Below are 72,089 nucleotides of genomic sequence, written 5' to 3'. Positions count from 1 at the left end.
CGAGTTCATGTGGTGTGTTTCCAGGCTGTTCTTAAAATATCCAAACCATTATTTGTCCTGTTCCATTTTATCAGCCTGTTCCATGCAGTGGCCACTCTGCTAATGAACCACTCAACACACCTTACATTCCCACAGATATTTCCACGAAGGAAATCTGATGACTCTCTAGCACTTCCAGGCATCCCCAAACACCCCTAGAATCAGCTATCCCCATATGCCCAACATGTCCAAGCAAGCTCACCTCTCAGACCACTGCAAAGGGTACTGCACAAGACCAAGTGCTCTTAGTCTTTCAAAATAACTCAGACTTCCGCTCTTATGTAAGTCCTTAATGTGTATGGACCAAAATACATTTTAAATATAAAATTGTGCTTATTATTTATTTATTTATTTTTTTATCAAGAATCAACTTAATGAGCTAAACGAAGTGTTGGGAGACCATCAATATGTGTACATGTGGTTTAAAACAGCCCTTTTATTATATATATATATATATATATATATATATATATATATATATATATATATATATATATATATATATATACATATTTTTTTTTTAAACCAAAAACTTCATTGCCAAGAATCATCTCTGAGGCTCCTCAGAGTTGTTAAGCATTATCGTCAATCTGTTTCCATTACCATAACAACCTGGGAGCATCTGTTTATGTTAGTGTGTCTGTGTACTGCATACCAGAGCCTCGCGATGCACCTGAAGCAAAGCTTCACTTCACTGCAACGTCAAACCTAAATTCCCTCCCTTTCAGTGAGGCAGCAGCCAGGAAAAGACCGGAGAGCAAACAGATAAAAAAAAAAACCCTCCCAACAAGCTGCCACAACAAGAGATAACACATTCTTCCAGCCTTCCCACCTCTCACTCAGCAGATGTATAAACAAACTGTTCTCTGCCAAAATATCCCAAATCACAGTTTTATCCAGCCCCTTTCCCTGGATCCAGTCTAAAACACCAAATGTCTTTTTCTAATACACAAGCATCAGTAAACCTCGATCACAAGCCGCAACCCACAGCTTCCTGGAGATAAAAACGGCAACATACAACAGCTGCCAGACACAGGTGTATCCACACACACCATGTCAGGCTTAATCAAACAGCACTGAAAGCTATGATACCTGCCATAATTGATATTAACTATGTTTAGACAGAATAATAATGTCATTTGTACTAGCTGCCAGACACAGCTGCATCCATACACACCATATTAGAATTGATCAAACAGCACTGGAAGCTATGATACCTGCCATAATTGATATTAACTATGTTTAGACAGAATAATAATGTCATTTGTACTCGCTGCCAGACACAGCTGCATCCATACACACCATATTAGAATTGATCAAACAGCACTGGAAGCTATGATACCTGCCATAATTGATATTAACTATGTTTAGACAGAATAATAATGTCATTTGTACTAGCTGCCAGACAGAGCTGCATCCACACACACCATATTAGAATTGATCAAACAGTACTCATAGCTGTGATACTTGCCATAATTGATATTAACTATATTTAGACAGAATAATGATGACATTTGTACTAAGTGCTTGCTACTATTATTTAACCAGGATATACATGACGTTTCTAAATCATACTTTAACTGAAGAAGGCATTAATCTCCATGACAGCATTTTTTTTCAAAACACTCTACTGTTACTGCTATTATATATGATGTTCATTTGTTACATTTGAGTCTGAACTCTGATGAATAGTACCTTGTTGAATTAGTTAATTAATTACTTAAATTATTATAAGTAAAATCAATGAAAAATTAACAAGATAAATATTCACTGAGTTCAAGTAGGGGAATAGAAACTTCTATGTTTGTAGTATATGTTGCTTTGTTTGGTTTATATATAATGCAAATAGTAACCCATCTTGGCCTACCTTTGTTTGTGAAAAATTATTGGACTCTTTGAACATTCTGAATAAATCATTACTATTTCCCAGTTGTTTAAGAAACCCTCCTTTTTTTAGAAATAAAAACAGATGACAACTGATGTACCATATCAGCTGATACTTTGAGAGATGTAGTTGTAAGAGTTATTTTTTTTGGGACAGCTATCTTGGAATCAGTTTTTTGTTTCTTTTTTCTAGCATCAGTCCAAGGGTTTGTTTCTTTTATTCTTTTAAGAGTAGGGGCCATCCATTCCATTTCTTCTGGGATATACACTATATTGTTGTTTTTCATGAATATAGTAGCCTCTTCTAAGTCATTATATGTTCTCATCTCATTGGCAAAAAGTATTTTTATTTTGGCTGTAAAGGCCAGCGGTGCTTTAACATTGGTTTGTTTCAACAGTTTTATTATTGGCCAGACTTTTTTTCTTTGTTCTAGTATTCTGGACGAATAATCATTGTCAAACCTTATTGGGCTTTGATTGTATTTCAAGGGTGATTTTCTCCAAGCAGATTTTAATATTATTTTCTTGTCCAGAAATGAAATGTTATAACTATGGATCTAGGTGGAGTATTTATTGAGTTAGAAGCAGGTTTCCTCAGTGCTCTATGCACCCTTTCAATTACAAATGAAAGTCCCTCTTTCAAGTCTAAAACTTCAGGAATCCAGGTTGTTAAGAATGAAATAATGTCTTCTCCTTTAGTGTTTTCAGGCAGACCAAAGATCCTTAAGTTGTTTCTCCTTTCCCTGTTTTCCAAGTCCTCTATTTTGTTAAATAGTTTTCTGTTTATGCAGAAATTCTTTTTGTTATTCTTCCTCTTTGAGTCTCCCTTCAATGTCATTTAGAGAAGTCTCTATTATTTGCTGTTTTTGTATGGTGTTGCTGTAATAGTTCCTTAAGAGTATCAGTCTGTTTTTGAGAATTTAATTTGAGGTTTTCTAAGTCATTTTTAAAGCCATCCATCTTCAAAGATAGTTCCTGTAAGGTAGATATCATCAATTGCAGTTCTTTTTTCAAAGCAGCATCTGGATGAGAATTCCTTGAGTTGTTCATATTCAGTGACTCAATATATCTCCAAGTTACTTGACAGGAAAATGTTTGTATATCTCCACCAAAATTGATATTTATGTAGTTTAGTAGTTTATCTATAGATTACTGACGTTTTAAATTTGAAAATAATAAAATTTTCCTATATTATTTTATTAGTTTATGGAGCTATCAAAATTCACTGCTCTTGGTTGGCCATCTAACCTCCGCTCCCCGTAAACACATTTTCTAAGTGATTCTGAGATCTCTGTCATTGAACTAAGTGCAAGTCAACATTAAAGATTCACTAATTCACATATCAACTATTTAAAAATAATAACCATTTTATTTTTTTCTGAATTAGTCTCTTGAGACTGATAACTATAGCACATGACAAATCACAAATTACAGATTTCTAAAATAAATACGTAAATAAACACAAATAAATAAATAAAAGTAACATGTAGCCCTTTTGAAAGTTTGGGAATAATGCTTGGAAATATTTGGAAGAGTTACTAGGGAATCATTAGTATATTGTTAAATATGTTGTCCTTAAATAAAAATAACATCTAGCACAGAGCAGATAAATAATGTTGCACATAAATTCTGATATATGATTTTATGTATGCAAACATTAACACATAGGTATTTTAATAAGTTATATAATAGTGGCTCTAGGTGATTTGGTCAGATTGGGTAATGTTGACTTGACACCTCAATCCCATCTAAAATGGGAAAAAGATAGTTTATGACAGTTATTACCAACATAGCGGCTAGTGTCAAAAGCTTTGGCCATGTCAAGATAATCAGATTGCATATAGTGACCACTGTCCACAACCTCTGTATCCTTTTCAGTGAAGTTCACTAGGTTCAGGAGAGAAGATCTGACCTTCATAAAACCAGTCCGAGTGGAATCTAGGTTGGTTAAGATGCCTGTGCCTGCATAAACTAGTTCTGCTATGTTGTGTTCCATGGCTTTGCATATAAGGCTGGTGATGCTGATGAGTCTAATTACCCAGGTCTGTAGAGGGGCCACCCTTGTGTAGAGGAATCACAGTGGCTGTTCTCCAGGCAACCATTACAAGCCTTGTGGACAGGCAGTTGTTGAACAGTTTAAGTGGAAGCTTGGATAGTGCATACTTAGCACTGATGAGAATGCAGCCTAGTAAGTTATCATGCCCCTTAGAAACATTATTTTTAACCTTTGACAGGGATTCTAAGACATGTTCCAGGGTGATCACATGGGAAAATGAATTTTCAGGGATAGTGGAATCAACAATCTGGGTTGTTGGGGTAAAGTTAGCATTACATTTGTCTGCTGATATATTAGCTATGGCCTTGGTACTGGATGTGATATTGCAATGAATGAGCTTGAGCTCAGTGCATTGTTTAGCATTACTCAATAATTTCCTGATATAACAGAAGAAAGATGTGTAATTTCCTTTAGTATCTGTAGCAATTTTAAGTGTGTACTCTGCTTTACATTTTCTTATAATGCTCTTAAATTTCTTGGAGGCATCTTTCATTGTGGTCATGAGGTAGGTGGATTGGGATTTTTAACAACTTTTCATAACTTTCTTTCTTTTGATATACAGGTTATTAATATTAGAGTTCCACCAGAGAGGTATATTCCTGACCTTACCATTATATTTAGAATGGAGGGCTATAGACTTTTCTATGCAGATGAAAAGATGCTGGTAAAAATTGAAGGTGAATGTGCATTTTTGTTGGTTGGGTCTATTAGCTGGGGACTGTTAGAAATTTTATGTAGGTCTTCTACACGTCATAGTAGATTTATGCACTTGAAATCTCTTAATATGTTTAATTTAGTGGTGTGGTGGCACCATTAAACCTGACAAAAAAGATAACTGATTTGTGGTAAGATTTAGCTCAGTGTTTTGGGTGGGTACTCATAACTGAAAGGAAACTATTAGGTGATGTTGGTTTACAATATAGGTTAGTCATTACTTTATCACCCTTAACACAAACTCAGACAGAGGTGTGAAGGTGCATGGTGGTTAGAGGTGGGAGCTTGGTTCGTAAGAACTAGATCAAGGATATTACACCCTCTAGTGGGTTGTTTTACAATTTGCTCCAGTACATTTGTATTTTAACAAGGTCCAGGAATTGCTGACTAGATCAATTTTAGAGGTGTAAGCATGTCAGTCAATACTTGGGTAACTGAAGTTCTTTAGCAAAAGGTATTTGGCTTGATAATTTCCCTGACAAATATAGATACTCCCCCACAGTTACCCCGGGGCCTGAAACTATAATAGGCACTAAATCATGGTATGGAGGGAGTGCTGCCATTGCACTGAAAGCTTGTCTTAGTAACTACACAAAATTAATGTCCTCAAGTTGTAAGAGGGCATGATATTCTTACATCTTTTTGTTTAGAATTCTAGAATTGAGCAGTGCCACTATGATATTGTTCCAATCTGGGTTTGAGTTTACTTTGTAGGAATGTTGATTAGAAGGACTCTGCCTGAAAAAGACAGTAAGAGAGCAGCAAAGGCTTTAACCAGTATTCAGAAACCCTGGTATGAGAGGTATAAGCCATTCATGATGAACCAGGAGGTCTTATCTACCATTACATCACAGGATGACACATAATGGAGCCCCTTAGAAGGACATCAACTATTTAGCCATCTGTTAAAGCCAATTATCTTGTCTTGGTATCTAGGCATCATACTCGGCGAAGGCAAGATACTGCTCAGAACCAGTGTCTTTCCAGCCTCTAACACATGCATAGTAAATTCCATCATATCTTTCTGCATGTCCCCCTGGGTATAGTGCCTCAGTCATTCACTCCCATATGGGCCACCACTAAGTCATAGTCATACATATCTGGTTTAAGGGACCTTAATACCCTTGTGACACCATTGATCCTGGTACTGGCCAAGCAGCTTCCAGTCACCCTCTTCTTGCCCATTCTGATGAATGTGGAGTCTGTATGCCACAGCCACCTATAAGTAACACGGTTCTCTGTGTGAAGGCAGACTAAGTGGGCTTTATGTGTTTAGGCTGCTTTCACTCTAGTGTGATATACGTGGAGCTGCAGTATGTGGGAGAGGAGAAGGAGTAGATGTTGCCTGGTTTGCTGAAGGCTGCAAACTTTAAAGTATGTTCTAGGAGGCCTTAGCAAAGCTTTACTTACTGCATCAGCATAAAGTTGTGGGCATAGTGGTGCATTGTGATTGATGTGGTGTGGTGGGTGTATGATATTTACCGATAGTGGGCTGATGCAGAATGCAAGCCATTCTGGTGGAATAGTGGGATAAAGTCCTGACTGCAGCCTAGTTGACCCTGGTTTGATTAGCATCTCAGGAGATGGATGGATCAGCAGAGAGGGATGGGGGGCCTGTCCTGGGTGGGATTACATTTATCAATGGCACTCCCTTGGGTAGAGTTGGTTCAGAGAGGAGACTTGCCCTCAAAAGTAATTGATGAGCATGACAGGGGGCAGGGTTTTGCTGAGGCATATATAGTACCCTTCCAAATTGGAAGTGGAGAAGGCCAAGTCCCCAAGACACCCTTATGATTCATGATTGGTCCCAACAATACCAAATTAAGTCCAAGGGAATAGGAGATAAGCTGGTAGACCTAGCATGGAAGTGGGGCACTGGGGGGTCTGGCAAGTTAAATGATGTCCCAAGGGGACCAAAAAATTTATTAAAATAAAATAAACTATTTTATGTATTAAAGTGTGAAGTAACAGTGGGGAGATATCAAAGAGACATAAAGCACTTGTGTTCCTTTAACTGAATTAACTTTCAGCTGTGATGATGAAACCATGAAGAGCCCGACAAAGTTAAGGACTGCACAAAACAGATATTTTCACTTTCTTACAGAATTTGTGTCGTCACAGACATATATTCTATTAACGTTAAATATATACATAGCTGATTTTATGCTGGGTAAGCACAATGCAACCAAAGCCCTTTTTTTCTGAATAATCTGGGAATGTCTGAAGAATGAAAGCTTTATTGATGCTGCTCAGGATCATTAACATAAAACTAACTTATTTTTATTAATGTTAAGCCACTCAAGCAGCGTAACTGTGGAGTTTGTTAAGAAAAGAATGACTATTACAAACATTGGACTCTCAAATAAGACTTTCATACTGGTGGCAAGCATTTTATGGAAATAAATTACTGTCACTGTGAGAGAGAAAAACAAATGTCTAAGAGTCGTTAATACTAATTCTTTGCATCTAAAGAGTCTCAGTCCATGCATCCTAGTAATAAAGGAACTTTCTGAAAGGCTGTTCGCTGATAAGTGAGATTTTTCTATTCATGTTTTAAATCTTGACTTTAATTAGAGTGTTGTGCAAGTACTGATGAAAAAATAATTAATGTGGTACATCTATTACAAGTTAATTAGTTTTATTGAAACCATAGTTACTGATGTGAGACAACATGAAGTCTTGCAGTATATATGTACCTAGTCTGTAGTTAAAAGCCTGAGAGTGGATTTCAGATTTTTTTTTTACCAGGTTGAATTCTAAATTATTTGGTATTGCTTCCACCAAGAATGAACAGAACTCCTTGACTAAATACTTAGATGTCCGAGTTTATGTTAAATGTAATAGAGTAGTGATTACCACATAGAGGAAACCAACATCAGCAAATAGTTTCCTCTCAGCTATGAGCATCTACCCAAAACACCTACAACAGACCATACCCTACGATGAATTTCTTAAGGCACAAAGGATTTGCACTGAAGAAGATGACTTTCATTTCATAGCTTCTGAAATTATGGAGAGACTTATGGATAGGAAATATTCAAGACAGAACCTAAAGGAATTTGTTTTAGAAGCTCAGGAAGGTCAGGAAGATGAAGAGGATAAAGACGATGAGTGGATGACCTTTAGGTTAAAGAAAACTTTGGAGCTGTAGAAAGTAGGAGGATGTAGACCTGAAACATTTAGGGAGCTCAGATTAATGAGTGTGTGGAGTAATATTGTTAAAATGCAAGGCGAAAAAAATCTGAACTGGAGGAGATGGATGAGAAACAGGATGAATAAGTTAGATGATTTGTATATAGAGTGGAGGAAGAGTACAAGTAGAGATTTAGAGTGCAGACGAAGGGATGGAAAGGTTTGGAGTGAAGGCAGGGGAGTATTTACAATTTATGCAACTGAAATTGGCTGCTAAGGTTTTGTTAGTAAGGGTTGCTATGATGCAATCAATTTAGGAAGAAGTGATGGCTATTCACGAAGGAAGGGAAGTACAACTAGAATGTAAATGTGGAAAGACATATGCAAGGATGGATTCTAGTAAATATGGCAAGGGGATGGAGAAATTAAGAAAGAGGTCGGACATGGTGAAGGGTATAATTATATATGATGAATAATGGAATGAGGTGTCACAAAAGTATGATAAATTAAAAGCTGCACCTAGTACATGGGATTAGTATATAGATTGATAATAAAAATGTTGGAAGGTGAGGGAAGGGGAATGTTGGCAATATGGGGAAAAGGAAGCAGGAAATTTACATATGTTTTGGGAGTGCCAGGCAGTTAAACATTTATGTATAGTTCTATAGAGGAATGAGAAAGAGTGCATGAGAACTGAGTCCCAAATTATTGGTAGTTCATACTCTTGGAGTTTGATGGAGAGGAGGATGATGGAAAGAGCTGGAGAAAGTGCAGGATGCTTCTATCAGTCCTCCGTTATATTTATAATTGTCTCTGTTACGTCAAATATTATGAATTCTTTTTTGGTGTTAAATTATTAGTGCGTAGGTTCTGAAATTTTGGAAACAGAGATGTTACTAAACCCATCTGTTGTCTGGGCAGTTCCACAGACTACCTTCTTCTGAGCCCAAAGCTGAGAGCCAGAAATAATGACAATTAAAGTAAAAAGGGTCTTCCCACAGCTGAAGCCAACAAAGAATATATTCCTTTACTCAAATTAAAAATACTTGTGGTAATGAAACAACATAGTAAGTACAGCTGCAACTGTATATGAATTAAATGTCATGTTGTAATAGAAGAAAGGGCTGCTGAGCTTGGGGAAAATATAAAATGTATTTAAAAACATATATAATCCATCATCCAGAAGGGAAATTCCAAATGTGAAATATTAAACTAATATTACAATAACTAGAAGAACAATCATGAATGAACAACCCCCTCTCCTCCAATAGGTTTACCTTCATATCGTCGATCACATATGATCGACCAACCACATCGTCGACCCGTTTTCCATGAATTTCGACATTTCTGGCTGCACCACACCTCCATACCAGTGCTACCATGGGTCAAAAGGGGGCGAGATTTAACCATTCGCATATGTGGTTTTCGTCATTTGGGACGTTCGCACTTCGGTGTTTGCGGAAGCAGAGTCAACCTTGTTGGGATCGTCGTTATAAAGGTAACCCCTCTAATAAATGTGAGGAAAGATATTTTGTCAGAAGAAAAAAATATTTTTCCTAAATGGAGGAAATAACAGATGTGTTCTTACTAACCTGAAACTCCGGTGGTCAGAGGCATATGTAGCCTCGCAGGCACATGCCATGATATCACACATAGTCCTAGGAACATAGAGTTTAGCCTTTCAGTTAATCCAAACCACTGACTGAGAGCACTTCCTGCATGTCCAAAAAAAAACCACTGACAATTTCACACCAACAGTTTTTACAAGGAGGTATAAATATTTTGCAGGAAACTCCAATAGCCGCTGCTGGCTGGAGGGGCTACCCCAACTCAGAAAGATCATGCGATGGTATATGTGACCTATGAGGAGAGTCTCCTTGTAGATCAAGTGATAAGGTAAGAACACATGTTGTATCTAACATTAGGGTCCTCCTTGGGTGGAAAAGACCAGGAGAAGGTAAGAGAAAAAGAATGTTGAACTACTGAGCCACCAGAGGAGGCCCATCTCCTGGCATTGTGGTCCAAACAATAGTGATCATTGAATATATGAACTGGTGACCAAATACATGAATACCTGCAAAGTGGACATTTTTAAAGAAAAAACTGGAAGCAGCAGCACCCCTACAAGAGTAACATTTGACAGCAGCTTTCTCAAATAGGCAGTTTGCAGTCCCTTGGAAGAATTTACATGAAAACTGCCATCCCTTCTCTGTAACAAAGGAGATGAAGGGCTGTTCTACCTTCCTACGCTCATTCAACCACTTCAGGTAAAATTTGACTTTATGTTGTCTACCAAGTTTGGGAAAGGTTCTTTCTTCCTTGGTTTGGAAAAATAGAGAGGTTTACATACAATTCTGATACAAGTACTGGGATGAAATGTGTTTGGCTGTAAGGGGCACCCAGTCCTTGTGAAAGACCGGATGTGCTTATCTACACATAAGAGCCTGAAGCTTCAAGATTCTACAAGCAAAGAAAACAGCAACCAGAAAATGTGTTCTTCAACTGATTCAGTTCAAAGCTACCTGAACAGAACGGAAAATAGATAAAGTGGTTAGCATGAAGTTGAAGTCTTACAAAGGGTTTCTTCAAAGGAGGATAATGGCACAGAATCTCTTTAAGGAACTGCTTGACTAACCAATGCTGGCCAACAGTTCTAGCCCCTATAATGTCACAATGGGAAGAAATAACTGACCCATGCATTTTTACCATGAAATAACTGAGACTCAACTCATATAGGTGGCAGAAATAACTCAAGACAACCTGCAATCTGACAGGGACTGCAGAGGATACAGCTGTATCCAAATAGTGAACCTTTTCCATTTGATAAAATGTTGTTTATTTAACACTTGTTAATTGAGTAGCTGAACTCCTGTCCCAGGCCAATAGGCAGAAGCATTTAGAAGAGACATTTGCATAGTTTGACTTGGTATATCTAAGAAGAGTACATTTACAGTGAGTATAAAGCATCAAACACAATATTACACATTGCATATATAGTTCATTATCATTATACAGAGTTAATCAACAGCAGAATGAAATCTATGGCATTTAGACTTCACGTGCAGTAGTAGTGCTAAAGTGATGATTGTAAGTGTTTTACCTAGATAATTAAAGCATGTGCACTTATATTGTGCTTTTAGGTGGCCTTTGAGTAGTATTCTGAACAGGAGATAGTGGCTTGATTTTCTAATGTCTTATGGTATGACATTCCAACAAGATGGTATGCTTTTTGAAAGGATGGAAGGCTTTTTGGCACCTGACATAAATTCTGGTTCTCACTCAAGGGGATCCCTGAGGTGGAGATAACTGTCATCCCTTCCACAAGGAACATCCGTGGCTTGAATTGAGAAGCTTCCCTGTACTGCTAATGGCCAAAGAGCCTTAAACTACATCCTTGTTAGCCAACAACTGGCAACAAGAATCAATCACGTTTTCTTCTCTGAATTTATGAGTATGTGGGAAATAGAAAATGAAATAAAGCTAAGGCAATCACGCTTCTTGAAGGCACTGTGTTGTTGACCTATGAACCTGTAATTTTCTGATACCACAGGATGATGAATGTATCCACCACATGGACTGTTGTATAGAATAGAGAAGGGTAAGAACCATGTTGACATTAGCAATGCCTGTTTCTGAAATATCTAAACCAGGCATGGCTCCCAAATTCAAAACTCTAGGAGAAGACTGTATAACTCTTTGAGCATGCTTACTTCAATGGGAATGTGAACTGAAGAGAGACTGGTGTATCCGTCTATGGCCCACTGGCATTCACACTTTGCTTTCCTGCACAGAAGGATATGACTGTATCCCTATTTATTTAGATTTCAAATGATGGATTAACTATTGTACCAGATCAGGAGAGGTAACAGAAGTCCTTTTTGTCTAGCATCCTAAGGGCTAGGAGAACTGCATAAATTTCCATTTGTTTGATGTGTATCCCACTCTATACAGGAAGCAACTTCCCTTAAATCATGGATAAGGCAGTGAAATGTCCATCATCAGAACATGTAATAGCTTTGGCTGTGGGGGAAGGGGGACTCATGAGTGTTCAGTGACTATGCCACCACTCACACTTTACACTTCACAGAAGAACCAACATCATTAGACATGCAAATGGCACTATAAACAGTACAGGTGGCATAAACCATAACATGTGCAAGAAGGTCTGTGTCTCGATCCAGCAAGACATCATTACACAGACTCCCAAGTTCCTGACACCCTGGGCTCTCTTCATGGGCTGGAATGACTTATATTTGAGAGTATTCAATCTCCATGCTAAAGACAATTCCATGAGATAGGATCATAATTGACTTCTCCCACTTTACTGTATGTATATGCCTAGGGACTTCAGCCATGGGGGGAGCCATTTTACAATGCTACTACTGAGTACCTTGATGGCAATACAGGAAACAGTCAACCATCTCACAAAATTCTTGGGATAATTTATTTATTCATTCATTTATTTGTTTGTCTGTTTATTTATAGTTTATTGGCTGAGGTAATTTGCTGATCTACAGGGGAATATTTCAAGCAGCACAGATATAGAACACACACACACACACACACACACACACACACACACACACACACACACACACACACACACACACACACACATACAGATGGGTGGATTAAACTCTGTTTATCCAGGGGATTATAAAAATTACTACAACAGTAATGTAAACAGTGCATAATAATGACAATGATTTCAAAGCAATAACATACAGAGGCATACAGGTTAACTGCAGAACATTGATCTGAAACAAATAAATTTACATTTATTATATGCGTGTGTGTGTGTGTGTGTGTGTGTGTGTGTGTGTGTGTGTGTGTGTGTGTGTATATATATATATATATATATATATATATATATATATATGTGTGTGTGTGTGTGTGTATATACATATATACAGATTAACATTAACATATACCAATTACATGGTTACATGTAAAATACTGATTAAAGAATAAATAAAATTATTTACATACGTATGAGGTCTGTGAGGTCTTACTAGTATAGACTGCCTGTGGAGGTTTGCTGTTAATACTACCAGCATGAATTGAAGGAAAAGTGAGGGGGCTGAGAAAAGGTGAAGTTAGGCAATTCCTGGAATGGGACAAAGCTCTAAAACTAGTTAGCTTGGAGTACTCGTAGTCTCATTCATTAGGGAAATTTAACTTGGCAAATCTCTCCACCAATCAAGAATGTCCATATACCAATACCTACAGAAACCAATAAAAGCTACCAGTCTATCATTCCTTCCTATGTCCAAGTCAGGGGAGTATTCCTGTGTTATTCCTTCTTTCACAAGGTTTCACTAATCATAACCAACATCTTTGGAAACACTCAAGACAGAAAGGAATGGTTAAGTAGCAGCACTTTGTACTGAAAGCTACATCCACCCAGAATGAATCAAAGAAGTCTTCTATAGGGACCCCAAGAAATAATGTGCCAAAAGGTATCCATCATGTAAAAAGATCCCATCCAGGTTCCTTAGCAGCAGTAGTATGATCCCTGATAGTTATCATCAGGAATGCTGAATGAATTTGATGAGTTCCAGGATGGAATAAAAGTAGTCTAGCTCTAATCTCATTGGAACCAAGAAGAATTAGGATTACAACAGTAGACCACATTCCTAAGGAAGGACAGCATATATGGCCTCCTTGAGTAAAGTGTGGATCTGTTACAAATGCCTTTTTTGGGAGAGGATCAAAGAGCTTTAAGATGTGTCTTACAATGACCACATCAATGGAATACCAATCTTTTGGGGTGGCTTACTAAGCCATACACTACAAATTGCTGGACTGGCAGAATTGATAGGACTGCTCACAGATGCACAACATTGTAACACTTGAGGACCTTACTCAGCTTGTAAGGAGACTTGTTTTTTTGCTTTGGGTTGCCTTGGGTTGGAAAAGGAAGAGAATGAGAGGGACAAAATGTGCCTATAAAGGTCCTCCACAATGCTATTGGTCTCCTTCCTCTTTCTTCTAGGTCCTGTGAAAGCTAGACAGATAAAATGTCACCTTAAAAGTAGCAACCAGAAGGAGTGTCCTGAGCTTGCCATTTTGTGATGAGTATCTTAGTCAGGCTTCTTCTGCAGGCACATGCCTACATTTGCTAATCAAACTATGGTATCAGTGCAATCATCATTTTACTAAGCTAGATGGAGCTCCATTGTGAAGGCCATAGACAACATCTTGACTATCTTCTCCTTGAGCTCATATTCAGAAAGAGAAATATACTTTTCCAGTAGCTGATCCATTTGTCAGGAATGAAATCTGATCAAGTGAAAAACCAGATGAAGGATCTACGACCCAACATAGCAGAGGACAGTGTGGTCTTGTCAGCACTGCCTACAGTTTTAGACTCATTGTCTGCAGGCAAAGTTATAAAATGTATGATTCCTGAGTTATATGTTGTACCAAGAAGATCATGCTGTAATCCACCCTAGGGTGCCAAGTCAAGACTTTGCCTCAGTCACCCAGGGTTTTATGGGGGGCATCCACATCCTTGGATACTGCAGAATCAGAATTCTGCTGCTTCTACACTGTATTAGTGGCATGTTTGATAAAGGGTTGCATAGAAAAATGACCTTCTAACCTACATATGCTCTGTGAAGCATTTCTGGGGGGATGGGAGCTAGTGACTAGCCATTAGATGATGTCATGGACCTCAGGGATTCTCTGAAGGTCACATATAGTGGGGAGCTGAGAGGGTGGGAAGACTCCTTTTGTAACTATCCTTCTCTAAGATAATAACTTCTGGGTCCCTATTTCCTCAGATATAACCAGATTACATGCAAAAATATTACCATGCAATGACAATGTGCTGAATGATGAGTAACAAAATACTGATTAAAGAATAAATAAAATTTATGAGTGACAAGGTGCTGGCACTAAGGAACAGTCATGGTAATGAAAGCACAGAGACCTGAGAGAGCTGCACTCAACTTTGCTGACTTTAGGTTATGATCCCAAAGGGTGCATTCCAACACTCATTTGAACAGCTCTTATTAAACTACAAATAATTGTTGAAGGTCTGAGCAATGGTTCCTGCAGCAGGAGGGTTCAATGGACCCTCCTGAAACTGAACCATCAGAGTCTACATCCTCATTGGTGAGAACTACAGGTGTACATCTTTTGTGTCCTTCATCATCCATAAAAGTGGGTGATGGGTATGAACTAGAGTCCCCACTAACTGTGGGTGATTTCACAACAAATGGGGACAGTAGAATTATCTACAGTAGTGTGTAACCAAGGCTGGTACTCCATTTCTCTAGCCTTTTAACCATAATCTTCAAAGAGCGGGGCCTGAGATGAGCACTTTCAATCTCTGCCTTTCTCAGGGTAGTAGGACAGTTCAGGGAGTTTCTACATCCAACTTTTTTGGGTGGCCAGGTTGTGTCGTATGCAGTTATAGACATGCTTCCTGTCATACTCCTCTCTAAAGCAGTAGAGACAATGTTGCTTCTGTGGATCTTGTTCATTATTTGACACAATTATGAACAATGTAAAGGTTTTGTGGGGTTAAGCATCAAAAACAGGAACATTTTCCATGACTTAGGTCAAGGAACTCCTAGCACATCACATTATAGTGTGTACTGGAACAGAGTGAGCTGAGCCCCCACACTTCCCACACCCCGAGTATAATCTTTACAAAACAAATGCAAACTAGAGGCCAAGACAAGGTGAATCTAGCTGTGGACCCACTGTGGAGGGTCCATGCTATTAAATCACTGATGTATGCATCAACAAGAAATTTAGAACCTGCTTTCCTGTGTACTTGTAGAAGGAGAAGAAGACAGAGGCTACAAGGATATCAAAGGATGAAATAAGCCATAACTACAAAATATATTTCAGATTATGGAAAACAAACCAGTAAACCAGAACATTTGAAAGGGACAGATGAAAATGAAGTCAGTATCCAGATAGACTTGCAGCATTAATCTATTTTGAAGTAGCCATGATCTAGTATATGCAAATGAAGGAATAAGTATAGACTGTCTGACAAGGTTTAGGTAGACTTAAAAATGGATAATATATTTCTATGTATGTAGCCATACTATAAAGTGCAAGGATTGCTATATAACTATGTCTGTCAGCCCCATCTATATACTTGTCTATCCATATATCTGTCTATATATCTTAATTTACATATCTATAGTTATACTACTGTCTAATCTATCCCCCCCTTTTCTCTCTATAAAAAGACATAGATAACAGAGATAAATGAAACAGTGCAACACAATTATACAACAATCTAGGCACAACAGAGAGAGAGAGAGAGTGTGTGAGCATATGAGAGCATTTGAAAACAGTGGAATATGTATAAAACCAATGCAAAACAGCATAGTACAGAATAACATTACACTACTCTAAGAATTTCAGATAGCCTAGTAACTTAACAAAGCCTTGAAAAAGATGAATGGGTTTACAAGTTGAATTCTAAAACTGATTCAGACTGACAATGATAATTTTAAATGAAGAAGCAGTCATTCAGGCAGCAAAAACAGATTAAGCTTTTATAATGTGGCTTATTTGTATTCCAAATATATTGGCCCTTGCCAACATGCAGTAAAGGCACATCCAAAAGATTATTTGTCAAATGATGTGACTTTTCAGTGCCATTATTAAACCTTGGCTCTAACCTAGGTAATGAGCAAATGTTGTTAAAATATGTAAACAATGTGGTACGCTCACTGCCTGTCAATTAGTTTTAGGAAAAACACTGTCCTTTCTGCTTTGTTGCATGAGAAAATCCCACAATTTGGTGAATCTGAACCCTTTATTTTGTTTTGTCTTATTTTATCTTATAGTTTAAAAAGGGCAATGTGACATTTTGTAATGTATAATCTGTTAGAGCACCATTTATAACAGAATAAATAGCATTAGAGCAGTGATGGAAACAAAGAACACCCCAGCATTAACAACACTGTATCATCAGAAAACTGTCAGTGTACCACTATTTGTTCTTAAAGTAAAATGCTTGTATGACCTGCAGAGATATGAAGTGATAGTCACCAAATATTACTCTTCCCATGATTTCACAAATCTCACTAGTTGTCCACAAAATCCATGTCAAGAGTTCTCACTATAGTCACAAATAAGTATGTATAAATGCAACACTTACTACATAAACTTGCAAAGAAAGAAGGCAGGTAATAACTGTAGTGTATGTTACAGACCATCAGTTTATGCAGAAGGGATGACTGAAACATTCAGAGTAGTTGTAGCAGAATTAAATCTTAGGAAATGGTGAAATATGATGTACACTGAACATTTATAACAGGTTTATATAAGGACAATTTTGTTTTATCAATGAATTATAATTCATATATAGTTCAGAAATATTCATGATTAACTAGATGAAACTGGAATGAGTAGAAATATCAATTAGGTTAACAAGAAAATTAGAACTTGGGAACACGGATATTAACAGAGGCATAATAAAGAGTAATCATTAGTAAATAGCTAATGGATGGAATACACCACAAATGCAAAGTAAGACCTGAGAAAACGTAATCCCTGCTGTCACCAAACCACTAGTTAGTGGCTGGGAAACAAACATACAAACTAGGACACTGCAACATTTTGAGAGAACAGACAAAACTGAAAACCAAATGGGGATTTGGCTTAAACCCATCACTGGGGCAGCTCAAATCTATTATCTCCAAAGAAGCTTGACATTAAAGAAATAATTGTTATAGAAATGTCATAAAACTGAACCTAAAGAAACTGAGACAGAAAAGAGACAAATGGACTCTGTATAAAATGTCCATTATAAATATGTTATTGTGGGTCACCTGTGCACAGGGGTCTGAAAACAAATGGTTTTATGGCAAAAAGGTAGCTGTCAGAAGTACAAAATGATCTGTGGAGGTTAGAGAACAGAAGTGTGAACACTGAATACCTAGTAAAGACACGGTTGACTAAAATAAGATAGAAGGAACAGACAGAGGCAGTCATTCACTTATTAAAAATAAAGCACAGACAACAGCAGAATCAGTCACAGAAAGCATCATTAGATTCCATGTTATCTGTGAGCATATTACTATTGAAATACAAAGGGGATTTTTAAAGTGCTTATTAAATATGATTTGATGGGTACTAGAGGTTATGGGAATATAATCTGTTAGCTGGACTCATCTATAACAAAGAAATGGGTGTTATAGGAGATGTAAGGACGAAAGTTTATAATGGTGCAAGGGGTGTTTAAAAATGCTTTCAAGCTTGGCTTCCAAAACAAATAGAAGAAGAATGAAGTTTTTAGAAGTGCGGGAAAAGATAGATCAGAGTTGCATCAGTTAAAGGCCTTAACTTGGATTAGCTTCTCAGTAACCTTAGTAGTGGTGTGGTGATAGCAGAAATATTTTTATTTCTATTATGTTTTCTCTCTTCAGCTGAGCTTGAACTGCAAAGGCTTGGCAACAAATGTTCTCATTGTATGAGCATAAGTACAAAGTCAAAGTGTATGCACTAAAGCTTGAAAAATGCAAGCAAACAAAATAACATTTTATTTCTCTCTGTCCTGACACCCCCTTACTTTATTACTCTTGCACTGTATTTAAGAAACAGTACTCACTGACAGGTAGTGCAAAGCTTGTGTCACTCTCTCTAGGAGACAGCAAAAGACTGCAAGGTCAGAGTACCTAATCCAGAGACACATACAAGTAGTGGCTGGTATTACTGGGAAATAGATTGCTCACACAAGTTCTGAGGCCTGGGACAATAGGCAAAGGGCCTGATTATCATTGGAAAGTCCATTATTTCTCAGTAATAAACAACTTGTTAGGTATAATTATGCTTATAAAATGAACTTCTTGTATCATCACTTTTCATGTTTTTATTAAAAAAATTAAATATTTTTTCTGTTTAAGGATTTAATAGCCCCTCCACTGATCATGTAATTTAATTTAGAATACCAAAACAGCAGCTGGTTAGAGAGCTACACAAAAGGGATGCTTGGGCAAACAAGTTGCCCCTTTAAGAAACATTATTAATTTTAAACACTTACCATGCTTAAAAAGTATTCAGTATAAATAGACCTTCTTAGCAGATTTTTTAGCAACGTATAGTATGTTTTAAAGAACAAAGAAAAAAAAACACAGTTAAATTCCCATTACAAACCAGAAAGTAACCAAAAAGTTTTCATGGTTACCTCTTAAAAAGCTTTTTTTATTACCAAAATTGTTCATATGGTATCATTAACACTTTATTGTCTGAAAACAGAAATGCCATAAAGGTGAAGTTTAACAGTATTTACTTTAGTGACATTTTTTTTCACTTATACTTAAGAATTTATTGGAAGGATTTTTTCAGCATTTGAAGCAGTGTGTTATGGATATTCAAATAAGCACTCATTTAGGCTTGATGAGAAAATGCAACTCACTTGAAGATGTTAGTGATTTATTTATTTATCCTTTGTTGACCAGGATAGTCCTGCTAGTCTAGTTTTATCTTTTCAGAGGAGACCCAAGGTGGTATTTCTCCAGCTACTACCATCCATCCCTGGTAAAAAGCTATAATGTCTCCCATAATCTTTTTTATATCATGTCTGGCTGCTTCTGGTGGAATATATAGTGCAGCCAGTCTAATTCGTACACCCTGCCAACAACCTCTCACCATTATAAATCTTCCCTGCCTATCCTTCATTGTTCCCTAATCTTTATTCTTATACACTTTTTAATTAATATTAAGACCTCTTTCTTTCACTCTCATTCCTTTCCCCGTTTCTTTACAAAGCTTTCATGCTGTTTGTGGTTCAGGTGCATTTTTGTATCATCGTTATCTGTGCATTACTGTTGTAAATATGACTACCTTCTTCTGTTTTTGTTGTGAACTAATACATTGACATTACAAACCCATAAGTCAAATTCTGTCACAGTAGAGCTTATATTTTATTCTACTTAACTTATCACTTTTTGTGTCACATTATTTCTTTCTTTATTTTCTTTCTTTCTTTCTTTCTTTCTTTATTTGACAGTATTATTATAACATACAATTCCCTCATTACCTAATAAATTGATATAATTTTAACTAGATACATATTTTTGGAGGGCAAAAGATGTAATGCTGTGTACAAACCGCAGTATAAAAGCAGACTTCGTTGTACTGGAGAACAGCTATTATAAATAACTGGCTTGTTTATTTTATTGCTTGCAACACTAGTCCTGAAGCTGTCTCTCTCTCTCTCTTTGTGTTACTAGTTAGCCAGCCTATCCACATTCTTTCACATGCATTTCTAAAGGTTATTCATCCTTGTAATCATTATACATTTAAAACATCCCAAGAACGAACGTTGTACAACAAAACATTTGCACATTTTCCAATGGCAGACTGCAATACTAAAGACTTAGTCTACTTAGCACAATGTACATCTTGCCATAGTTTCTATGTTAGTGAAACCAACAGACACCTGAGGGAGAGGATACAAGATCATTTATACTGTGCACAGAGAGGCATGAACTATTGTGCAGTAGCCAAGCACATGAATATATTTGGGGAGGGGCATAACTTTAGATTTTTAGTTCTAAAAGTCCTGAATCAAGATGCTAGAATGGGTGATTTGGTTAATAAGACTTATCAAGCTGAGATGAAATGGATTTTTAGACTATGGGCACATTATTCCCCTGGCCTAAATGAACACGTCTCTATACAACCTGCACTAAGAGCGAGACCTTTAAATAAGAAATGATTGTTCAGTCTTGTTCTGCAGTTAATATAGATTTGATGTATCAATTATAATATGAATACTATACATAATGCTGACCTACAGATGCTTAATTGTTAAGTACAACGTTTGTTTTTACCTTGTATATAGAGGCATTTGGATATACATCTATTAATTGAATATGTTAGTTTTTAAATGTTTTTATAAGATAATTGTTGATATAATATTTTAACATCATGTCTAAATGGTTTTATATTTATGTGTAAATATATGAAATTCAGTTTTGACACATACCTATCAGATACTGATTTTTATAACCATGATGAATACCTGTTGCTTTAATAGCACCTAGCAACTTAGAAATGCAGTTTTACCTGATTGGATGTACTAGAGAGTTACTACTATAAGTAGCATGCAATATATTTTGCCACTAGATCTGAAGAAAAGAAAAGAAAAGACAACACCACTATATACCCAACTGCACACACCAAATTGCTAGGAGTGGAAATAGACAATAAACTAAAATTTGACATTCACATATCCATGACCATAAAAAAAGTCCACAAAAAAACTAGGAGCGTTATACAGAAATAAGCAACTTCTCACCAAAGCAGCAAAGATTTCAATAGCAAATTTCCACCTTATTTCCACCCTACTTTATGCCTCTCCAATATATACCAACCTAAGGCAATGCAATCTAAACAAGCTAGAGACCTGCTACAACAAAATTGCCAAATTTGCCACTGGGGCATCCTACCATAGTCACCACTGTCTCTCACTTGCTGAACTGGGCTAGCTTGAACTTCCTCACCTCCTTCAATGGTATCAACTCTCACTCGCCCACAAACTAGTAAACCATCCACTAAATGTCCCATCCCGCCAGAATCTACTCCAACCCTATCGCACCACCAGACCACTAAGATCCAGCAACAAAAATCACTTGCAGATCACTAAAGCCAATAACTCTGCTGGTGAAGCACTATTCTCTTGCGCCATAGCCAAATTATGGAGCTCACTCCCACCCACAATTACCTCCATACCATCATGCACCCACTTCAAAACTTTACTAAAAGCACAACTAAAAACATGCTGGCTATGCCCTTGCAACTCCCACTCTAATATCATCCACCCCATCCAACCACTACCTTTCTTTCCACTCCACTAACTACCATGATTATAGCAAGCTGAGATGCTCATAAGCCTAGTACTTATTATACAGCAGGAACTTCTTATTGTAACATTTGTTAATGTCTGTTATGTACTTCATAGATAAAGATTCTAGTTGTCTACTGATGTACTATGTTCTTCATCTGTAAATATGTTGCAAGTAATTGCTATGTTAAATTGTTAATCACTATGTAATCCAATGTAACTACTGTCTGTTTATTTTAACTGTGGAGCTTTTCTCCCCGGGCCTCTGCTGATAATGGACCTACGTCCAGTCAGACACTCCCCGTCAACAAATGTAAATAAATAAATAAATAAATAAAGAAGCTATACACGAAAGCGCTCATCTATGTTCTTTATTTTTTTATTTTTTAGTCTATTAAAGTTTTGGCTTGGATTTACATCTGCTGTGTTCTACTGGTTGTGCTTTGCAACTTTTTGATACATTTAAAACATATTTCCTTTATCTTTCATTAGATATTTCAAAAGCTGTTGCTATTTTTAGAAGGTCAGGCTTTGCTATCCAGACAAAGTAACTCCACCCTCTTGCAGACAAGCACAGATTGCAAGGAAGGCAAGTCGGAGACATTCAGTCTCCTGACTAAGAACCTTTCTCTCTAAACAAAACAAAAACTAACCTTAATCAAATACAATAAAGTAGTTTTTCCCTGACTGGTAGTTTTAAAACAACTTCCAGTGTGGAGCTTTTTCATTTAAATTATATTAGACACCTTTGCCCTTACATGTATTCATTTCCCAGTGTTTAAACAGGTCCCCCCTCAGTCAGAAGTTCCAGTGCTTTAGTATCGTAAATCTTGCTACCTAGCCTACTTTCAGTCAACATATTTCTTTCATTAACTTTGTATGTATTATTAAATCTAGACATCTAGTACATGCATTGCCAGAACCAACTTTATGCAATGTTGTCTTTTGGTTCCCATCCCATAAGATATTAGTTTCACTTTTCATTCATCCTTCAGTTACTTCTTCTTCTCCTATCCCTTCCCCGTTGCCATAGTACCTTTATTAAAAGCAGTATAATATTGTTTACAGTTTGAAAATAGGGACTTCCATCATACAGCATGCTCCATAGGTTCATGGGTGTGTATTAGGCTAACAATCACTGGGGCCTTTTTAAGCTTGATAAGTGTAAGTAGGGGCTTGGGAGATGAACCATTTACAGGGTGCCGGTGTTCATCAAAGACATAGGTGCCAAACCAAGGATGAATTGCCTGTTCTGCATCCAATTGTCCAAGTTACACTTGAATTGGGTTAGGGAGGAACTCTGCTTTATGTGCATGGGGAGCTTGTTCCAGAGAAGGGGTAGTCTGTGGTATAATACCCATTTGTTAACCAGATTGGCCCACTGGACATGCAATCCCTTTTCACAAGCAACCTGGGAGCAATATCTGGTTAAGTGACATACTCAAGGTCACACAGTAGGCTGAGGGGAATCAACCGTGCACCACAGAGAAAGGAGATTCTACTGACAGGGATGACTGCAATTAAAGGTACAGAGACTAGGTAAGAGATCGCTAGAATCTACTGGAGAAAACTGGCAAAGGAACCAAGGTATACTATTTATAGAGGCAAAGGTAATAGAATGTTTCCTTTCTCTTTGCCTATAATCTTCCCATTGGAAGAGGCCAAGAATATATTTGGACTGCAGGCTAAAGACTGCCTTTCCTATCAAGAATTGATATCAGAGTATAGGCAAAGAGAACAGAATAGGGAGATCCTAAGTGAAAGACCAGCACTGGTAGAGTTTTAAGCAGAATCTAGAAAAGAAGCTGCTGTTAAAAGGAGATAATTAGTAGGTCATATAAAATATTGCACAATAACTATAGGAATCAATCAAAGGAGATTAGAAATGACTGGGAAGAGAGACTAGACAAGCAATTCACAAACAACAATACAGAGGACATATGTATGGCTCCCAAAAATCTAGAAGAGTTAGGATTTTTGTTTGGAGGTGTTTGCATAGGTATTCTATAGCCCAAGTAGACTCCAAGATTTTTCCTCGGGTAGATTGTAAATGTTGGAGGTATAATGGGGAAGAAAGAAATAATTGAGAGCATGTTTTGGGGGCTATAATGAGTTGGCAGACTTTAAAATTCCCTGCAGAGTAGTCTGTCAGAAATACTTGGTAAACAAATTGGTGTAACTAAGGAAATGATTTTTTTTTTTTGAGCTGTGAAACAGAATTGAAATTATCTGGACAGAGTAAGGCCTTGCTGTGTTTAATTCTGGTAAATGCTTAAAAGCAATTACTAGGAAATGGAAATCAAAGTCTAAACTAAACATACTAGAAGCAGTAAATATAGTAACAGAGATAAATGAACCGGAAGTGGCATCTTTAGAAAATGGTAGGAGCAAATTACATAGAAAAAAATAGGAATTGTGGGAACAGTGCATGCAGAATAATGCTTTGTAGGAGAACTGGGGTTTAAGGGAATTGAATGAGCTATGTAATGTTTGATTGATAGTGACTGTATAGAAGATTATATGTGATGCATGTATAATGTTTGCAACTGAAAATATGCCAATATGCTTTGTTTTCATTTATATAAATGTATAATTGCCTGTGTCGTAAGTGATAATTCAATAAATATTTTTTTTTGTTTAAAATAAAAAAACTATAGTTCACAAATTGCCAAACTCCTTCAGTTAGATATGACCTTCCATTTTTAATAAAACGTGAGCTACAGTGCGTACATTTTGTTTGATACTTACTGATTTCAATGCTTTTAAGGTATTGTTCAGAAAGCAAATCACATTTTAGTTATATCACATCTTGTTTCATATAAACATTTATTCTTTTTTTTAAACACTGCCCTCACTCAGTGTTCCACTTCAATGTTTTTTATGGAATCTCACCTTTTGGAAACTGTTTCATCTCCTTTATTTTATCCAGCATTTTCTTTTGAAAAACAGGAAAGGGCTTAGCAGGAAATATTTCCATGAACAGCCCATAGTTTTCTTTTCTACACCTTTTGTCTGGTTACTTGTTCCTTCACCATTCTCTGCTGCCTCCAAGTGTTCTTTTCTCTTTGCGAATTCACTGTGTACCTGTTGAGGGTCTGTATAATTTTTTAATCCAAGTGGATAAAAAATTCAAAGCAATTTATGATAAAATACTTTGAAATGAATTTTGATTTCTTGAAAACTCTTATGGAAAGGAAAAAGAGTTTCCATTACTTCGGTCTATAATGAAGTGTCACTATCCACATAAACACTTGTGTCTCCAACCTTTAGGACTATTCCCTTCCTCCATAAAATAGAAATCACTTCCTCCTTTACCTGGTAAGTCTGCAGTTTAATCAATATAGGTATGGATGTCTGTTTGCTAGGTCTCAAATTATTTTGTGCTCCTTCTATATTGATATCAGCAATAGAATATTTGGTCCATGTGCTGAGAAATTTCTCAGAAAGTTCTTACAATTCTTCCATTCAGTTTGTTCTGGTACTGGTGTAAACCTCAAGTTGTTCCTGCATGCCCTATCTTCAATTTCAGCCACTTTCTGTGTCATTTGCTCATATTTTAATTGTGGTTCCACCATTTTGTCTTTCATCTTTTTTCAGCAGTTTTTATACCAGTAATTTCTTCTGAATGCCTAATTAAGACATCTGTTTCCCCAGCCTTTTATTTGTCTCAATACATACCAACAGGGAACCACTTATATTGAAAAATTCAGAGAGCATTTTGTCAATTTTTCTCTCTAGGGTGACTGGAATGTTAGTGTTACTGTTTGCTTTTCTGAACTCTGCTCTACCAAACTGATTTTAGTCTCCTTCTGAGTTTTCACAGAAGCTCTCCCTTTTACTTTATTTTTTATCTTCTTTATTGACCTTATAGACGTCATCGACAGTTCAGTAATCAATTTATTTTAACAATTTCCAATACTTTGACTGTTTTCAGCTGTTCTCTACTCAGGGGTCTGATTTTAGCTCCTTATGCTACTACCTCCATCTTGGAAACTGACCTTGGTTAGTTTCAGTATCACCTGATAGTAAGAGAAGCATCCAGAACAGATAGGATATGTGATTTTCTTTGAGTAGTTGGTCAGTTATAGTATTTGAGTAGTATCTAGGATAAGTTGAATCTTTCTTGAGGTAAAATAAAAAGGATATGAGGATAGGTAACAGTGTTTGGAAGGACACTGTGTGATATGTGATAATTTGATTTTGAAGAAATGTAGTAAGTTAGGGTGTAGAAATGAGGAGATGGAGAATATTGTTGAATGAATTTAAGAGATAAGGTGATTAAATTAAATTTTCCCAGTAAAACTAACGGTAACAAGAAATAAATATATAACACAAGGAAGTGAGAGGTACCTAAGGTGGATATTGAGAGACATATTTGATAGTCACACTTTGTATTTGGGGCTGGGCATTGAAGTGTGAGGTAGAAATGTAGCTGGAGTTTAGTAGATTGTTTACCAGAGAGTGGACTGATAATAAAAAACATAAAATATGTAACATAGTCATCCTGAAAGGAAATAGTATGGTAACAGTGTACAGAAAACCTGAACAATTATGTATGTTGTAGGGATAGTATATGATAATAGTGCAACATTAATATGCAGAGTCTGTAAAGTGGTTGTAGATGGGATACTATGTACAGAACATTTTATTTATTTTATTTTTAGTTTAACTGAGTAGTTGGATTAGTTAGTAGACCCTTTTCAGCCACAAGTTGGGGCAGTTGGCACACACAAGTGCAATGGTTTTTAATACAGTAATACTTAGAAATCAGATATGTTACAGTACACAGAGATAGCGGTACAAGTAAGACAAGCAGAGTGATAATACAAAGAGAATCGTAGTAGGAAGGTGTAATAAACAACATTCTAGTACTTTAGTTTTACTCTCTTAGTAAAGACAGGTGTATTTTGGCAAAGGCATGGCTTGTGGTGGTTAACCATTCACTCTGAGTAGGTGCAGAGTGATAGAAGAACAACTTAGAATTATGTACAGGATGTCATGTGTATATAGTGGGGCAGAGTACATGATATAAGTACTAAATGGGATAGAAGGTATGCAGAGAGTTGTACTAGTATAACATTTAAATTACACTGTCACTTGGACTAAAGTGAGCTGTAACAGAACAAGTGGTCAGATTGCTTTTTTGTCTAAATGACAGGAGCTGTGGTTTTATGAATGTGCAAATAAGTTTGCAAGATATGTATACTACACTGAGGAACGGAAAGGAGTAGGGGTTATTTTTGCTTGTAGAGTGACAGTGGATTGCACACTCATTACTGGATATTTCTGTTGAGTGAGGTGTAACAGAAATAATGCAGAGATGGGTTGGGATGGGGCTAGGCAGAAGAGTGGAGATGTGTGCAGCAAAGCAGAGCAGAATGAGTTTAATCTAGACCATGGTTCAAGGAAAACAATCAGCTGCCACACGTCAGGTTAGGAAGGTTTGCCACAACATGCAATTTTCATGGAGCAGCACAAGTGAACTCGGTGAGTGGAGTCATCTGCTTGTGCTGCAGGGAGGACACTGGTAAAATCTGTGAGTGATCCATGAGAAATGGCTTATTGGGTGAAGTAAAGGTACACAGGAGTGCTAAGATTGTTTTATCATAAAGACTGATTGCCTCTGTACTTGAATAATTAACCCTGAGGTCTGACCATTGAACTAGGACTCCTTGTAGAGGGAGGAATGTATGTTTCTGTTGTTGCAAGTGATAAAAGAAAGTATCCAAAGAAAGCTCATCTCCCCAGTACAGAATTTTATCAGAGTTAAGGGCTCCCTCTCAGCACATGTAATTATACACTATAAAAATAGCCACACTAAGAGGAGCTATCAAACTGGCTGTCTTTCTAAGGTTACTGATGTTATTTATGGTAGTTACATTGGACAGAAGATGATACCATATGTACTGCTTTCTGTTGTTTTAATTTCTCCAAGTCTTTTGGATAAGTAATACCATGACATGAATGGACCCCATTCCTAAGTCAAAATATGATTAAAGTTCATGAAATTAGTATTGTTTGAACCTTTGATGTTAGATGTGCTCTTTGAAGCACATGCATTATGCCAGTAATGATTCTTTCTGCAATTTGTATGGAGTTACATGTACCGGTAACATATCTAAGTATGACTGTGAATTCATTTTATAAGACCTGTTGCTACTACTACTATTGGAACCATCTGCTTATCCTTCTTCTGCATTGCCTTAGTTTCTGCCTGCAAATCCTGGTATTTTATGACATTCTGTCTGTCTGTACACAAGACACTGTGGTCACTGGGTATAGCAAGATCAGTGATCAATGCTACTTTTGTCTTCTTTTCATGGACTACTATAACTGTTTTTCTCACATATATTTTTAAACTGTTGGTAATGGGTGATCCCATGTGATATAAACTTCATCATTTTCTATTGTGCTTTGTGGCTCAAATTTCCAATGTGTTTCAGAGGGTTCCTATTAGATGTTCGACAGCTTAGGTTGTCGAATGCCTAATTATCAACACCTAAGAATCGAAACTTTAAAATCGTGAATGGCCACATATGCAGATTCTTTCCTTGGGAAAGAATTTACTTGGCCATTATCGGGGATTTGCCCTTTCCCCAGTGTAGAGCGGTCTCAGAGTTGGTAAAAGCCCCCCACTATATTTGGGTTCAGAAGTTTATTTTATTTTGCGAAGGCCTAGAGGATTCTTTCCCGAGGAAAGAATGGCCGTTCTTGATTTTTAGGTTTTGATGCTTAGGTGTTGATGTTTACACATTCGACAACCTAAGCTTTCGATGGAGTAATATACACACGTTTCAGATACTTCAATATTATAAAGTTTGCACAATTCCCAGTGCAACAGTCTTGCCACATTATTATGCCTTTCACTATACAGTTCATCTGCCATTAGTATATCACAGCCAGCAACAAGATGTGCAACTGTTTCCAATTCTGTTTTATAAAACTTACATTTGTCTGTTTCTCCCATATGTTCAATGGACTTTGTAAATTAACGTGTGCACAGTCCACTATCTTGGACTGCCGATATTAACTTTCATCTTTTGGTTTACCTCTCCTTAACCATTCCTGTAGTTGATCCTTATCAACTTGAGGTTATTCCAAGAGTTTTCTATACTTGCAACTATACTTATGCATTTTCCACATTTCTTACCTTCTCATCTTATCCTTCCTTCAATTTATATTCTTTCTTTTGTTTTTTTTTGGCACATTCATTTGTGAAGGGGGTTCTAGACCAGTCAGTCCTGGTACATGCAAAAATCGTTGCATTCTGTTTGATGTGAACTGCTAATGCAACACATTTATTTGCATTCAAAGCACTGGAGGTTGCTCATATCAATCAAAAGAAAGGAGATATTACAAATGTAACAGAACAACAAGAAGTTAAGTGGATCATTAATTTGCAGATGGATCATCCGCCAGGTTTGAACCTCATAGTTCCACTCAGATCGATACTAAAGGCTAGAAGGAACAAGATTAGTTAAGAAAAATGTGTGTACGTCATTGAGACACACTATTTGACCGAATAAGCGGTGTGTTTCTTCTAAAGAATATTATTGGTCTAATAATAGGAAATGAGATAAAACCATTACTATCTCTTTAAATGTAGTTAATTCACTCTAATAGGCTGACTATATATGGAATTGAAGTCCGTAATGTTTCCACGATCTGAAGAAGATAATTTGAAAATGCTTATCGTATGTGAAGGACGCCAACTTATAGTCTCCTTTAACTTTGTCTATTTTAATTGGTTCATTAAAGAAAGTGAAGAAGATTTTTCAGACCTTGGTGGTGAATCTAGACCTTTACTTCTATTTTTGTTCTACTTGTCCATGGTTCACCTTTAGTAGCGAGTAGGTATCTGTTTTCCTGTTCTTTTGGTGGAGGTTGTCTCACCTATTCTGACTTCTTGGATCCTGTCTGTGAGCCAGCCAGCAATCCAGTAAGTTCTGAGAGATTTATGCCTAGCTCAGAGAGCTTGTCAACAATGTCTGTGTGAGGTATTGAATTGAATGCCTTAATTAGGTCAAGATAAGGAGTATGCACTGTTTTACCCTTGTCCATTGCCTTGGTGACCCTCTCAAGGAAGTCTACCAGGTTAAGTAGGCATGACCTTCCCTTAACAAAGCCAAATTATGATGGTTCCAGTGTCAGTAGGTTGCCAATCTCCTTGTTTGTCATTTACATGATAATTCATTCCATGGTTTTACATATTAGGCTTGTTAGACTGATGAGTCTGTAGATCCCTGGGTTGGTTTATGGTCTACCCTTGTGGAGGGGAATGACTGTTTCTGTCCTCCATTCATTGGAACATAGCCTATTTCAAGGCTATAATTTAAGAGTGCCTGAAATGGTCCTGATAGGTCATGTTTTAGACTGCTCAGGAGGGAATACTGTTAGGACCTATGGAGATGGTGTTCTTGCTGTAGTAAGTGCTGTCAGTACCTGGTCCCTGCTAATAGTTGGGGTAATATGCTGGTTGGGGCACCATCTAGTGGAGCTGGAAGGGGGAGTGGGGGTGGTGAAGTTTGCGCTGAAGTTTTCAACCAGTAGATTTGCTATGTCATCTTGATCAGTGAAGGTGGCACTGTTCACCACCAGTTCAATACACTGCTGTATGTTACCTTTAAGTTTCCAGACATAGCTGAAGAAGGTATTGTGATTGTCCTTAGCCTGTGAGGCTTTTCTGACCTTGCAGTTGGCCTTATTGGACTTAATTAGACCTCTTAGTTGTATAAGAGAGCAGTTGTCTTTAAGGGAGTTTCTCTTCCTAATTTTGTCCATAAGTTTTCTTCTTTTATTATATACCCTGTTTAGGTTAGGATTCCACCAGATGGGTTTGTTTTTAGTGTTTGTTTTGGGTTTATTTCTGGTAGGTATAGCAGCCTCTATGCAGCCATTCACATGCTTGTATAGTGACTCTGTGAATAATTCTGAATAGGTAGATGTAGTCTTATAGTTAGAGTAAGCTCTGAATTTTGATAAACTGTCACTTAATAGGATGTAGTTTGTCTTAGAACAGTTCCTAACTATTGCTGGTTTAGCTGGGTTTTCTGGGTTGATTTTTACTTGAAAGGAGATAGCTTTGTGATCTGACATCACAAATGAGGCATGACACAAGGGTGGCAGGGGGGTGCAAACCTTTTCCATGTTGGTGAGTACCAGATCCAGTATGTTTGATCCTCTGGTTGGAGCATGCACTATCTGTTCTAGGGTGTTTATGTTAATAAAGTCCAGGAAGCATTGCACCTGTGAGTTTGAGGCAGGGAGATAGTTAAAGTCATCCATGAATAGGGTGTTTCATTGGATGGTGAGTGCCTGTAGTAGGTATTAGGTAAGAGTCATGAGACTCTATGGGCATAGAAAGTAACCTGTAGATAGCAATGATATGGTCAGGGACTTTATCTGTGGTGGCTTGCACATGGATGAGCTCCATGATATCATACTGTATAACCAACTTGGAGGTATGTTTATTGCTAATATACATCAAGGCGCCTCCACCTTTGACCCCAGTCTGTGCTGTTTTTGGTCTAAATGTGTGGAAGACTATGTAGCCTTGAATTGCTGGCGTCCTTTCTATAGATTTAAAGCAAGTCTCAGTCACTGCACACATGCATACATTCTCCAAAGTGAGTTGGGCTTGAAGGGTGTGGAGTTATTTCTTTAAGCTGCTAGCACTGAGCAGTAACACCGTAATGTTGCTTGGAGACATTTTCATTATGTTGCGAGTTTTGTGTTTTTGGCAATGCTTTAAAAAGGCTCTAAGGGGTGGATAAAGTTTTAACCAGTATCCAAAAGCCTGGGGGAGGTCAGGTGCAGCCCATCCATGGCAAAACAATGTGGTCTTTTGGCAATGCCCTCCCATGCTGACAGACATTGGATCTCTCTGGAATGAAGTCAGAAACTAAGCCAATTATTAAAATCAGTCATTTTATGTTCACACTATGGCATAATCCTTGCTGAAAGTAGAATGCTGGTCAATGAAAGGCTCATACCTATCTGTGACACATATTCTGAGAGCTGCATTATGTCTTTTTTCATGTAGTCTTTTGAGATATGTCTCAGGTTATTTACACCCACATGGCTGATGATAGAATCTTATTAGTACCTGTGGTGTACTGACTTGAGGGTGTGCATGATATTGCAGATCCTAGCTTCAGATAGGCAACTAACTGTTATCTACTCCTTGTCTAACCTCATGAGTGGGGGCTCTGTGTATCACACAATGGAGTCCCCAGTGACAAGAGTATTAGGAAAAGAATATTCTTGTATTATGGATATTGCTTTTGGAGGACAATTGGGTGTAGGCATATGTGAGATGTTTGCTTTTGGTGTGTGTTGTAGTGATTGCTGAGGAGCAGTACTGTGTTATGTGGCTTTGGAGGTCTTTGAGATTTGGGAGGGTTTCTTTTAAGCACATCAGCATAAGACAATTTGTGTGTGTTGTGAGCAATGTTTGTGAAGGAGCTAGTATGAGTATCCCTGACAACATTGTTTGTATGTGAGATTTTTGCCTCAAAAGAAGTTGCATATTTACATCTCTCAGATATGCATTATTTTCTTTAATGATTATCTAGTTGTCTGAGAACATGAGACAATTGCTACATTGCCATAGGATGACCAATTCTACCAAACTGGCCACATAGACTTTTGGAAATTGTATATCCATGTTGTCCGGTCCTGTAATAGGGTGGGCTATTTAGGATTAATATTTGGTTTTAACAGGGGTCTCCTAGGGCCACACTGCTTAACACATTTCAGATCCAGTCCTAACTTTATAGGTATATTTTACTGTTTGCTAATATACAGGGCACCGCTAACCACCACAGCTCAATGGACAGCTCCTTGCAAATTTTCTTGGTTTATGGCAGAGAAAAAAAAACTTGAAAACAGACTCATGTACCCTCTAGTCAATAAACAATGACATTTTGTGCTCCATGGGGTACTTCCCAATAAAGAGAGACCACGTAAATACCTTGTGGTATAAGATGGATGATCCTGGAATGTCTTAATATGAAAACACATTAAAAACAGCAGCTCTTAACTGCAGATTAAACAACAAACACCTATCAACAGCTAAGTGCCTAGCTAATTTGCCCTTCTGGAAGGTAATTTGGAGGCAAACAGAACTAGAAAAGCCAACAAACAGAGAAATGACCATTTTTGCCACAAAATAAATAAATAATGTACAAAATCCTCAGAAACAGTAGTGATCAATGTATAAAGCAAGTGCAATATCAAGAAAATATTCTTATCTTAATTTTTCAATGGAAAATGTTGGAGAGAAGGAAGGGAGCATGACAGTTGACTGGAAGAATCAACAGTATGTTGGAAATAAAGCAGAAACAGGCTTTTGGAGATGAACAGTAATAAAACCAGTAACTTAATATGGGATTACAAAGCAATAATTATGTTTGTAAAGTATGACAGAACAAGAAAATGTGGAAATATTGGACTTTTTCAGAATTTGTTGGACTTGTGGGGGACTCTAAAGCATATGCCCTACTTCATGTCATCAATGTTCAGAAAAGTGCTTTGGGGAGGAGAAGATGAGGGAGAAAGTTAACTGTAAGTAAAGATTTTTTTCTTAAATTGTACCAATTTTGTGATGTGGTTTTCTTTACCTGCTATAAAGTACAATTTTTCAGTTATTTTTTTAAGTTTAATGGGGATTATAAACAGGTGCTGCTGTTCTTTTTTTTCTTTCTCCATTCTTCTCTGTCTCTTTTCTTGTTCAGTTTTAAGGAATGTAGCACTGCAATGTATAAAAGCATGGTTAAAAAGCATGATAAAGAAAAATTAATATGATCTTTGTCTTTCTTGCATGGGGAAATGACAGGATTAAAGACATTGGATTGACTTAGTAGCAAGTTTTAAGAGAGAAAGCAAGTAAATGAAAAAGAAAATTGAATGCTATGAGGCTTTTTTCCCTAGCAAATACATGTATGCTCAGTAACACTTCTGCAGCTGGTCTTCATGTTTCCATGGAAACAATCTGATAAAGAGAAACTGGCTATAGTCTGGTGGAGAGTGATTGGTTGAGGAAACAATAAGAAAACAAAATTGGCTAGGAGATAATGTTCTCTGAAAGGATTCAGGGGCTTTCCCAAGTTAGTTAATGTCCTCTGAAAACATTCATAGGTTCATAGGTTCATAGGTTGGTACTAGGCTATCAGCCCTAGGGCCTATACAAGCCTAGCCATAACAATTCCCTGGCTATTTCTTCCCACACTGTTTACTTCCCTGTGTTTTCCTACCTGGGAGGGCTATAATGATATCAGCACTTAGTAGAAACACAGGCTGCACCATGTGCCTTTGCATGGATGACCTTTATTTTAGGTTAACTCAAGTCTGTGAGTGTGGCTGTCAGTTTGTCACTTTTGTTCCTATTAGGAGGGTAAAACTTCAATATTTGAAGGTGTACATAGCTTTGTGTGTAGTATTAAGTTAATAGGTTTTAGGGGGTATTGAGGTATGTTTGCTTTTTTTGTGGTTTGAGGACTTTCAGTAAAACAAAACATTTTGTAAGATGTGACAAACGCTCAAATGTATATGACAAGAACAAACTATATAAAGGTTCAACCTGCCAAACAGTGTATACATGTAAAACAAAAGCTGGAACAAGAGATGTAACAAAAGGTGTTATACATAAAAGGTGGGAATAATAACTTTTCAATACAATGATGCTTTCTTTAATGTCTTTAAAAGTAAATCACCTCACAGATAAATACAAACAAGATCTTTAGAAAAGGGTATGAGCAAACTGTGTAGGAAAAAATGGAAATTGTGGGAACAATACATACAAGGGAGGAATGAGGTCTAAAAGGTAGCAAGACTTAAATGAGCTATGTAAGTGACATATAATGTTTGCAACTGGGAGTATGTCAGTATGGTCTGTGATGTAACATGCTTGCAACTAGGATTCTCTTGGTGTGGTTTTTCATTTATATAAATGTATGATTGCCTATGTAGTAAGTGATGATTTAATAAAGATGTTTCTTGTTTAAAAAAGCAAAAATTTAATAATTTATGTAATATTGCTTAGATTATATGATATATATCAATATATGTGAAGTATAATGTTTGTTATGTTACTATAGTTTGATTATTTTTATATGAAGGTAAATTTTCCAATGTTACAAGCGATAATTCAATAAAGGCGTTTGAAAACAAAAAAGAAAATTAACTTATCTTAGCTTGGATAGCTCTATATGCAGGTGAAACACTTGAAAAGCATTGCAATGGTCTGTCTTAGTGAACACAGAGCTTTGCAAACTTGCCTGATTAATAGCAGAGAAATTATTTTGAAAATTTAATCCTACGCCTTCTAGCCAATTAACAACCACACTTTGAGTTCCCTGGGTGTAAAAGCACAGCAAAAGCAGCTCTCACATGCAGAATAATCAACAAGTAATTAAGCAGTGTTTTTCCTTTATTCCTTGCAAAGCTTATTAATGTTGGGACTTTTGAAATTTTGAATGTGAATGGTACAAGTTTGTGGTTGGACTTTGCTATGGAAGGCAGTACCAGAGGGGCAGCACATAAGGCACTATATATTCACGAGAACCAGGTCAAGAATATTGTTTCCTCTGGTAGTTTTATATATTTTTTTTACAATCTGCACTAATGAGTAGTTAAAGTCATGCAATGCAATGCAATTGAAATGTTTGATAACTAGATCATCAGGTATATTGATGAATATTTTGATGAACCTTAGGCAATCATTGAGGTATATGGAGGCTACAAGTTGATAATTTGTCCTATCTAGGGAGATTTTAAGTTCCAGGAATTCTGTTAGATAGTTCTCAGGAAATTTGACTTGTTGCCTAGCACCTACAAGGACTGGGAGACCATCAGGCATTGACCAACACATACCAGTTAAAGTGCTTGTCTCATGTGAGTTGAATATTCTATCACTGGTAGTTACCTATGACTATTAAAAAGATCAAAGCCCAGGAAAGGATACAGTACACAAAGACTGGAGGAACAAGGTACAAGGTTAAGATTTCAATAACTAAAGATATCAGTGCTGTACAGAATTTTATGCGGCTGACCTGTATATGTTCATGGCCTGCCACCTGATTCATGTAAAATATCCTGGAATTTTATTGTTTTGCTGCAAAGAGTGCTGTTAGTAACCTATATAGCTTACAGTAAGCCATCCATTTGCAATAAATTTAGATACATATAGCACAGTTCAACAAAATATAACTCACTGCATTGAGACAACCAAATTGTAGAGAAAAAAATATTTTCCTAAATGTGTGGTGATCTTACCCTGAAAGGTTATCAAGCAACATAACTAACATATAGACAGCTAGCATGTTTAAGAGTTAAAAATATACAAACATATTCAGCACATATGCATGAATGCAGCAATATATAGTACTTAACTGCTTTGAAAATTTGCAGAATACCTGCTGTAAAGATAATTCATGACAGTTCCATTTACAATTTGATAAATCATTTAATCAACCAAGTTAAAGTGAAAGTTATACCTACAGACATTGACAGTCAGTACAAACATGTGTGTATGCGTGCCCAAAAAGTTCTTTGTATTTTATATAGTTTAAAACACACACACACACACACACACACACACACACACACACACACACACACACACACACACACACACACACACACACACACACACACACACTCACACTTACTTCAGTATATATGTGTTGTTATCAGAGCAGCCTTAGAAACGTAAGTAGTAGTTTTTTAATGTGCAAAGCAAGCTTTTGGGATAGAAGACTTCAGTGTAAAAGTAAAAATCTTCATACACTATTCACTACATGTTACACACGACCCAATAACAATGCAAGGGCAATTAATCAATATACAGAAACTTTTCAAGTGGAAAAGTGAAGTTTTGATGTGCAGAAATAAAAGCGGTTGTGTGGCCTCCAAAAGACATGCGTGAACGGGCGTGCCTTCGCTGAAGGTTGGGCGTCAGGCTGGCAACTCTGCACCATAAAAATCGACTGCCAATCATTAGTGGACCGGAGTTCCACTGTGGCAACCCGTAACCAGGAAAAGCCGAAAAGACAAACAACAACATATTAAAAAAAACATAAACAGCATATATAAAAATATATACATCATTCCTAAATAGTGACCCTTCTACAAGCTAAAATTTCTGAATGAATTTTTTTGATGAATTTTTTTAATACAATATTTAGAATTAAAAACTAGCATACTATGCAATTGTTTTCTATATTGCATCTGTTTTTACTAGAATAGGTGTAATGCTCAGCACTGTATTTATACATGGGGCATACCTCTCAACGTCTTAGAGCAAGAAATCTGGACAAAGCCATACATAATGGATGGACCAAGAAGCAAAAAAAGGGACACTTTTAAATATTGCTCTACAAACTTAGAAAGTTTATAGAATAACAGGTTTTGCATTAGCATGAATTTTCTGAAGGGTAAAAACTCTGAAACTCAAATGTCTGTCATTATTTTCTGACTTCATCACTCAATGATTTACCAATGACTTGCCAGAAAAACATAATTTTATGAGAAACAGACCAAAAATATGATGCAAAAATCTGGACATTCTGCAAAAATCTGTACAGTTGAGAGGTATGACCGGGGTTTAGTCTGCTTGTAAGCATACTATCCAAACATATTCACTAAACTCCCATAAGTTATTTATATCACCACCCCTGATATTTCTAAACACTGACTCTATCACCCTAAACTTAAATTCATGGTCATGACCATGTTCTAATGAATGTTTCACTAGAGCATTAGAGAAAAACATTCTACACATGTCTGATCTATGTTCGGTAATGCGTTTTTTTAATTTTTGTGTACTATTATCAACATAGAATACAGAATTTATACAAGTAGCCAAACAGACAATATTAGATGTATGGAATGTAGCACAGCAATTAAAAACATATTCCCTATTTGTACTAGGGTGTATAAATGTGTTGTCCGTAGCTATATATTTACAACATACACAGTTGTTACAAGGAAAGGTACCATGTCTACTGCTTATTAACCTATTCTCTTTATTTAAAAACTCCATCTCCTTATTACGCAGTCTATTCTTCAAATTGCTACAATTTCTATATGCAAAACTAGGTTTCTCCCCAATTACCTGTTTTAGCTCTGGCATAGCCTCTAATATATTCCAGTTCTTAGAAATAAACCAAAACAACAAACCAATAAAATGAGAAGCAGTAGGCAACAGTCACAGCGCCACAGGTACCAAAATTATAAGTTTTATTGAGCGCTTTCATCTCAGAGTACAAGACTTCCTCAGAATAAATGAGGAATTTATTCTGAGGACGTCTTGTACTCTGAGACAAAAGCGCTCAATAAAACTTATAATTTTGATACCTGTGGCATTGTGACTGTTACCTTCTGCTTCTCGTTTTACTAATTCTTAGAAATAATGCTCTTAGCACCAGCTGTCCTTCTATTAAAAGTAGTTATTGTATTCAGTCTATTAGCTCGTAGTAGCTGACTCTTAACTATACCTTGGAATACATGAGGTGCTTGCATACTATGTCTATGTGTGTACTGATTAGCCTGAACTGTTTTTCTTCTGAATGCAAGTATCAATATGGTCTGCTGTTTTCATTAATTTTACATCTAAAAATTTTATTTCTTCATTTGAGAAGTTGAGCTTGAAACTTAAAAAGTCTGTAGTAGTCTCAAGGTAACAAACTGATAAAGTTTTTTTGCACTTGAAAATTTTCTGTATATTTCTTAATTGCCCATGCATTGTTATTGGGGCTTGTGTAACATGTAGTGAAATGTATGAAGATTTTTACTTTTGCACTGAAGAAGGGTTCTATCTCAAAAGTTTGCTTTGCACATTAAAAGGTTACTACTTGCATTTCTAAGCCTGAGCTCTGTTTTTTGTTTTCTGAGTTATTATACTTGAGGCTTAGTTTACTGCAATCTACATTCTGTTTGTTTGCTGTATCTTGTTATCAGAGCTGTCCAAAACTTCCAGGTTGATATTTGGGCTCCATGATCTTTGGAAAAGCTTTGTGAGACTGAAAGTTTTACCACTCCATCTTTGGATTAATAGTTCAGTAACACGTCTTCATTCTCAGAAACATTTCACAAAACAATCACTAAGGGTCTGGGTCTCATTTTCACCCAAGGAAAGATACTGAAACTGTCCTGCTGAATGACTGATTAGGCATGGAAAATTAGCAGATATACAGTCATGCGTTATTTAAGTTCCTGATGAATCTTGTAGAATGATTGATTAAACTCTTGAGATTGAAACATTGGTATGCGTATTGTCCCTACTCAGATCTGTAAGAGCAGCTTGTACAGGTACAACTGAAAGAGTTACTTTTGTAAATTATATTACATTATGCTTTTTTAAACTAAATAAATGACACCCTGAGCCATTTATCATATTGAAATAAACCCAGTGACAATTTGTGACCCATCCAATGCTCCTGATGTATTTTTGTGTTGCTTGTATTTGGTTCTGACTAGGTATCTTGGGCCTAGCAGAGCAATTAAACCCTAAGACACAACAGCAAATAGTAAACATTCACTAGTTCATCAATCTGAAGCTGCCAGAGAACCCACTGTAACTATACAATTGAAGCCAAGGTTTTTCTTATTTTGAAAAGGCTGAATTTCTTGAAACTAGAAAACTACACTGTTTTAAAGTTGTGAAATGTTATTTTAGAGCACTTTTCAATAGTGAAGCATCTGGACTGATTAAAGCAGATCTTAATATCTACCCAGGTCTAGTTCTTATTTGTTTATCAGGATAGCTTGGAGGATAAAGCACTTGAACTGTAGGCATTATAGAGTCTGCTAACTTGAGTCTGATTCCTAAAACCTCCACCTACATGCCCTGAATAAGCAGTATTAACAAAACTAAAACTCCCGGGACACATTATGTCCATAAGCAAGGCTTTGGTTTTATTTAATATACAGTATGCGTAGACATTCAGATCTCATTTTTTGTCCCTCTTTATGAGTCTAGCAACTTTTACTACTTGAAGTAAGTGAGTGTGGGAGAACACTAAAGACCAGCAAAAAAGCTAAAGTCCTTAAAGTTGCTCTGTTCATTAAAGAGTGTAAAAGGTAGCACCAATATATAATTGTACCTAGATAAAAATCAGCAGTAAAACACACATAATCTTATTTCATTGGCTGTTTGTTGGCCATATCCCATTTAATAATGGCTTCCTTAATAATCATAACTACTGTCACACTCAGTGGACAGTTGCATGGGATCCAGAAAGTAATGTTCTCTGCCATCTTTCCAGAGATCCACAAGATGCATCACCTGAAAAGCAAATGTTCTGTTTATTTAATGAGTTCCAGAAATATTTGATGATTCTGAACTCTACAGAGAAGGAAAACTGTGCTGACATTAAATTCAAAAGTTAAAATGTGAGACAGCTATTCAATTGCATGTGTATTTAGCCTAAGATACTGATGTTTGGAATGCTGTGTGGGCTAAACTTTAGAGACAATAGGTTTTAATTTAATTTTCAGTATTCTTCTCATATTACAACTGACATCTTCATACTGTTTTCCATATGGTTCCCTTCCTTTCTGATTTTCAGCATGCATACCGCGGTAATATTTTAAAATACAGCTAGCTGGAGAAAAGCAAATCTCACTGCAGTACAAACCAGTATAAACTTCAGTTGATAGTAATGCTTCATATGCCTCTATTGGGATGAAATGACAACTTTAGTATGTTTCTAAATACTGACCATAAAAATGCATTCAGTTATGAAAACAAGAATGCAATGATAATGCAAACATAATGACATTAGTGCTAACACCTCCCCCACACAAAGCCAACTGGTACAATGCTACTGCTGCATCCTTGTACATACATCTTCCAACAGAGGCATAAAGCATTCTATATGTACTCATCCTTATGGCTCGACATAATAGAATACCTAGCAACTATTTACTCCATTTGTAGGCAACTGCAAGGCTGACAGTCAAATACAGGCATGAGAATCATACTTTTTTATTTCTCTCTTTCTTTGTCATTATCCTTCTGTTACATTTTTTATGTTTGTGGTATTATTTCTTTCCATTTCTGTTACTATTTATAAAACTTAAACCACAGCTGTGTCTGTGGTGTAGCAGCAGTCTCCCCTCTGTCATCCTGGCCTGCCCTCTACTGGCTCACCATCTGCCACTAGGCTTGCCTTTCCATTGAGTGACAGAGATCACGTGATGGGGACAACCTGAAGCTGTCCCTTGTGGCCCCTGGTAGTAAATTACTGGAGGAGGGTGTTATTTCTTCATTTGGTGACACCACCCGTAGGTCACATTTTGTTGACATCTGGAAGAGGTGATGGTAAAGTTGGTGGGTTGGTGATAGGACATCCCCATTGGCTGCCAATTGACTGTTCTTGTGAGACTAGCAGAGACACACCTCTGCCTGGCACTGTCTAGTTTACCATCTACGGGAGGACACAGCAGGGAGGACAGTTACACTGGCCAATGACTCCCTGTCTAAGACAAAATGAGGTATCATATATATTCTCCCTTGTTGCATGGATCATCTAGGAGACATTCAAGTTAAAGGTAGACATCTCAAAATGGTACATTGAGGATATGTGTCTAGTTATCAAGTCTTTTAGCAAGAGAGATAGGACTGCAGATGAACATTTAAAGAAAATTGAAGCTAAGTAAATATTTAAATATCTAAATTGTTTAAATGCACAGTTTGATTTGATATATTTATTATAACTTGGAAGTTATTACACAGTTACCAGATCCCTTTTATTATACTAGGTTACCGTGGCTCTATTCAGGAGAAAAACTGATGAATTTCTAAATCATTAGATGCTACATGGATTAATTTCAGAAAAATTAAAACAAGAATTGATGGTAGAGGAACCCAGAAACCAATATTTTTATATATTGCCAAAGGTTCATAAAAGCTGGCACAATCCACTAAACTGGCTAGAAGTTTCTAAAATGGGCTGCCAAAAACACATTAGTTATTTTTAGAAAATGTCTCAAACCTTTATTGTACTATGGAATCCTTAAGATAATGTCAGGTGCTTATTTCACATTCTGAACAGGAATGACATATATGCACTTTGGGTGCATGCTCATTTATGCCAGTATTTCCCATGACACAGGGTTGAACAGGCAAGGCATATATACTTCTGTGTTGCTTGTTGTTTGTAATATTTACTGAAATCTGTTATAGTTGACTGAAACTGTTTTGACTGAAAATGTACTCTTTTTTTTCAAATCTGTTTTTTAATAACTGAAAGGTACAGCTATGGTGCTGCTTTTGCCCCTTTATTTTCAGATTTAGTTATGGTACTCTATGAATACTTCTAAATGTATAACAGAGTAACAAAGTTATTCTTCCAAAGTATTGACAATTGGCTTAGATTCCTCAATTATTTTTGGCTCACCTGGAAGGGGGATATGCATGCTCTATGTCAGTTGTTGACATATTTAAATCAGTCTTGGTTTTATTTGGGATTTGCTGATCCATGCAGTCCTGGAGGTGTTCATAGAGGCATTTTTGAGGCTTTTCAGAGCCTTTTGTGGTGGTTTCTTCTGACTCCTTTGAAGGATACCACACCCACACCAGTCTTGAGTGTGAAGTTTGCTTTTAGAGAAGTTCAGTTCTTCACTATGTTCTTTTTGGGGGGGTGGTGGATTTCAGGATTATTAGTTGATGAGATTGGTCACCTCAGCAATACCAATGAGGGAGGAGCATCGGTGTGGAGCATTTGTCCCCCAATGAATGAGATTTATATTTTCCTCCTTTTTCTCAGTGACTAGCTGTTCCATGGCATTTGAATTGAATGAATTCCAGGAGGAACTCATAGAAAGTTAGGGCTTGAAGTATGTTCCCAGTCTATATTCGGTAGTTGAAGTCACCCAATATGATGGTCACCCAGATACATTTATACCTCCTCCAGTGTCTTCAGGAAGGCTGTGTGGTCAAGAGAGTGAGAGAGGTTCCTGGGTTTGAGAGGGGTTTGTAGAGCAGGAGACATGAGGCAATTATAAACATTGCCCCAAGATTCTCCCAGATTCACCAGCTGGACCGGAGATTTTGACAACAACTGACCTTTGACATGAATAATATTGGGGAAACCCCAGAAAAGAAAACAAGGGCCAGGTGTGGGGAGTGAGGGTGTAGTTTAATTTTTGATTAGTGCTTAATTTATATAATTGTGCGTATGTTAGCAAGTGCAAACTGAAATGCAATGTGATACAAGTAAACAAACTAAACACGAACGACAAATTGTTACAAGGAAATAAAACAAACAAGGTGATACAGTAACAGTAAGATATATCACTAGTGATCTTGAGAAGGCTGAGATTAGCTAACAGGAAACCAGGAGCTTCCAGGGAAAAGACAAGCAAACAAACAAAGCTAGATTCAGTAGGCCTGGATCAGTGTCTGTAGCCTGGATCTAGTCTATGCTAGAGCAAACAAGGTGAATATCATTCAGACTGATACAGTAAACCAGAAAATCCCATATAAGAAGGAACAGAAAAATTTCTTCTCTCAGAAGAGTGCCATCCTCTCTCTTCTCCCACAAGAAATAACTCCACTCCTTTTCTTAATGTAAAATAACTGGCCTGAAGCCCAAGTGCCTAAACCAGAAATCACACACACTTAACTGGGATGCAATCAATGAGTCCTGAAACTTAGAAATGCCAAAGCTACCTGTCCTGCCACACAAACAAAGTGCACAAAGCTTAAGCTTGTAAAACAAACTGGTCTGAATGAAAAGTGTTAATCCAAAAGACTTGAATGATAGCTACACTTTAAATACCATTGATAAGCAGTAATAATGTCTGGATTAGTGTTCTTTAGAGAATGTCTGGATTAAAGTGCTACTTACACAAACAAAGCTAGATCCAGCAGGCGAAACAGTTGTGCCATGCACAAAACAGCGCATAATGCAACTTCAGAAAGAAAACAGATATGTATGCAAACCAGGAAGCCCAGTCCCAGAAATTCCCTCCTCAGGAAGGGCAGAGTCCAGCCAGCCTCCCAAAGAGTGCAGCAGACCATTAATACCTTAATGTAAATAAGACACTGAGCCAATGTCTTGATCTTTTTATGATCAACTATTAGATGTTGAGGTGAATAAACCAATTGATGGCTCAATAGTAACTATATACAGAATGTTTTTTTCAAAAACCTTTTACAGATTAAATAAGAGGCATCACCCTTCTTACATCACCAGATGTGTGCCTAAGTTGCAGTTCACAAGAATAAAAAGAATTTGTATTTCAAGTGATTAATATGATAAACATTCTAAAGATTTTGTAGTTGTATACCATGGTTATAATGAAGTACAAAGTATTTATCAGGAAGTAGACAATTTCTCGTGAATTTTTTGTGAAGTATTTTGGCCACATTAAGAATTATGACATATTTCTAGCTCATCCATGTGGCAAATGCAAACAGTGCAAACATACACATCAATGTCCTGAAATCACTACACATAATGCAGCTAGAATTTTTTATATTAGTTTAGTACAAGTACATTGTAGTGGGTGATATACATTTTGATCTAAATATGTGGCTCATATAAAGATGATCATTTTATATAGTCAGACTTCAAGGTTATTGAAAGGTCAATTAAGTTCATAAATGAGTGATCTGTGATGTAAGAGAGGTAGAAGCACACTATTTAGACATACAAAGGATTATATGGGTGCATCTTTTTTATTTTTAGGGAATGGCAAAATAATGGATAAATTGTTTAATAAGAACAGATGGCAGACTATCCTTGATATAAAACAAAAGAGATGGATCTTAAATGCTAGGGCAGTATTTAGACATGACATAATTATTAGTTTTAGAATAATTTTCCATAGATAAACTCTGGGAAGGTAGACTATTGTAAGACAGGGTGTAATAAGAAATATTTTTAATGAAGCTCTACGTTGCATATTTTTTATACTTTACACCTTTTCCTCCTGCATTATATATTTATTTCTAGTTCTGGATGTGTATTAAAATATTAAATATTAAGAGTTCTTAAGTTAGAAGTGAGATGGTTACTTAGCTATTGGATTATTTGTATACAAAGAAGTTGCATTAATTTAATTTTTACACATTAAAGAAGCTCAAGTGTTGAGTGAAACCAATTTGCTTTTTTGATTATGTGGACCTTGTTTCCAAAAAGTGCTATAACTTATCTGCATTTGCTGGAATTGTTTTTTTTTTATTTTATGCAGTTTGGTCATATGCAAATATGGGCTTTTTCTCTGTCCATATGTGATTGTTGATTTTTATTATACAGTACATAGTATATATTATTTATTACAGCTGATTTAGTTTATGCATGCACTTTGTTTATAACTGTATATACACTTTAATCATTTAAGAGTATGTATTAGTCATTGTTAAAATATTCTATATTCATTCATCATGGCAATTAAGTTTAAAAATTATGACACTGGCCTGCAAGATATTTGGTCAGTCAATAGTTAAAGTGCACCTAGACTGCTCACTGCAATGTAAAAACAGGATTCACAAGGAAAGACACTGACCCCAAGAAAATTTCAGAAGAGAAGACAATGACACTGAAAAATATTAAAGGCAAAAGAAGAAGGTGGCAGAGGCTAAGATGGATGGACAGCACTATAGTAATGAATATAATGTTGCAAGAACTTGAAGAAGCAGTTGCTGACCAATAGGTCTAGTGTGCTAAAGTCTTTAAGGCCTAGAATAATTGATTCCACTAAGTGACTAAACAACAATAAAGACTAAAGGATCATGTGGCTTATCTTTTGCTGGTATTTCATTGGATGAAATAAATCAAGTAATTTGTACTTAACTTTGAAGAAAACTCACTGATTTATTTTAGTTGATGGTTTAACTCAGTTATAAAAAATTGTCTGGATGGTGAAATATATAGTTTCAGCATATTTTTGATGTATAGTGTGAAGCTGTGCTTCCTATCCCCCTTGTTGCAAAGAAAAAGGATGAGAAATAAATCACAGAACTCTGTTTCTGCTGCTAAGAGTACAGTGGGACAGAAAGCAGTTGTAGTACGTGCTGTGAATGAGCTAGAAACATTTCCTCTTAAAAGTATCCTCCTCAGCAAATGACAGTAAATTCAATTTTGTAGGGGTAATACCAATGAATACAAAACTGGATGAATTTATGACTTGTACAGCAGATAAAGAATGAGCTAGTAAGCTCTAATTCCTTATATGTGTTCCAGCAAGGAAAAAGTAAAGGTTTCTGCATTAGAAGCAAAGGTAGAAAAGTTGGAAGATAGACTGACTGGTGCTAAGGATAGAGCAGGGTGAAAGAATCTAGGTTCATAAGTAACCCTGAGAAAGTGGAGGCATCAATCTGTTTTAAGATTATTAAATAAATCTTGTTAGTTGGATGGGCCTGCATGAAAACATGCTATAACGTCAAAGATCACACAGTCTTTCTGCTTACTTTATAACCAGTATCGAGACAATTTTGAAAAATAACAGTATTTTGTGCAAAGAATCAACATAAACAATAGGCTGCTTTGTCAGCCTGTACTTGGATGCAATGAAGCTTGAAATTGTTAAGACTGTTGTGCAGACAGGATGAAATACAGACAATATGCAGCCTTAAAGTCTTTGTGTGGGGGAGATGACTCTGGACAAAGAGGTTTCATATCTTTTTTTATCTTGAATACTTCTGGGACCAGTACCCAGTTAAGAATTTGCAGTGAGACTGGTACTTCCCTTTTAACTTGTAGCCTCCAGTGGAGATCTTGGAAGTTGTATTCTAACTTCCAAAGACTGCTTCCCGAGCATCTTGACAAAAACAAACTTTAAAATCACATTAAAAATGTTCATAACTTTAAAATCCTGAATTCTACCAAGAATTATGAAACAGCAAGCTGTTCAACACAATCTTATCATTACAGTGATATCATTTTTTTGCATTCCAAATGTTAAACTAGGTTTTATAAATCGCAATAAACACAGTAAATCTTAACTTTTGCAAAGTTTTTTAAACAAATTGCAATATGCGCATATCAGCAGCAGTTTTATTTGTTCAGCCACGAGGTTTCTTGTAAGTGAAGCAATTCTGTCTGTGTTACTTGGTTTTTGCAATATTTACTAAAATATAAAATTATTAAAATATGCATAATTAAGTATATGAGAAAGACAATGTCCCTCTAGCTTTACTGCATTAAATTTAAGTATAAATGCAGTCATATTATCCATTATGTAAGCTTTAAGATGAAAACTTTCGGTATCTGATATGTAATATGGTTTTGCTATTTTTAGGTACATAAGAACAGGTAATATCACATGCCTAAAGCACTGCTAGGTTGATCCTATAGAAATGCCTGGAGGTATAATTAGGGCTTAATGATAAATGAATGATTAATTGCATTAACTGGGTGTATATGGATAATACTGGTCACTTGTGTAGATGGAGAGGGACCCTCGAGTCTTGCTGGTGATGTTACACAAAAGTTATGTGGACAGCTATTTTCCTATGAACCTATGACATTAGTAAGGAGTGTTTTTTTTTTCTTTTTTTGCAGTGATCTGAATCCCTGATATGTGTTTTGAATATAGATGAAAATCACTGAGTTCATTAGAGTGAGACATGAACTCTCAATAAATGCTAATTTGTGCACTGATATATTGCATTATTTTAAGTTTTTTGAGTATACAGTTTTATTATATACTGCTAATTCTTGATATTAAATATTACATTTAAAGTTTTTTTGAGTATACAGTTTTTATTATATACTGCTAATTCTTGATATTAAATATTACATTATTTGAAGTTTTTTTGAGTGTATAGTTTTTATTATATACTGCTAATTCTTGATATAAATGTAGACCTCAATTTTATGTCTTGCAGCAATCAAACAATATGACATGCTTGAGCTACTTCATGTCCAACTAAACATGGGAAAAATCCATTACCATATTCTTGTTAGCTACAGGTCCCCCACTATGGCCAGAAAACCCATACATCAGAAAAGCAAAAAAATAAATAAAAAATTGCCAAGAGCATTTACATACATTTTCCTCCCCTTTTAACAAGGGCTTTAATTTCATATCCAAAAATCATGCACTTGCAGAAGTGACAGAACCCCTCCCATTCACAATAGGGTGCATCAGTGAGTCCCACATATTTTTGTGAATATTTGGGACCTCAAACACGGAAACTGTTCTTGGTGCTTGGGTATTAATATAAATATATTCTTCCAAAGAGATTCTCTTGTCAATAAGAAAATTGATATACGTGCAGTAACAGAAACCTGGTTTAAGGCTACAGAGAGCACCCCAGCACTACCAGGTTACAACTCATACCATACATTTCGGCCACAGAACCCAGACCAAAATACAAAAGGTGGGGGCATATCCATATTCATCAAGGATACCCACACCTGCAGGTAAGTGGCACAGCACGATGCTTCAGAGATCATCCACGTGCAACTAACAACGGGCAAAACAGCAATTCAAATTGTAGCTTGCTACAGATCACCCACCATGTCCCAGGACCCCCATTCCACATTTCTGGAAACACTGGGAAACATAAAGCTCCTACCAAACACCCTAATACTGGGCAATTTCAATTACCCAAACATTAACTGGGAGAACTACTCAAGTACTAACTCCCTTGCCCAACATTTCCTAGAATTTATAAACTCAAAAGCACTGGATCAACTGGTCAACACGCCCACTAGAGGTGACAACATATTGAACCTGGTCATCACCAACATGGGTGACCAGTGTTCCACACCAGAGGACAACCCCTCGCTGGTTAGAGCTGACCATAAACAAATCACTTTGGATATCCACAGTCCCCCCCCCCCCACTCCCAGACAAGGAAACCACCATGAAAAACTTTTCAAAAGCAAGCTTCATGTTACTTAAGACAGAGGTGGAAAGTTTCAAAGCCCCCATGCTAAAGGATAATGCTGCCCAAGCTGCAAAATCCTTTACTAATGCATTCTACGGGTACCTACAAGAATGCATGGATCATGCTATCCCAAGCAAAACCAAAACTCACTCCTCCAAGAAAAGGAAATCAGTCTGGTGGACCCCTGCCATAAACAAGCTATACAATAGAAGGAGGAAACTAGTATAGAAAAGAGTAAAATCCCAAGAAGGGAAGACATCCCTGATCAGTATCAGCAAGAAACTACGATCCCTCATAAAATCACCCAAGGCTAGCTTTGAAAGACAAATTGCCAAGGACTCCAAATATTACTACAAGGCATTCTTTAGCTATGTCAAGAATCTAAGTGGCAATGCTCAGATCTGCTCAGAGTTAGTGCAGAATGGCACAAAATACACTGAACCGACCAATATCACCAACATCTTGGCAGACAGGTTCAGTGTAAACTTCACCCCCCTTTCACCCCCAAAAGGGCCCATAACCATACCAGAAGAATGTAGAGCCCCTGAAATCACAGACACTCAGGTTAAAACAGCCCTCTCCAAAGCCAAAAACACAGCATGAATGGGACCGGATGGTGTCCTAGGCTGCATCCTACACAAGCTCAAAGATGAACTAACCCCTCACCTAAACACACTGTTCAAACTCAGCCTCTCCACAGGCTATGTACCCATAGAGTGGCGCACAGCCACAACAGACCCCAGGAACTATCGCCCTAGAGGCCTGACTAGCTTGGTCTGCAAGGCTATGGGGCACATCATCATGGAACTCATTAACAGAGACATTGAGAACCTCCAAACACTGGACCCTACCCAGTTCTGCTTTGTTAAGGGCAGATCATACCTCCTGAACCTGGTGGACTTCTTTGAGACAGTTACTAAGGCTATAGATGAGGGAATGGTGGTACGCACAGCCTACCTAGACCTCGCAAATGCCTTCAACACCATTCCCCATTCTGGTATTATAGACAAGCTCACCAGCCTGAACATAAACCCCTACATCACAAGATGGGTTGCCAACTGGCTCATGGACAGAACCCACATGGTGAGAGTTGCGGGAGCTAGGTCTGACTCTAAACCGGTTACAAGTGGCATTCCCCAGGGCTCAGTCCTAGGACCCCTCCTGTTTGGCATATACTTCTCAGAGGTACAGGCAAGCACAGGAGGACTATGGCTGACCAAGTTCACAAACTAGAGGCTATATTGACTCTCTGGCTGACACAAACATCCTCCAAAAGTGTCTCACTGAGACGGATAACTGGTGTCAAAATCATGGCCTCAAACTAAATGCCAAAAAGTGCATAGTCATCCCCTTTGGAAAAAACAAAGCACCCACATACTAACACATAGGTGGTAGTCCCCTAAATACAGAAGATAATAAGGGATCTGGGGACCCAAGTAGATAGTAATCTCTCCTTTGATAATCACATTGCCAAAGTGGTTAGAAAATCTTTCTATGTGGCCCACCTAATCACAAAAGGGTTCGCATCCAGATCAAAAGAGGTCATTATGCCCATCTACTCATCAGACCCATCATAGAGTACAATGCCCCATTTGGGATGTACCTTACAAGACACCTGCAACAGCTGGAAAGACCATAGAAGTACCTCACCAAGAGGATCACTGGCCTCAAACAGATGCCCTATGCAGCTCGACTGAAGAAACTCCAGCTGTACTCGGTTGCATACCGCCTACTCAGAGGTGATCTCTGCCTGACATAGAAGGCCATGCCCAACCCAGAATTGTTGGACATACTCCACCTAAAGAAAACCATATCCCCTCCAGCTACATGCTCTAGGGATCTAAACCTCACCACAACAATAAATAGGATGTGCTGGAGGGATAGATTCCTGTCCCAGAGACTTCCCATGCTTTGGAACAAGATTCCAATCTACATTAGGCAGAGCTCCTCGCTAACACTCTTCAAGAGAAACCTTGACGAGTGAATGGGAAACAGAAGGTTTACCCCAGGGATCACTTCAGTGGCTCTGTTGGACAGAGGTACAGGGAACTAATCTAAGGGGGTGGCGAAAGCCAAGACATTTTGGCTAGGCTTATAAATGCCTTCGGGCAGATAGCCTAGTGTCTACCTATGAACCTATGAACCTATAAACATATCCTTGATTTGCACTTTATTCGGCTATATGCGCCATTAAGTTAATTCAAACTAGAAACAGAGTATGCGCACCCGAAGACAATTTCTGAAATGCTGAGACTGTAATCAGCCAAGTACATTATGATCAATCCTCTCCTCTTATCTGGTGTCATTATGCGGACACTTTGGCTCTTTATAAAGTTAATCAAGCTAAGTTCTTCCTCCATTAAATTACTTTTCCCTAGTTCCTCAAATCCAGCTCACACACCCTGTCATATAATGCTAACAGCGGATGTAACAGAAGGTTGAAATTGTTGGCTACCTTAAAGCTATTTAGAACATAAGGCACCTTATTAAAAATAAGGGAAATATTGAGTTTCCTTAAATACATTTTCATATCAATAATACACTCTGTTAAATCTGCTCTTTTACTTGTAAAAAGGAAAAACCTTTAGTAAATAAATTAGCACATTCGGTATCCAATACTGTGTTGGAGTAATTATATATCTTAAAATCACCCCCATTGCCAACCAGAATTTCAACTTCATTCACCTTAATATTGCTTTTGGCATTGAAGAAGATTATTTGAATGAAACAGTTTTGTCTTGTTTTTATTTATGCCTCCACGTCTTTTAAATATTTAAGAAAAAATGGAATAAAGTGTATTTAATTGTAGACGTGGAGTGCTGGCCATTTTTACTTTTGCGATTTTGTCTTTTGGCCCTGCAACCTTGCATACTTGCTAGAGATTCTTTATGGTGTGAACCCATTCATTATACCTGAAGTTACTAGAATCACTCACCATAAAGCACAATACCATACTCATGGGTGATTTTAACTATCCCTACATTCATTGTGAGGCATAAATGACCACTAACATACAGGCCCAAAGATTTTTTGTAAATTCAAATGCCGTGGAACAACAAGTCTGCACTCCCACTAGGTGAACAAATATCCTAGCTCTGGTACTCATAAATATGAGAGAGTGCTGCACCCCCATGTGATGTCCTCAGAGGTAAGATCAGATCCCCTAACCTAACCACAAAAACTTTAAGAACTTCTCTAAGGTAAATTACCCCCCATTAAGGGATGGCACAGATAGTTTCCAAGCTCCCCCAAATCCCCAAAACACAAACACCCATGCAGAAGGGTACACAAAAGCTCTGTATGAACCCTATAAACAACTGCATAGAAAGAGCAGTACCAGACTGAAATAAACCCAGGTCAAACTGCAAGAACAAGCCACCCAAGTATTAATAGGTTGTACAAAAAAAAAAGAAAATTATGTTGAGAAGTAAGAGGGAATATGCACAACAGAGCGAAAAGTCCTTCATTAGTCTAAACAAGCAAATCAGGGAACTAGTCAAGTATCTGAAAGCAGACTTTGAGGTAAAAATAGCCTCCAAACCTAAGGATGGGCGTAAGGCATTTTTCAGTTATGAAGCATCACACTGTAGAACAAACCAAACCTCACACCACGAGTTCCAGGCCAGATAAATTCAATCAGTTTAGTACACAGACTGTTATTAAAATAAAAAAAATAACTTCTGCAGTAAAAGTTAACAGCAAAACTTCAAACTCTTATACCATTAAGAGCAAGTAACATTTCTCTGGCACCTCAGCTTTCAGAAAAGCCTTTTCAGAGTACATCTTTGTGCTGGTAAGCATGCACTTAAATACATGCATCTGATCAGTTAAATAATCAACCAATTAAGAATTCACTAAAAAGGCCAACTAAAAAGGTTAACTTTTAATATTCTTTTAACCTTCTTACATTAAATACTCCTAAGAGAATTCCCTATTCAAACCTCTTGGAAACATTGTATCATATTTTAAAATAAATATTGCTTCCTTCCTTCTTAAATGTTTCATCAGTACTAAACCTAATATTTACTTGTTCCAAAAGAGTTGCCTGTAACCCCTGTGGTCTCCATTATGCTGTTCCTTAAAGTACAGAACTCTAAAATCTTTGCTTCTTGTGGTCCTATATGTGCTCTTTTAATCTTACAGCAAAACTTCTCTTGTTCTCCCCAATGTAAAATAATCCACAAGAACATTTTAAACTGTATACAATCTTTTCACTATTGCAAGTGAAGCTGCCTCTTCTATCAATTTTTTTCCCATTAATGCTTTCAAAACTATCAACTATGTGTTTACATACTGTGCAACTGTCACATAGAAAAGTTCCATATCTCACTATATTATTTTCTATATTTTTGGTCTCTCAAATTTCCCATGTACTAACATGTCTTTAAGACTCCTGTCTCTTTTATATGAAAAACAAAGTTTAACATTTTTTAGGCAGGATTTTTCTTTCTGTATATAAGATCAGTAATATCTGTTTTCTCTAAAATGTTAGAAAACTTAGTATACTTAGACAAAATATAACTCACTTTCTTTTTCCTCTACATTCTTTTTCTGCATTATTATGTTCTGTGCTTTATTCACTTTTTTGTTCATTACTTTATTATACCCCAACCATACTTTCTGTAGCTCATACCCCTTTCTATAAACATGTTAGCTGTATTTTGAACTTCCTTCTCACATTCCTTCCTGTTACTGCACAAACACTTAACCATGGCCATTTCCCCATAAAGAATGGAAGAAATAGTGTGCATTGGTTGGGGGGGGGGGGGGTGACAACTAGTTCCATGCAACATAAAGCTTGGTTGTCTCATGTTTCTAAATATTTTAGTTTTAAGTTTACCGTCTTCTTGCCCTTCTATTGTAATATACAGATAATGTACTGTCTTTCCTTTTTATAACCCATCAAATTTGATCTCAAACCTGTTCACTTGCAGTTCTTGAACAAACTTTTCTACCTCTCCATAGCCCCCCTTGCAAACAAAAATCAAATCATCAGTGTAGCTGTAAAATGAACAACATGTTTTCTAAAAAAGTCATTTCTATACACATATAGATTTTCATAGAGACACATAAATAAATTAGCATATGTGGGGGCAAAAGCTGCCTCCATAGTTGTTGCACACCTCTGATGATACAGAGAGCCATCAAATTCAAATATATTATTTTCCAAACTAAACAATGACAGTTCTATAATATGAATATATAATTTTTTAGTTATGTCTGCAGTCTTAAATGTAACACACAACGATGTGCGGAACAGTTGCATTACATATACTCATCCAGAAGATATAGCAAATCTGCTGGCCATCAAATTCAGCTCACATTTCACCTCCCCAACACCACCAGCTCTCCCTCCAAGAAATACCCTCCACCACTCCACCACCAATCGTCACTAAAGGAAAGGTTGCCACTGGACTCTCTAAAATTATAAACATGGCTTCACTGGGGACTGATGGTACACCAGGCTGAATGTTAAACAGCTTAAATCAAAGGAGATCTTTTTGATCCAGAATAGTAGGTTGTCCTTTTATGAGCATAGATTGTTGGCAAAATATGCTAATCATATTCAAACGCCTTCAAGGGCATTAGCTAGAATTATTAATCAATCGGAAGTCCCTTTGCAGATCACTGAAATACAGTTTAAAAACAATAGATATACAAAATCTGAAGATATTATGAGTATTTTTGAAATTATTTACTCTCAGCTTTACAGTGATAGACAGGAATCTTCTAAGAATAGGATTAATAATGACTTTTTGCAAAAAATTAATTTTCCAAAAATTAACGACAACTCTCGAAAAGATTTAATTAAACCAATTTCCTCTGGGGAAATAATAGAAATAATTAAAAAGTTCAAATCTCATAAAGCACCAGGTCTGGATGGATTGACCGCAGAATTTTATAAAACTTTTTGTGACTCCTTTGGCAAGATACTTCCACATATATTTAATTATATAATTAATAATGGAATTAGTGATCCTCACTTTAATGCATCCAGAACAATTCTTATTCCCAAAGAAAATACTGACTTACATAACCCGGACAATTATAGACCTATCTCTCTTTTAAATATTGACATGAAAATTTTGACATCTATCTTAGCTAATAGATTGAAGAAAGTAATGAAATAAATATAGCCTGCTACAAGGATGGTGTATATTTACATGATTTGTTTGATCAGGGTGATATAGAACTGAAACTGTACAATTTTTTTAAAGGTCAAATACCCTACAATACATAAAATATTTGGCATACCTAAAATACACAAATGCATTGAAAATCCTCCACTTCACACAATAGTAGCTGCAGCAGGATCTAAGACTCACCCATTGGCTTTATTCATTGATGGTAAGCTGAACAATTCCTTAGTAGGCACCCTTATGTTTTAAAGAATTCCTGGAACTTTTTGGAAAATGTCTAACATGAATTGTTTAATGATGATTTTGTAGGCCAATAGTACTTTAATTTCTTGTATTCCACATGAAGTAGGAACCAGGTGTTTCAGGGATACTCTTCTTTATGTGATTTCTTACACAATTGAGAAATTATTATGATATGTGATTTTATACAAACAGTAATCTACAACAATTTTATTTATTTTGAAGGTGAGCACTTTAAACAATTGAGAGGAGTGGAACTAAGCAGCCTGTGCTCCATTATATGCCAATATGTTCTTATGGTATTGGGAGCAAAATATGTATTTAAATCTAAATTTATCCAGTGCATGGCTATATTCCTACATTTTTAGGATGACATGTTTATTCTTTGGAAACATAATTTATCAGAATAAATTGATTTTATTGAGTTTTTGAATAATACTACTAATTTTTAAAAATTACTTTTATGTATTCTAATGTAGGTATACATTATTTAGATGTTTCATTGTTAAAGATTTTGTACACCAAGTTTATTTCTAGGCTATATAGGAAACCAACATTATCAAACAGTTTTTGCACTTCTTTGTATTCATCTTATACATCCACATAAGCCAAAAGAAGGGATTGGTCAAGGACAAATGGTGCAGATAGCAAGAATAGTATCTGAGGAAGAACAGTGTATTAATGAAATTGATAAATTGACTGATATGTTCATTGACAGTGGTTATCCAGAAAAAAATGCTAGAAATTAAAAAGGAAGTGCTCAATAAGAGAAATGATAAATTTCCTCAGTTAGAGATTTCTATGTAGCGAATTACGCGTGAATGTTGCTTCGTTGAAGGTTATGCATTAGGCCGCAAGCCAGTAATGAAATCTACTGCCAATCATTAGCGGAGTTCTGCTTAACTGGGAAAAGCCAAAAGACACAAACACAAACATTAGGGAAGAAACTGATAAGTTACAGGAGGGTGAGTTGGGTGAAAATTACGAACAATTCACAGTAATAAAAATGTGGGGGAGAAAGTAATGATATTAAGCAAATTATACTAAATAACTGGAAAGCTGCTGAATATGACAATTTCACCATTAAGGTCTTAGAAAGACTGCCACAGTTTGCATAAAAGATATCCTAATACAAAGGAGGTGCTTGAAATGGGTTGTATTAAAAAACAGGTTGAGATATGAGGAGATGTGGTCCCTGTCAATATTGCAAATATATTTACGAAGGACACTCCTTGAAACTAAGTCTATGCAGCTTTGAGTTTAAATTGGAATATGGCAGTGATTGTAACATCAAAGGTGTGGTCTGCATACAGTAGCATTTTGTGACTTTTGTCATGGTTATTAGGTAGGCAAGACATAACAGGTTTTAAAGAAAAGACTATATGAACATTACTATGACATTAGTAATTGTAATATGAACAATGCATTGTATAAGCAAAAGGTGAATTGTACGCACAACAAGAAGTTTTATTTTTTTGTCCTTGAACAGGTTCCAGTTAATCCGAGAGGGGGTCCTTGGTAATGCAAATTAGAATATAAAGAGTTACTATGGCAAGTTAGATTGAATGCTTGTACATTTCCTGGTCTTAATGATGCTGTTTCTTTAAGTAGTTTATTAAAGTTAAGTGCAGCCAAGTTATAACTTATTTGGTTTTATTAGCTCCTATTAAATTATAAAAGGATATAAGTGTTATATTATTTATAGTATGGAAGTATGAATGATGTAATTTTTTATGTTTTATTTTTCTTATTTAATTGAATTTTCATTTCCATTTTCCTTTTTTGTTGAAATTGAAGGATTTTACATAGATTTGAAGTATCATTAACAAATTAGATATGATTGGTAATTGTAAGTCACATGGTTATGCATCATTAGTATAAATTAAGGTCTGTGTTAATTTATTGAAGTTCTGATGAAGTCCTAGTTGATGTATGGACAAAAGTGCTTAATTTCCATTTCATTGGTCTTATTATTAAACAACATAACTCAACCTTAACTTGTTTGTTGCCCTGTTTACTGTATGGCTTGGTGGGGCCACAATTTGGTTAAATCCTTCTATGTGGCACAACTTATAAGTAAAGGTGTGGCATCCAGATCCAAGGAAATTGTACTTCCACTGTTCTCAGCCCTCATTAGACCAATAATCAAGTACAATGCTTCATTTGGCATGTACTTGACTTGGCACTTACAGCAGCTGGATCAGAGGTTTCTCATGAAGAAAATACAAGTATACAACATGTAATGACCTCCTGGTTGATAGCCTAGTTTACTCCTATGATCCTATGTGCTGTGCAGATAAACTAAAAGCCCTATTCCTTTACTCTGTCACCAACTATTAAGGGTGACCTATGCCTGATACAAGGCATTCACAAATCCACCCTGATGGAACTGCTGCACATCTGCAAGTCAAACAACAAGACTATCACCTGATATTCAAAATTTCATCAGCTATTCAAACAAAACATGGAGGGAAACAGATATGTGTCTCAAAGATTGCCTACTATACACGCCTTAGCTTGCATAAATTCAATTCGAAAAACTCGCCCAAATGTCCATACTGTAAAGATCAAACGGCGGACCTCTTGCACATGTTCTGGAGCTGTAAATGTATCTACAAACTTTGGAATTCCTTAAAAATTCAACTACAAAAGATGGGATATCAACATTCTACACTTTCTTTGGAATTTATGATACTACATATTCCTCCTAATAATTTGAATAGAACTCAAATGATTACACTTATGAATATTTTTTTATTAATGAAACTTTATATAGCTACAAATTGGTTGACTCCATTTCAAACTTCGTGGGAAAACTTTAAAGGTTTAGCCATGAAACATATTCTAGCACATAAACTTTTAATTAAGGATAATAAAAGGAATATTAATAACCCGAAGGTGTGGGAACAAATTTTCAACATTATATTAGCTTAATGTACCGAACTCAGCTCAATCCCAGGACAGGCATACTTGATGTGAAAGTTGGTAAGAACAATTCATTCTAATGATAGTAGATTCTTTTTTTTGTTTAAAGGATGGAAGCATTCATGTAAATAATGTATATAGTTTGTAGTATAGGTATTACTAGTTTAATTTGGGCAATATTTGTATTTTCCTTTTTTTTGTTGTTTTCTTTGTTGTATGGAAAATTGGTAAAATAATAAAGATTTATTATGGGAAAAAAACCCAGCTTAAATCAAGACTTATAAAGTCCATTAAGATCTCTATTTAAACACAGCCTTCAGTCTGGCTTTGTCCCAATAGAATGGAGGACAGCAACAGGGGGATCATCTACTGACCCGGGAAATTACAGACCCATAAGTTTGACTAGTCTTATATGTAAGGGCATAGAAAGAATAATTATGGATGTGATAAATAATGAGATAGCAAACCTCCTAAAACTGGACCTGACCCAATCCAGCTTTGTCAAGTGTATGTCATGCCTACTGAATCTGGTGGATTTCTTTGAGAAAGTCAGTAAAGCCATGGATGAGGGTAAAACAGTACATAGTGTCTATCACAACCTGGTCAAGGCATTTGATACAATTCTCACTCAGGTATTATAAATAAACTCACAAAACAAATTATAAATCCCTATGTCACCAGATGGATAGCCAATTGGCTCAAATACAGGATATGTGTGGTTAAAGTGTGTGAATCCAGATCCAGCAAGAGGCCATGTACTAGTGGTGTGCCACAGGGATGAGTGTTTGGACCACTCCTGTTTAGAATATTCTTCTCTGAAGTAAAGGCTAATGTGGAAGGTCTCTGGATGACAGAGTTTACTGACAATTGCAAGCTGGGTCCAATCACTGAATCCCCCAATGATGTAGATATCCTTCAGGAAGGTCTAGATTAGACAAATTATTGGTGCCAGAACCATGGCCTAAAACTATATGTGAAGAAAATGCATCACCATACCCTTTTGGAAGTCAAATACACCTGCAAATTGCAATAGCACACCCCTAAAAGTAGACTCAGCCATGAGAGATCTGGGTAAACAGATGGACAGTAGCCTGAACTCTGACTGCCATGTGTCTACAGTGGTGAGGAAGTCCTTCTAAGTGATAACCAAAAGAGGAGAGAAAACCTTGATTACCACATTGATGAATGAGTCAATTGTTAATAGTGAAATAAGGACTAGGAAACCTGATGAGGGAAGAGGTATAGTCATAATGAACACTATTGATTATTCACTTAAATGTTATGATATACTTAATAATATTTTTTAGTATAGTAAAATATCCAAGAATGAAATAAATATAGCCTGCTACAAGGATGGTGTATATTTACATGATTTGTTTGATCAGGGTGATATAGAACTGAAACTGTACAATTTTTTTAAAGGTCAAATACCCTACAATACATAAAATATTTGGCATACCTAAAATACACAAATGCATTGAAAATCCTCCACTTCACACAATAGTAGCCGCAGCAGGATCTAAGACTCACCCATTGGCTTTATTCATTGATGGTAAGCTGAACAATTCCTTAGTAGGCACCCTTATGTTTTAAAGAATTCCTGGAACTTTTTGGAAAATGTCTAACATGAATTGTTTAATGATGATTGGTTGTAGGCCAGTGTGGATATAGTAAGCTTAATTTCTTGTATTCCACATGAAGTAGGAACCAGGTGTTTCAGGGATACTCTTCTTTTATGTGATTTCTTACACAATTGAGAAATTATTATGATATGTGATTTTATACAAACAGTAATCTACAACAATTTTATTTATTTTGAAGGTGAGCACTTTAAACAATTGAGAGGAGTGGTGATGGAAGCAGCCTGTGCTCCATTATATGCCAATATGTTCTTATGGTATTGGGAGCAAAATATGTATTTAAATCTAAATTTATGCAGTGCATGGCTATATTCCTACATTTTTAGGATGACATGTTTATTCTTTGGAAACATAATTTATCAGAATAAATTGATTTTATTGAGTTTTTGAATAATACTACTAATCTTTAAAAATTACTTTTATGTATTCTAATGTAGGTATACATTATTTAGATGTTTCATTGTTAAAGATTTTGTACACCAGAAGTTTATTTCTAGGCTATATAGGAAACCAACATTATCAAACAGTTTTTTGCACTTCTCTTGTATTCATCTTATACATCTCCCACATAAGCCAAAAGAAGGGATTGGTCAAGGGACAAATGGTGCAGATAGCAAGAATAGTATCTGAGGAAGAACAGTGTATTAATGAAATTGATAAATTGACTGATATGTTCATTGACAGTGGTTATCCAGAAAAAAAATGCTGCTAGAAATTAAAAAGGAAGTGCTCAATAAGAGAAATGATAAATTTCCTCAGTTAGAGCGTCTTCTGTGTAGCGACATGCGTGAATGGGCGTTCCTTCGTTGAAGGTTATGCATTAGGCCCGGCAAGCCAGTACGTAAAAATCTACTGCCAATCATTAGCGGACCGGAGTTCTGCTGTGGCGACCCCTAACTGGGAAAAGCCAAAAGACACAAACACAAACATTAGGGAAGAAACTGATAAGTTACAGGAGGGTGAGTTGGGTGAAAATTACGAACAATTCACAGTAATAAAAATGTGGGGGAGAAAGTAATGATATTAAGCAAATTATACTAAATAACTGGAAAGTTGCTGAATATGACAATTTCACCATTAAGGTCTTAGAAAGACTGCCACAGTCTGTGCATAAAAGATATCCTAATACAAAGGAGGTGCTTGAAATGGGTTGTATTAAAAAACAGGTCGAGGTATGAGGAGATGTGGTCCCTGTCAATATTGCAAATATATTTACGAAGGACACTCCTTGAAACTAAGTCTCTGCAGCTTTGAGTTTAAATTGGAATATGGCAGTGATTGTAACATCAAAGGTGTGGTCTGCATACAGTAGCATTTTGTGACTTTTGTCATGGTTATTAGGTAGGCAAGACATAACAGGTTTTAAAGAAAAGACTATATGAACATTACTATGATATTAGTAATTGTAATGTGAACAATGCATTGTATAAGCAAAAGGTGAATTGTATGCACAACAAGAAGTTTTATTTTTTTGTCCTTGAACAGGTTCCATTTAATCCGAGAGGGGGGCCTTGGTAATGCAAATTAGAATATAAAGAGATACTATGGCAAGTTAGATTGAATGCTTGTACATTTCCTGGTCTTAATGATGCTGTTTCTTTAAGTAGTTTATTAAAGTTAAGTGCAGCCAAGTTATAACTTATTTGGTTTTATTAGCTCCTATTAAATTATAAAAGGATATAAGTGTTATATCATTTATAGTATGGAAGTATGAATGATGTAATTTTTTATGTTTTATTTTTCTTATTTAATTGAATTTTCATTTCCATTTTCCTTTTTTGTTGAAATTGAAGGATTTTACATAGATTTGAAGTATCATTAACAAATTAGATATGATTGGTAATTGTAAGTCACATGGTTATGCATCATTAATATAAATTAAGGTCTGTGTTAATTTATTGAAGTTCTGATGAAGTCCTAGTTGATGTACGGACAAAAGTGCTTAATTTCCATTTCATTGGTCTTATTATTAAACAACATAACTCAACCTTAACTTGTTTGTTGCCCTGTTTACTGTATGGCTTGGTGGGGCCTCAATTTTTGTTAAATCCTTCTATGTGGCACAACTTATAAGTAAAGGTGTGGCATCCAGATCCAAGGAAATTGTACTTCCACTGTTCTCAGCCCTCATTAGACCAATAATCAAGTACAATGCTTCATTTGGCATGTACTTGACTTGGCACTTACAGCAGCTGGAGCGACCTCAGAGGTTTCTCATGAAGAAAATACAAGGCGTAAACAACATGACCTCCTGGTTGATAGCCTAGTTTTCTCCTATGATCCTATGTGCTGTGCAGATAAACTAAAAGCCCTATTCCTTTACTCTGTCTCCTACCAACTATTAAGGGGTGACCTATGCCTGACCTACAAGGCATTCACAAATCCACCCCTGATGGAACTGCTGCACATCTGCAAGTCAAACAACAAGACTATCACCTGATATACGGATCTAAATTTCATCAGCTATTCAAACAAAACATGGAGGGAAACAGATATGTGTCTCAAAGATTGCCCCTTCAATGGAACAGGCTTCCTATTTACATTAAGCAGAACCCGTCCCTGGAACCTCTTCAGACAGTTTGGATTAATGAATGGGGACTCACAAATACACACCTGGAGTAGTGCCTATATCTCTTATGAATTGAATCAATCTGTAAGATGTTCAATGAATTAACACAAATCCATGCCATCCTATTCCCCTAAGGGACATACACTGGGAACAATTGGGTTATATTGGCTAGGCTTGCAAGGGCTCTTAAACTCTTAGCCTAGTAATCTCCTATGAACCTATGAAAAGTGTCTTATGTATCAATTTCTATGAAAGACTTACATTGTGACACTCCTTTGTTTTTGTCATTATTAACTAAAAGAGGTCAAATGCTGTTTCAAATGTGCTGTTGTTATATCATAGTTTTTAACCCAGTTTATTCTGGCGGTTGGTGCAGAGGGTTAAGATTGTGAGCTGTAGTTCCTTTAGTACAGGTGTTGTTTCCCTCAGCACTCATGCACTTACAGCATTATTTTGAGCAAATCATTTAACCAGACAGTGCTTAGAGGCATCTGGTAATTTGGCTATGTTCCTCAATGTAGCCAAGTTGAGTTTTTGGTAAATTTCTACTTAGCACTAACATGCAACGCTGATGTCAGCCAGATGGGCAGGCAATAACATCATAAAGAAAATGCCCCCACCTGTGTGTTGGTGCATCCCTCTTTGCCTGCCCATCTACCACAGGAATGTTTTTTCCTTCACTGTTCCCTGATATCACCTCATGAGATGGACATACGCAATGCATGCCATAACACCTCTTCTGCCCTATTTTTTATCTTCCTACCAGCCAGCTTCAGTAGGTATACAAGCCACCAAATGAATGCAAGTCACCTGGCTCATAGTCAAGCCTTTATACCTCTATGCCAAAAGAGCTAGCTGAGAATGCTTTCAACTTTTGATGTGATACTGCAGCTTAGATAATGGGTTAAACATACAATAATAACGTATTGGACAATGAACATTTTCCAGCAAACATATTAATGTACAGATATCATGTAGTAAAAAAAGTCTGCTGGTTCATGGCAGCATATTAAGCTGCTATGAAGCTTGGAGAGAGAGTAAAAAGCAAATAACCACCATTTGAGATGCTGGATTAAACAATATTAAATATAACTTTGCTGTTTAGTGAGCATTAAACAAAAAATAAAATAAATAATGTGCATGTGTGTGTGCTCCATGCTCACGAGCATGTGAGAAATACAGAATCAAAGAAATAGAGCAGGAAGCAACCAAGAAACAATCATTACATACCTCTCAATGTCTTTGCTCAAGAAATCAGAATAAAATCAACTATGGCCAAAAAAAAAAAAAAAAAAAAGAAAAGGTCAGCATTTAAATATAACAGCCAAGTTTTTCTGAGCATTAAATGGTATAAAACAATAATATATTGCTTGATTGGCAGACAATAATCTTCAGTGATTTACCAGAAAATTGTTTTCAAGGAACAGACAAAAATTAGGGACAGTTGGCAGGCCTTGGTGCAGGAGGAGGGGGTTGCAATGCCTTACACTTTATGATTTTTTTTCATTCATTTGATCACAATGAGACATCTAAGGGGTACTCAGTCAAGAAAGTAGCAATAATTTCAGGCACATATTTGTGTGTGTGTGTGTGTGTGTGTGTGTGTGTGTGTGTGTGTGTGTGTGTATACCTCTTTGGGCTGGTCAGAATCGTGAATGAGGTTATGGAAATATGTGGTGCTCTGGATTCCTAAAAGTAGTCTGTCCTTGCTATAATGCCAAAAAAGACTAAGAAACTAAAACAAAGGTATGGACAATAAATTCTGCCCTTTCTTTCAAACTTAGAAAATAACATCCTTGTTTATGGAAAACCAATTTAAGTGTCTTGGAATTCTGGATAACCCCTACCTTGTCTGAAGCATGCTAACTCACTTTTGTCTTAACAGTTTCTATATAATAATTCTCTCTGTCCAAAATTTAGAGTAATGAAAGACTGCTTAATTCAAACAAAAGATATGTAGCAATTAATAAAGTCATGATTTTTGTTGTCATGCAGTCATTTTGTGGACAGGCATTTTAGTCAAGCTAAAGATAAGCCATTCCAGGACCATCACTTGAAGACACAAGCAGTTGCAACAGATAAAAAGGCAGGCACGAGAATGATTAGAACAAAGACAACAGAACATCATAAAATGAAAGACAGAAAAAAAGACAAAAAACAAATAAGGTATAACATTTTGGGTTGAGGAAATTTAAAAAAAAAATGCTTTTGCTAAAATTGTTTTTCCCTCCAACACCACTCTCCATTGTGTACACATCTAAATTGGTAGGGGGAGTTGTGCCCCACTGGAATAATTACTTCCCAGTTTTATTTTCTCACATGGAGATCACGCCAGTTTCAAATAAAGCAAAAATGTATATGTGTATTTCAGACATTGTCATAATGTTTTTGTCTCAGGCCCTGAAATTGTTCTGAAACGCATTTCACTTAAAAGCTTCGAAATTACTAAGACCCAATGGGCACCGACTTCTGCCAGAAAACATTCAACCCAAATTTTTCATCCTTTGTGTAGAACTACTCAAGATGTGAGTGATGTTTATTGAAGACATTGAACCATCCTATTCTTTGTAGAGATCTACACTCTCGGACAGGCCAAAAATAATCAGCTTATCATAACAGTTATACCCTTCAAGGTGTCTTTTTTTTTCTTTTAATGTGCAATATTTTGGTCTCAAGTAATTTGTGTTTCAATAACCGATTTTCATTTCACTCTTATAGAGATAACATTCCTATGACCATCTTCATCCACTAGTTCACATTGCCTGTCTTTTTAAGTCTACCAGAATCAAGAAGAAAGTTTATTTATTTCGTATAATTTGTAAGAGAATAACTATCTATTTTGGCAAAATAAAGCTTTGGTAGTTTTTTATTACATTTATCAGTAGACTTTACATTTTCAGAGCTGTTTTTTTTCAAAACTGTGTGCTTGAAGAGGAAATGGAGCCTGACTGAGTTCATTGTAATTGCTTTGTCTGCATTCTACTGCTGATCAGTATACATTTATTTAACTATTTTAAGGTTAAGTATGACTTGGTCGAACGTACACATTTTCAATCGAGGCCAGGGGAGAAGAGCTTCACAAAATTAGCTAACAAATAATTCAAGTACATTATGACATATACATGTAGGATAATATAGGATTCCATAATGTTTTAAAGATAACATGTCTTGACATAAGATTTGTATACATGTATTTCCTCATTGCACATATTGTTTTTCACAAAACAATAATGAAACAGTTAGAATGCTCCAGAAAGAGAGTTTTTTGAGATTTAGAGTTTGTATTTAGATAAGGGATGCGAGTTAGGTGAAGTCTGACTGAAAGCAGAGATGGTCAGATGTCCGGTATAAAATTAATTTCTCATTAGTTCATAGTAGAGGAATGAAGTCATATTTTCCTGATTCAAATTATTAGTATAATATCTGTTTATACTGATATATGTATATATATTTATATAGTGCGTGTGTGTGTGTGTGTGTGTGTGTGTGTGTGTGTGTATATATATATATATATATATATATATATATATATTTATATATGTGTGTGTGTGTGTGTGTGTGTGTATATATAGATAAAGATATATATATATATATATATATATATATATATATATATATATATATATATATATGTGTATATACATATACATATACATATATATATGGGTCTACTTCAAAAGACCGAAAGACCAGAACACTGAAACCAATTACACCGAGACAAAAAGAACAAAACCACAGAACACGGAAAAGCACGAAATTCAAAATCCCAATGTTACAGGAGTTTGAATTAGTGCTTCTGGTGTTCCGCTGTAGGTAAGTGTGTATGTGTGAGTGTATTTGTGAGGGGGATTGCTGTGTGTAAGTGTGTGTTGTGACTGTGGTGTGTGTGTGTGAGGGAATGTACTGTGTGGGTGTGAGTTTGCCTTGTGTGTCTGTTTGTGCGATCTCGGAGTTAGAATATTAAAGTAGGGGGTTGTGGGGGGTGCAGGGGGCTTGCCCCCCTGCCTATCTCTAGTGTAAGGTGTTGAGTTTGGTAGTGTGGGGTAGTTGTGTGTGTGTTTTTGTGTGTTATGTGTGTGTTGTAAAGTTATGTGGTTTTCGGTGTTCTGGGGTTTTGTTGCTTTGGTCTCGTTGTTATGAGTTTCTGTGTTTTGGTCTTTCATTGTTACAAAGTAGTCCCATATATATATATATATATATATATATATATATATATATATATATATATACACACACATACATATAAATACATCTATATCTCTATATCCATTGATATATATATATATACATATATATATATATATATATATATATATATATATATATATATATATATATATATATATATATATATATATATATATATATCTACTGATATCTCTCTCTCTCTCTCTCTATATATATATATATATATATTAATATTATCTCTATATACCTACTGATATATATATATATATATATATATATATATATATATATATATATATATATATATATATATTTGTATTATGATATAACAAACATGTGCAATGCTGACTTCTGTCTGGGCAACACAAAGAGATGATCAACTTGCGCATAAGACTGATAATCCCTGTGTAGGGGAATATTTATTTTTCCCACATATTGTTCAATCCTGGAGTTAGTATTTATAATTAGTACACAGCCATGTTGCACACTGATTTGTAGCAAAGGAATAAGACTGTGTATGAATAGTGATTAGTACAGAGCCATGTTGCACACTGATTTGTAACAAAGGAATAAGACTGTGTATGAATAGTGATTAGTACAGACCCATATTGTACACTGATTTGTAACAAAGAAATAAGACTGCATATGAATAGTGATTAGTACAGAGCCATGTTGTACACTGATTTCTAACAAAGGAATAAGACTGTGTATGAATAGTGATTAGTACAGAGCTGTGTTGCACACTGATTTGTAACAAAGGAATAAGACTGTGTATGAATAGTGATTAGTACAGAGCTGTGTTGCACACTGATTTGTAACAAAGGAATAAGACTGTGTATGAATAGTGATTAGTACAGACCCATGTTACACACTGATTTGTAACAAAGGAATAAGACTGTATGAATAGTGATTAGTACAGACCCATGTTGCACACTGATTCACTATTATTCATGCACCGATTGATTACATCTGATCACCTGAAAGTAGTGGTTCACTCCAAAAGGTAGTACGCGTGCACAGTTATTTCTACAGACAAACACTGACCAGGGCTGTCTCTGAATTTATCTAACCATGTGGATACCTCATCTGTGCTCTCTTTTTTCCTAAGGAATGGTGGCATATCTAAATAATTGCATAGTTTCCAGGTTTCCTTTGCAATTTTTTTTCCAGTGATTGTCTCTGAATTGCCCCACCATTGTGTGATATGAAAGATTACTTGCATTGTCTTGCATTATGTTAAAGTTATTTCTGAACCTGCCCCAAGTTATCACTTTATGCACAGTATCATATGTTTGGCATAATGGTTAAGGTCTCCACCTCCTAGACACAAGATACAGGGTATTAGTGAGGCTTGAAATAGCCATTCAGGGCAATTGTACTACTACTACTACTATTTACCTATGAACCTAATCAAAAATAATCTGCATAATGAATATCAATGTAAAATAAAAAAGAGAAGTCCAAAGCTTTGCAATGACATTTGTCACTCTTGTGAAGTATAAAACATATACATTATACTACAATCTTATAAACAAAGGGATTGTGTCTAGATCTAGGAATGCCATTGTCCCCTTTTACTCAGCCTTCATTAGGCTAGTTATTGAATATAATGCCCCCTTTGGCATGTATCTGTCTAGACATGCACACCAAATGGAATGCCCACAGAGATACCTTAGTAAAATGATACAAGGCATAAACAACATGTTCTGCATGGACCTACTCAAAGACCTGCCACTATACTCTGTATCCTACAGACTGCTAAGATGTGTCAGGCAAGGCATCCTCCAACCCAATACTGATGAATTTACTACACATCAGCAAGTCAAATGGCATCAGAAATACTCAGTCTGGGGATCTAAACCTCTTCTGCAACAGCAGCAGAATGATTTGGAGGGACAGGCATATCTCGCAGAGGATACTGCTGCTCTGGAACATACTCCCTATCCACACAAAACAGAGTTCATTCCTGTCCATATTCAAGTGCAACTTGGATCTATGGAATGGAAACAGAAAATTTACCCTAGGGCTGCCCCCTGTACTACTAATGAACAAAAGCATTTTCTAAATGCTTTATCCCATGCATGGGTCTCCTCAAAATATCTATGATATAATCCTCAGCAGGGGTGATATATAATTATTGACCATGGACTGGATAAGACCAATCTCTAACCAAATGGGATAGGTTAATTTGAGTTCAAAAAGGGAAACTGGCTAGGCATAAAATGGCATGCAAGGGCAGCTAGCCTAGTACTTACCTATGAACCTATAAATATGGAGTTGATACTGAATATTAATACAGTTATAAGGCTATATTCTCTAAATTAAATTCAGATTATTTTAATAAATGCAACAGTGTTCACAAAGCAGTCATTTTATGATTCAAGCCAGCCTGATGGTGCAGTAGAACTTCTGACTTCAGGGCTGATGACCTAGATTCAGCTAGCAATTTGAGAAGCTAAGAGCTCCAGGCTGTGCAGAAAACTCTGCACTTGAAATTGATTTGGCCTACTGTTCTGCTGTTTTGTAGTGGACATTGGTAGTTCTGCTTTGTGATTCGTGAATGGCTTGTATACTGCAATTTCAGCCAATTTGCATCTGGGTATACAGGCCAATCAAATAACTGTTCCTCAGGCAAATGGAGCCAATGAGGATGCACAAAATGTAGCTAATTGTGTGTTGCTATTAGTTTTCACACCACTGTAATACTTTCAGCAAGGGTATTGCAGGGTGAAGAAGATCAGCATGTTTGGATTTATGTCTGACAAGGAAGTCTTCATCTGACTGCATGGCATCCTGGATGGTATTTCCTGAGCTGAGAAGGATTCACTTGAATGTTCATTTGCTCTGATCTTGAATAAGAGGGACAGGATACAGAGAATGGATGAGGAGGCACTGGCAGAACGGAAGTTGCTACTGGCACTGCAGTGCATCAGCTACAGTGACCATACACTAGACCACTGAAAACCTGAGGAGAAAGAGCTTGCAAAAGGGCTGAGATTTGTTTTATTTGGCTTGGGGTGGTTGTGGTGGTGCTGTTGCTGAGCTGCTGACTGCTGTTGCTGCCTGACAGCTATACTCCTACCTTGGATTATTTATTTATTTATTTTCCTGATTGCATTTGGGGGTTGTGGACTACTGGACTTGTGGAATTACTGCTACTTTGTGGCTGAATGTGTAGAGTGTAGGACTGATTAAACATTGTCTCAGATAGGAGTAGGGTTTCAAATTTTTGCAGAATGTCCAGATTTTTACCTCATATTTTTGGTCTGTCCCTCATAAAATGTGTGTTTTTTTGGCAAATCACTGAGGATTCTAGTCACTAAATAATGACTTACATTTGAGTTTCAGACTTCATATACTTTAGAAAATACATGCTAACTCAAATCCTGTTATTCAAGCGACTTTCTAAGTTTATAGGCACAATATGTAAAATCTGTCCCTATTTTGGGGCCTTTCTCCCCCATTATTTTAGGCTTTGCCCAGATGACTTTCTCCAGGTTCCAGTACTGACTGTGCACAGCAGTATAGGGGGGTCTGCACTACAGTACCACTTTTTAAACACATTTATTAAATTCTCCCACTTTAAGCAATGACATACATACAGCTTTAAGTCTAATTTAATCAATTCCCGATTCTGCTTATACTCTCCAACTAGACAGTGTTTTAGCTTCTCTCTAATTGCCCAATTCCTTTTGAATCTTCTTTCTGTGTCTACTGTTTGTTTACAATTACTATAATTTGGTGCTTGAGCATTATTAATATAGAATAATATTTTCCTGTAAAAAATAATAAATGTTTCACTGTTTATCTTTTCCCCTCTAATTCTGTCCCTTTCATGTCTTCATTATATTTCTACTGCTGACTCTTCACTACTGCTACAACAATTTGGTGCTTGTAGTTTTCTAATGTAAGCAATATCTTTCTGCATAAATAATAATAAATATATGAGAAAATATTCTCTTGCAAAGAGTTCTCTGATTGTTCATTACTATATTTTCTATTTGTAGTTTATTAATGTAGACAACATTTTCCTGTAAGCTTAAATTGATGTGAATACTTAATGTCATCCTAGCCAGAGTCAAAAAACCATACCAGGTTTGCCAGTGCAACCTTTTATTGAAGTAAGAACTATGTATAAGACTCAAATAACATGGTGTCAGTGTTTGGTTACTTATTTTTTAATTCACCTAACTTTGTTTATTTTACTTATGTATTTACCAGTGCCTGATTTTGACTCCGTTGTTAGCTCTATCCCTTTTAATCCTTCCTAAAACTGGTGAATTTTGGAAAAAAAGATGGTGAGTTACACTTAACAAATGGCAACAATTAGAATTATAAATTTGTTATTTTAGAAAATTATTAATTCACATTCTCTATTTGGTCAATGTATCAAGTTAATAGTAATAATATTTTAAGTGCCCCTGATTATTTTTGGATTTGTCCCTGATTCGTTGAGAGCTAGGCCAGTGACGTTTGGAGAAAAGGTGGTGCATTACATTTAATAAAAATGATACGTTATAGACTTCTTTTATTTCAGAAAGTGTATATTTATTCGCATCCTATTATTCTGTCAATGTTTCAAGGTAATAGTAACAATATTTTAAGTGTTCCTGATTAATTCTGGATTTATCCCCAATTTATCCTTGACTGGTTGAGTTAATGGATTTGGCCGGGAGAAAATGTGGAGGGGTTGGAAAAGCTGGTGCTGAACAGCATGTTTTTTTTTAATAGTTGCACTTGAATAATGTTATGTAGCCATTTTCTACTGAGTATATTGCATTTTATTGATAGTTTCTGCTGACTTTATTTTATTACTGACATGGGCATCTTATTGAATTTTACAGATGTACAGTATCCACTAACTTAATACTTCCGGCAGAAAGCACACTTCACCCAGGCCCCAAGGAAATGATGCGTCTTTGCACAGTGTGAAAATAGTGTTCCACATTTTGACTGTTTGTCACGCATTGCTAGTCTGTGCTCCACAATGGCCTCTTAAGAGGTTGAGACCTATGCAAGCAATCAACGTCTGTAGCTAGGTCATGGCCATCACAAATAGGTATCCTTTATGCCAGTATCCTATTTCTTACAGCAGTTAAAAAAAACAATATGTGTGTACTTTGTCACTTAATAAATAATCTAAAATACTGGGTGCAATATGTTAATCTACATATTTTGTCTGCTCTTTAGACCACAGAAGTGCACATTACTAAGTCTGTTTGATCAAATATCAAAACAACCCAGAGATATCTGTAAACACTGCAAATCAGGCTTTAGCCGCAATGGCTGCCAAGAATATATTAGCTAAGACTTTAATGTCTAGTTTTACTTAATAGACAATTGCCTTTTCCATTTTTTTCTGTGATGTGTTAGCGAAGAATGCTGCTTCAGGCATTTCTGTAAGGATATATTATTGGCTTTAATTTGCACTTAATATGCAGCCAGTAATTTTTTAAATGTCAGTTTTAAAGTGACAGTATAATTTGCTTAGAAGCACAGTCTTTGACAGCAGTTATGAATTGACTAACCCACCTCATCTGCCCTTTTTATTTTCTTAATAGATAAATTTCTTTTTTTTAATCTCCCAGCTGTGCTGTAAGAATCATCTTACATCTGTCCCTTTACCTTCCTAAATTCAGTTAACATTTTCTACTCTATTATCAATTCAAGATGTTTCAGCTAATAATCAACCACCCTTTCTGTGAATTATTACTTCCTCATATAATTCCAGTTCAACCACATTAAATTTTAAATTATATCCTGTTCTCACTTCTGTTTATAAAAGATAACATTTACTTGCATATTATAATATTCCCTGAAAATACTTTTAACATTTGCATTGTGTTCTTCCTCTCTTTTCCATCTTCCGGACTATACATCTTAAAACTT

The sequence above is a fragment of the Protopterus annectens genome, chromosome 11.part0 (assembly GCF_019279795.1).
Source record: "Protopterus annectens isolate FY-2018-M chromosome 11.part0, PAN1.0, whole genome shotgun sequence".
NCBI classification, from domain to species: Eukaryota; Metazoa; Chordata; order Ceratodontiformes; family Protopteridae; genus Protopterus; species Protopterus annectens.
This window is presented reverse-complemented; position numbering follows the sequence as displayed.